This window comes from Nicotiana tomentosiformis, chromosome 5, assembly GCF_000390325.3.
Source record: "Nicotiana tomentosiformis chromosome 5, ASM39032v3, whole genome shotgun sequence".
Classification (NCBI taxonomy): Eukaryota; Viridiplantae; Streptophyta; class Magnoliopsida; order Solanales; family Solanaceae; genus Nicotiana; species Nicotiana tomentosiformis.
Window position 1 is genome coordinate 29,569,711 of NC_090816.1, and position 63,083 is coordinate 29,632,793.

Here is a 63,083-nt window from a genome sequence, read left to right on the forward strand (position 1 = left end):
ATTATTCTTATTATTCCAATTAGCTTGATTGTTGTTACCACCACTCCAATTGCCTTGGTGGTTTTGATTGTTCCAATTTCCTTGATTTCCTTGAGATCGCCATTGTTGTTGATTCGGGCCTTGAGAGTTATTTCTTTGCCATTGGTAGTTGTTCACATATTTCACTTCTTCCTCTCGCTCATTGTATGATTCGTCTTGGTCAAACCCACTATCATCTTGCACAAATTGTTCCACGCAGTTTTGCACTTGTTGACCCTTTTGCCTTCGCTTGTTCACCATCATGTTGACACCTTCCATTGCATTTACTTGCTTAGGACCTTGAACTTGTTGAAGTTGATCTTTGGCTAATTGATTTATTGTTGTGGTCAACTCGTCAATTGCTTGCTCATGATCATGCAATTCTATGTGTAGGTGAATCACATTTGGATCACCTTGAGGAACATTAGCTCTACTTTGCCATGCCGATGAAGTATCCGCCATTTCATCTAAAATCTCACAAGCTTCGGCATATGGTGTTGTCATAAAATTCCCACCGGCAAGTTGGTTGACCACGCATTGATTGGTAGTATTGATCCCCCTGTAGAAGGTTTGTTGAATCATAGCCTCGGTCATGTCATTATTCGGGCACTCTTTCACCATTGTACGGTACCTTTCCCAAATCTCGTGCAAAGGCTCATTGGGTTCTTACTTGAATGCTAGAATCTCGTCTCGAAAAGTAACCATATGCCTGGGAGAAAAGAACTTGGCAATGAATTTTTCCGCCAATTCATCCCATGTATAGATAGAATGGTTTGGCAATATTTCTAACCAATCCAAGGCTTTCCCCCCGTAAAGAGAAGGGAAATAGCCTCAACCTTAGAGCATCCTCGGAGATGTTGGTCTGTTTACTCCCCCAGCAAGTGTCCATAAAACCTTTCAAGTGTTTGTATGCATTTTGACTCAGAGCCCCGGTAAAGAATCTCCGTTGCTCTAGTAATGTGAGCATAATATTGGTGATTTAAAAGTTGCTCGCCCTAATGCGGGGTGGGACTATGGCACTTACGTATCCTTCGTTTGGCAACACACGGTGTGGAGCCGCTCTTGATGGAGGAAAGGGAGGGACGAGAATAGTGTCATGAGGCGGTCGGCCTCGCCTATTTGCTTGATGTTCAAGAGAAACCTCATCACTTTTGTCATCGTCCACTACCTCCCCCAAAGGCAAGTTTTCAAGAGGATCATTGTTGAGAGCCATTTTTGTACCTACAATCGATTTACAAAAAGTTTAGTTACTCGGAAAGAAAAGAATACAAGTCACACACAAAACCAAATATATAGCTAAATTCGTTTTTAGCTCCCCGGCAACGGAGCCAACAATTGGTGTCGCCCAAATTCACACCACTGATTGGGATTGTGAGGCGGTCGATGCAATTATAATTACCCAACTTTGAGTCAGGGTCGATTCCTTAGAGAGCTTATATTGGATTAGGTATATAATTGGACTAGGTGTATGACGTGCCTAACATGCACTTCCACATACTTGGTTGTTTCTTTCTACTTCTAAAATTTATGCTATTGTTTGTAAATGTAAAGCTATAGAATGATATTTTTGGTGTTTTTGTTTTTCAAGTTTATAAAAGATCTAGGGCTGTGACTTCCACCTGGTGTTTACCTAACGGGTTGTGGGCTTTAAGGCATATTTCGTTGGTCGAGGTGTAATATAGTAATCAACACGCGATTACCCACTCGATACCTCTCGGTAGTTAGAGTGGTTTTGCCCAATTTGGCTTTCTCAAGTCCAAATAGGTAATTCACAAAACCGTTGATATATGCTCAAGTCGGGTCTTACTATCTCTAGATTTAACCCTTTAATTAGGGCTATCAATTTCTTGAGTTCACCCTAATTTCTTGTTAGCCAAGTTTTCCTAGATTTAGTCTCTCTTTCTCAAGTAGAGACTAAGTCAATTAGGCATGAATCAATGTTTGCAACCATTAATTCCTAAATTCAAGCAAGAACTAGGCTAAATATCATACACTCAACCTTAAAAAAACCCTAAATCAAATACCTATTAGGTACCCACACTAGAGTTGGGTCACAACTCTAGCTAGAGATTTAGCTACTCATAGGCAAAAATGAAGAAACTAAGGAAGAAAATAAGATTAAACTCATAATAGATGATAAAGGGATGAAAATCCAATGTTAAAATGATAAAATAATTCAAAGTTTTCCAAAGCAGTAAGGGAAAAACGGCTATCTACTTTCTGGAGTTCAAAACTTAACCTAAATTTAACAAAAAGAACTATTTATACACAACTGAAATTATCGGACGAAATTGTCCCTGCGGAGGTTCTGCGGCCGCACAAGATTACGTGCAGTCCGCACTTTGAAGCTGGGCTTGACAGGATGGACTTCTGTGGCCGCACAATTCTGGGTTGCGGCCGCACGTCTTCAAATTCTGCGGACCGCACATTTCTGAGTGCGGCTGCACTCTTGAATTTGAGCTTGATAGGAGGGACTTTTGCGGACCGCACATTTTTGAGTGCAACCGCACTCTTGAATTCTGCGGCCGCACAATAATTGTGCGGTCCGCACTTCTTCATGGACTTAGAACTCCATCTCTCTGAACCTCATCTTCTGCGGCCGCACAATAATTGTGCGGTCCGCGCTTTGCAAAGGAATTATGTCAGAGGTCCTTCATAGTCCGCGGTCGTACTCAATATTGTGCGGTCCGCACTTTGCTCTTTTTGCTTGGTTTTAATCCTTGTCCAAAAATACTCCTTCTTGAGTTGAATTTCATCGTTTTGGCTCTTTTTCCAATGCTCCTGCAAGTAAGCATATTTTATCAGTTTTCGAGAATACCTTTAAGTATTTTTGAGCTAAAACTAAAGTAAGAGTGCAAATAAGTAGTCAAAATCTCTACTTATCACATACACACACAATAATATTATCCACAAAGAAGTGTTCGTTAAGATACCATCACATTAAATACGTTTAAATTATAATACATAATTATCTAACTAACATGACAAAATTGATCATTTGTGTAAGCTTTGATGATGTTCTTTTATTTTAAATTCATGTATTATTTTAAATTCATGTTCTATATATTATTATAAAAGCACGAATGTTTCACGCTAAATGTTGAATGACAAAAATATTCCTAAAATATTAGTTGACTTTTTAAACCTTAATAAATTAAATAAAGCTTCATTGAATCTTAGATAAAATAGTAAGAATCGCAAATCAAATTCCTAAAATTAAGGTCTTTAAAGTCAAGTATAATTTATTTTACATGGAATTCTAATACCAATATAATCAGTTGTCCTATCTATTGTTGAAGTAGCTAAGACACAACCCACGTGATTAAACCACTATACAAAAGGGGTAGTATCAACATTCCTCTTGTATTTTACGACAAGGTGCAAGCTTCAATGATTCGCTCCAAATTTGTACGAAACCTAGAAGTAGTTTATGTGGTATTACAATTAAATTTTTTTGTTTCCTTTGGTGCTCCTAATCATCTTTCTATTTCCTAGCATAACTCTTTTCTAATGTGTGGTTTTAGTTTTGCTTATGTCCCATCTTTTTATTTTTTGATTGCTGATTTTTTTCCTAACATGGATTGCTTTGTGTGTAATTGAGATAAATGTCTTTCCCTTAATATTTTTTCCTTTTTTCCTTCTCTTGTCCTTATTTGGGTTTCTAGGGTCTTGAAGCTAGGTTTTAGACATCAATTATGGTTGGTGGAGTAAATTTACAATGGATCGAATCTTAAAGGCGGCAATCAACAACATAATCAACCAAAATTTTTTAAGAATAACATCATTAACGGTTTAAATTTCAATAGAGTTTACTAATTTTTGGGGAACAAATATTTAATGTTTTACTCTCAGTGGTGATGTGTCCTTTTTTTTTTCTTGTAGAAGAGGAATACCTATGGTCAAGGAGAAAGAAGAATGAACAACATGTCTCATCAAAGAGACGTCAAGACCGTATGTTTGTTGCATTGATATGAGGTCAAGAATTACACCTTTGTGAAGCAAAACCGTATACGTTCAATGATTTAATAATTTTGGGATAGTTGCAAAGATGATGTAGAACATATTATTCATATAATTTTTTCTGATTTCTTATTATCTATAGATTATAAACAATAACTATGTATGTATGTTGTAGACTTTATGTAATTATGTCTACATAGGTAAGTGGATATGATTCGAATGGCAAGGTCTCAACATGTATATGTTTGTGTGTATTTTGTAGGAAAAATCATAAACATCTTTGACTTGTACGAGAAAATATCATATTTTTATTAATTGCTTTGTCAAAGTTATTGAATTATTTTCTAATCTTAGTTGGATAGTGTTAGCAGATATGTATAATTTTATAGTGGAAGAATAATATGATTTAGGTGTAATAGCGAATATCTGAGATTTGTTCATACAACTCCGTTATATATTGAGACAACAGTGAAGTCCCTTGTCACTTTAATTTCTTTTTTATTTCTTTTTTGAAGTGATATTTGTTATAGAGTGTTGTACACATCTTTAGATGGATTTGAAGAGTTTCTTGAATTGTTCAGAGCCAAAATAATTCTTAAAAGAGGAGCAATAAAATACGTCTAATTATAGTCAAAGAAAAGTCAATATCAAAAGAAATAAATGCTCAAGGTTAACAATCATATGTATAATCACATCATCAAATTCTGTCTTCATAAAAGCAGTCATTTTCACTAGTTCACATAATTAAACTACTTTCAAGGAGAGTAATGGAAAAAAAAACTATAGATGGAAGGAAAAAAATCAATAGTACATTATCCTCCGTAGAATATATTCTAAAAGAATGACAAAAAGGTAAACTCATAATTATTTTGGTCGAAATATTCAAGCTCTAGACGACAATGATCTGACGGGACTCTATGGTGCCATTATTTTTCTTCGTACTTACATTTAGGTATAGAATTTCGTCTCTGGTTATTTGTATGTTTTTAGGAATGGAAGGCAATTTGATTTTCTTTTTGAAACAAACCTTCATCACTGATGCACGAACGTAGAGACTAGTACTATATTAAAAGCATGCGAAACGTCGTTCGCCCTTTCTACCCTTTAAAAATATATTTTACATTGGATAAATTGTAAACTCAAAAAACTTTCCTACTATTTAGGAGTTCGAAATCAAATAAGTTTTGTCCAAATATAATTTTTGATATCTTTTCCTAATAAGAAAACAAAATATCAAGACAATAAAAAGAATACAAAAAAGTAGGAGAAAAGTTTCTTTTTCCAACCAGGGAAGTCCACGATTTGTGTGATTTTTTTATATTCTTTGTCCTTTAATCATACAACACCAATTTTGCCCTTTTATTTTCCTTTCTTATGAAATATTTACTGTTTTTAAAATTTAAATGATATATATTTCTTTAGCAGCTTTGTTGTTGAATCGGTTATTTTCTATTCTTAAAATACTAAGGCAAGTGTTGATATGAACTAATATCTACCATTATTGTTAGAAATATTGACAAGAGTGAGTTGCTTTAGTGGTAAACACCCTCCACTTCCAACCAAGAAGTTGTGAGTTTGAGTTATCCCAAGAGCAAAGTGGGAAATTCTTGGAGGGAGGGAGCCGAGGGTCTATCAGAAACAGTCTCTCTACCCCAAGATTGTTAGAAATATTAATTATTGTTGTAATAATATATTTGTGAATTTACAGCTTTAACTAAATTACCGTAATGCATAATAGCATTAAATAGATGGACAAAGTTTTGGCAAAAAACAAACTAATATTATTACTAAGATAGTTTATTACATAAACTGACTAAAAACAAATAAGAATTAGCTATGAAATTCAGCTTATAACTAATAGAATCATGTATAAAATAATTTGTCTGTTGCTAAATTTTTTTAATATATAGTTGACATGTCTGTAATATATGGTACGTAGACGATCATTTTGATACAAAATTATATTAAAAGAAGGGGACACATAAAAATTCACCGAGCCTTTAAAATTATGTTGATTGTTTCATGCTTAGCTAGGCCATCCGCTACTTTATCAACTGAATATGATAAATATTCACCATTTTCAAGAATTTCTATTTTGTTCAAATTTTATTTTCAAGAGCTTATAATTTTTAAAAAATTATACACATTGTTATTGGATACGTATCCTAAAACTAGTATAAATAAATATTTAAACTACAACGTGTCATTATTAATTTGCTAGTTATTATAACAAAAAGTCTATACTGCTACCTTAATATGACAGGAAAGGGAAAATATAGTACTATTTTTCACCAAAACGAAAAGGAAAAAACTATACAAAACAGCCAATTTGCCAAACCCTATAAAACAAGCGCACTGGAGAACTGAAAAGCTTCCAAAGAGGAAGACTGAAGGAAAAAACCCTTTCCATAGACTGAGCAACTCAAGCCTGAATAGCGGCGAATTTCAAGCGTTCATCATCAATGGACGCCATAAGGAAGCAACTGGATGTGTTAATGGGAGCCAACCGAAACGGCGACGTAACGGAGGTCGATCGCAAGTACTATGACCGTGAAGTTTGCCGTCTCTTTCTCTCCGGTCTCTGCCCTCACGAACTCTTCCAACTCACTGTGCGTAACTGTTAACACCGCTCTCTCTATCTCTGCGTCTACCTGTTTCCTCATTTGTTTGTTTGTATTTGAATCCCTAGGTCATTTAATTTTTAATTTTGATAATTAAATAAATTTGAAGCCATAGATTGAAATATTGTTGCTCTATAGAGATCTTACCGTGTGAAAATTAGGTGTTCTTCGACTACTGCCGGGTATGGGAGAGTGAATGTATGTACAGCTTTTCCCTTGCATTTCAGCTGTTTTGTTACCTTGAGTTCGTGTGACTTACAGGTCACGAAAGGATAACCTTAACCGCTCTGTGCGTGCATTCGTAGACTAGGCATTTTTGGTGCATTTTGGCTGGAAAAAGGAAAAAAAGAAGAAGAGGTTGGAGTTGGAACAACTAGTTTGCTACATAATTGCTAAATTGAACTCATAATAAGATGTTTTGGTTGAAAAGCTTTATTCAAAAAATATACATACGAAGCCCTATGCTAAGGTTATATTGGGTTTGTTTAGCTGGAACACCAAGAACATGTGTTAACATGGTTTCAGGCAGTGTCACACCTTAAAGATCAATTTCAGGAAAAGATCATACTAGTTGGAGAGGTGAAGTATGTTGCAATGTTATCACATATTTTGAACTCTAAGGCTGGGGCTTATCACACTACCTACCTTGGCTTGCCAGTAGGTGCTTCAAATAAGGATCAAACAACATGGAACCCGGTACTACAAAGGATTGAGAAGAAGCCTGTAGGATGACAGAAACGATATTTGTCCAAAGGAGATAAAGAAGTACTTATTAAGAGCACATTATCAACCATTTTCACTTATTTTATGTCCTTGTTTCAAGCTCCGGGAAGTGTCACGTGAAAGTTGGAAAGACTTTAGAGAAACTATCTATGGGGTTTGATGATAGGGAGGTTTCCACATGGTTTGATGGGAGATCGTTCTTACCCTTAAGTGTTGGAGTGGTCTTGGAAGATCTAAGGGGTTGTTTGATTACAAGGATAAAGGATAATAATTTTGAGATAAAATGTGGGATTAGTTTATCTGCGATTTGGTTGAACTTTTGATTCAGGTAAAAGCAGCCCCGAGGTTGTTTGTACCACACTATATTTGGGATAACTATCCCAGGATAGAATAACAAAATGACACATTTTCGCTTCTCGAAAGCGCTTCTCCCAAAGACTTTTAAGAAATCCAAGACTAAAATTAGATAAAAGTTTATTCAAACTTATTTAATGTATTTATCCAAGCCTTGGTGGATAGAGTTACCTGGTACCTGTTGTTGGTGGGAGGTGGCAGGTATCCCGTGGAATTAGTCGAGGTGCGCGCAAGCTGGCCCGGACACCACAGTTATAAAAAAAAAAAAAACTTATTTAGTGTAAAACCAAACAGTGTATTATATTATATTCCGTATGTTCATTTTTAGTTCAATGAACCAACCATCCCCAAATAATTATAATTATAAGTACATCAACTAGATAATCCTGTCATTCCCGCCCCTAATTATAATTCTAGCTTAACTTGTTCACAAATCAATTGACTCTAATGGTGTTCAACAAGGTAGTATTAGGTAAATGGTTATGGAGATTTAGGATTGAAGAATATTCTTTTTTGAGGAAGGTAGTAGTGGAAAAATATGGGACCTTGGAAGGGGTTGGAGGACTAAAAATGTCACTATTCTTTATGTGTGCGAACATTGGAGGAATATTTAAGGGATGGAAAGAGTTTACTGCCGATGCGTCATTCAAGGTAAGGGATGGGAGGAGGATGAATTTTTGGGGCAGAAGTGGTGTATGATAACATTTTGAGGATTATTTTCCCAAATATTTACTGAATTTCATGCCCTATCCATCTGGTCCGATGACTACAAGATGGAGTAGTAGTTATAAATTTGAGGTTTAGGAAGAATTTTCAAGTAGGAAGTGGTAGAGTTCCAAAGCCTGGTTGGTATGCTCCACAATGAAAGCACATTACAGTAGTGTATGGAGCGGTGGTGTGGGGAATAATGGAGTATTTTATGTCAAGTCTTATTATGAAAAACTTCTCATTACGGAGGAGGTTGTCTTTCCATGTAGCTCGGTTTGGTTTTCTAAAGTTTTGAGTAAAGAGTGCTTTTTTGTCATGGCTAGCAGTAGAATGGGGTGGTCTTGATGGCTTAAAATGTGAGGAAAAGGAAGGTTGCTTATCTCAGCTAGTGCTTTATGTCCAAGTGGTTTGGTGCTTATGTCCACCATCTCTTGATGTTTTAGAATCTGACGAAAAGAAAGGTTGCTTATCTCAACTAGTGCTTATGTGCAAGGGGGTCGTGAAGATGTCCTCCATCTCATCATACATCGTCCTATAGCTCTAAGGTTATGGTGGGGAACTCTTAGATGGCTTGGCATACTTTGGGTGATGCTAGACACTATGAAAGAGGTAATGTTCAGCTGAAATTATGGTAGAAAAAGGTGAATATGCAGAGAGTGGAGTATTGCGCCACTAGCACTTATGTGGGTCCTTTCGAGAGAAAGAAATATGAAAGCTCTTAAGGGTGTAGAGAAGAATTTTGTACAATTGAGGAGTAACTTCTCATCCCTTATTTCTTTTTGGTGCGCCCATGAAATTTCCTTATGTATAGAAGATCGGGTGTCGTTCGTAAAAAATCATATTTTTTTTTGTAGGTTTTCTACTTTTTTGGTATACTAGTATACATATGTTTTTTGCTCAATCTTTGATAATTTATTACTTTATAAAAAATGCTGAGTTTGTAGAATTATGTACTATTTATTTTGTTTTTAGCACGGGGTTTTTAATTACATGGGTTTTGGGAGCTCTTTGCGGTTGAAAGACCTTAGACTTTTGATATTTCGCCGGTCAAAATAATAAATTTAAAAAGACCTTAGTTTTTAGATATTTCAAAACACATTTGGTAGGGAGCCCATCAGCTAGATGTGATGCTTTTTATTTGCATTTAAAAATATTTAGAGACTTCTCCTGTTTGCGGCTGGTCAATTTTGTTAAATTTCATCGTAAATGAAAATTCTTCTAGAGTTTTTTCTTTTTAATTTTTTGTTGATAAAGTCATACTACTTCCGTTTCATTTTATGTAATTAGTTTGACTCCGCACTTTGTTTTTCTTAGTTTGTTTATGCTTGGAGTTTAAGAATGTAAAAAAGACTTTTGAATCTTGTGGTCTTAAACCTAAGGTGTGTATAACATACCAAAAATACCTTTTAATCTTGTGGTTTTAAACATGGCATGTCATTCCTATAAAAGAGTGTCATTAAGGTTTAGGGATAAAATGGTCTACTTTCTCTACATCTCAATGCCCAGCTAAACATGACATAATCTACAGCAGCTGTCCTTACCCGTTGGGTACCATATAGGTTAAGTGTTGTCCACCATAATTGACTCGTTCAAGTATGAAGATGTGAACTAGTGAAACGACAAGTTTTAATCAGTAATGCTCTATGCTTATAAAGGAAAATGATCCAATATTGTTCATATGATACCAAGCTTTATTTAATCTAAATGCAATAATTTTTGTCAAGCGAAATTAGTCAATAATTTTTGGATAAGGTGAAACTAGTCAGTACTAAAGGGTCAGCTGCAGATGGCATCCTTACTATTTAAAAAAAAAAGAATATACGATAGTAAATCCTTGGTGGGCTGGAGGGTGGAGTTGTTCAGTTTTGTTCTAGGTCTACGCCCTTCCTCTGCATTTCCTTGTTGGTTATAAATTTTGTGCACTGATTTTTTATTTTAATTTCTTTCTTGTTGTGCAGAAAATGGATATGGGGCCATGCCCTAAGGTGCACTCTTTGCAACTGAGAAAAGAGTATCCTTCTTTGACGTGTATACTATGATTTTGCAAGTGTTCCATATTCATGTTTTCATGGCCATGCATGGGCTATTAAGTAAAACTAGATTATTTTTTTTGTCTCGATACATACTAGATAGGCTGGCTGTTGTCGCAGGTTGTTTAACTATACAATTTTGTTTTTTCATACATTCTGTCATTCTCCTTTTTCTTTGATTTATTTACAGTTCAATGAATCACTGTTCTATTTTATTTAGGTCAAATGATTGTAGAAACTATTACAATATTGCTGGCCGACTGCCTGCCTAGTTGCTGAACTGAGTCATTAACTAGACGTCTGTGAAATATATTATGGTCGTTGTTAACACGGATTTTCTGTACATCAGTGCAGTCCTTTCCCCTCACCCCCCCCCCCCCCCAAAAAAAAAAAAATTAAAAAAACCATCTGCCCAAACATAAAAAAAGAAGAGAAATGTCAAGATATGTCCTTATTGGGAGAAAAAAGGTTGCACAAGAGATGCTGCATTCTTTGATCAATATTGCTTCTTGATCATTACCTTAACCTTTTCTAGATATGTCGAAGCAAAAGAAAAGGGTCAGGATAACTATGACAGGGACTTGGAGGATGCAATTGATAGGCTGATTGTTGAGTGTGACAGGAAAATAACTAGAGCCCTTAAACGGCTTGACGAGGAGGATGCCAAAGCTGCTATTGCCATATCAGTATCTGAAGTTACTCTGGTAATAGTCAACTGTTGGGCTCCAAGCTCATTGTTTTCTTTTATTGGTCACTGGCACTTCCTCTTTGCCCTTCCTCTGTTTACTAGTCCTTGTTACAAGTGTTGTCAACTTGCCTAAATTGCAGACACCGGAGATTGATGAGTTGTCAAAGCAAATCAAGGAGAAGTTGAAAGAAGCTGATGTATATGGTAAGTTCTTTTAGGCTCTCTCTCTAAGAAAATGGTAAGTTCTTTTAGGCTTAGCTGACTGCCTGCATCGGGAAAGCATGCTTATGTGGTCTTGATTGGCTATTTACCAATATAAGGTTGCTTATATTTTACTTTTTTCATTATATATGAAAATGACAAGTTGGCTTGCTAATCTATATACTGCTTGAGCATGAAACAGTTTAAAGGAGTAAAATAGGCTTGATGATTGGTGGTGATATGATAACATTCGTTGTCACTTTGTCTGAATTTACATAGTTCAGTTTCTTACTCGGATCTAGCCTAGTAAATTTGAGCGAATTGAATTGTTGAGGAATAAAATGTAAAGTGCTATTATTTTATGCCATTTTCTATCTGGTGAAGATCTTTTTGAGTTGGCAAAGTTCTTGAACAATCTAACTTCTTTGTAGATCTTGAAGGCAAGACAGATATGAAAATTCGAACTCTGGAAGAGGTTGAAGAACTCAGAACTAAGAGAGCAGACAAACAGGTACAGAGGGAACTTGGAGACATTGAATTAATTTGCTAATTAGTCAACATAGGCAAAAACTAATGACATTGCGATACTTAATATTCATATGGCTGTAGTGTATATGGTTAGAACTCATAGGTGTTTTCTTTTATCCAATGGCAGTCAATGCTCCTTTTGGATGCATTTAACAAAGATCGAGCATCTTTACCACAGCCACTTCAGAACGGTCCACAGTTAGCACCTTTGCCCGCAGCTGCTCCAGATCCTCGCATACAAGAAATGATAAATGAGAAGCTGAAGAAAGCAGAAGATCTTGGTAAAACTAAATAGCTCTAAACTGGGTTGCTTTACAACCTCGAAATTTTTCCACTCAAAGAGTTAGAATTCACTCTTTGATATGCTATTGACTCTCTGGATATTGTATCTAAATAGCTCTAAACTGTGTTGCTTTACAACCTCCAATTTTTCCACTCAAAGAGTTAGAATTCACTCTTTGATATGCTGTTGATTCTCGCTGGATATGGTACAGTCTCATTATTTTGGTTTATGTCCATGCACGAGTGTATGAGCAGGTCAAATGGAAAGTAACACCAGGAAAAAATAGTGACCAAGTTTGGGTTTTATCTTACCCAACACCCATTACTTATTAAAAAAAAGTGTCTGTATTTGAAAAGGCAACCTTGAGATTATTATTAATAAATACTTATGGAAATGGCAGGCTGATTATGTGACTAAAGTGAAAAATAATGTGCTTTTAACTAGATATTTGAACTCGAAAATAGTTATCATCCCTTGACATCAGAGGAGCGATATTCTGCTGTGAATCTTGTAAATATACCTATGCTAATTCCAGTTCATTTGGTTCTGCATTGGGGAATCATTTTCAAATCTCAGTGACTCAGTGTATGATTCTCATACCCATGGTCTCAATTTGCGATAAAAACACATTTAATGGGAGGTAACAGGTACGCGGTGAAATAGTCGAGAATTATGTTAATAGAAATTGCCTTAAAAGTGATTTAAGCACGATGGGAGCATGTGTTTTATAACCCTCAAAGTGAGTAGTACACTAGAATTACGTTATGATAGCTGCTCTATCTTTGCAAAAAAAAAAAAAAAAAATGTCTTGTTGTATAGGTGAGTTATATTTTGGAAGCTCAATGCTGAATATTATACCTTTTACAGTATTTTGGTACCTTGGTGCACCTTTTCTTCTTCTTTCAAAGTTACCTTAATTTATAAAAAGGATGTTATGTAGCATGACACGATTTTGCTGAATCTTTTCTTGCTTTATATGTAGCATGACACGATTTTGCTGAATCTTTTCTTGCTTTATCTTACATTTTTCCTCTTACTGGGTTATCTAGGTGAGCAAGGAATGGTTGATGAAGCTCAGAAAGCATTGGAAGAGGCGGAAGCTCTTAAGAAGGTTGTCGAACAGTTCTTTCTGTACTCAATTGTGCTCAAATATAACTTTTTAGAATTTAATTTGCCCTTCTTATCTTTCTTTGTTAATTTTATTTTGGGGCTTAAAAAACTTACCCTTGTAGTTCGACTACATTTAACACTTCTCTCCTTGATATGCCTGTCTTCCTCATTCAGCTGCCTGTGAGGCAAGACCCTGGTCAGGATTCCTCAAAGTACACTGCAGTTGATGTGCGGATTGTAAGTCTACTTTCTACAACTTTGATGAGCATTATTTGTTGTATTTGTTTCTCCTCAATTATGAGTTTGTGTAAGTACTTTCACTGAATTTAATCTGAACGAAAAGCAATTTTATTTTGAAAATCTAGCCAGACGATTCCTTGAAAGAGGGGCCAAAATATTATTCTCTCCGTTATATTTTATGTGTCTTAGTTTTGACTAGGCACAAAGTTTTGAAGACTTTGAATCTTGCGGTCTTAAACTAAAGGTGTGTATACAACATCAACAACAACAATAAAAAACCCACTGTATTCCCACAAGTGAAAACTAAAGGTGTGTATAACATACCAAAATTATCAATTGGATCTTGTGGTTTTAAACATGTCATGTCATTCTTATCAGGATGTGTCATTAAGGATAAAATGAGAATGATGGAATTAAAAAAATAAAAATATAAAAAGAAGTATTTTCTTTGGGAACATACTAAAAAGGAAAGTACGACACATAAATTGAAAAAAAGAGTTATTTTCTGAAAGCATGGTGAGGCAGTGGGTGGGTTTGCTTGCTCTATATGGTGCCTAATGCTTGACACCCTCCTCTTTATAGCGACCAACACCCTTCTCTAAATTTTTATTTCCTGTCATTCTTTTGCCAATTTCAAGCTACATTGATGATGTGCTGGACATATGCTACAATTTTCTTCTTTTCGTTGCTAGTGCAAAAAGTACTTGCGCTGTCTGTTACCAGTGACTTCTGGAGGAAAGAATCTTAACACTTTTTTGGTGATTATGTAATATAGTGAGATTTTGATGGCAACTTTTTATATTTCCAAATTAGAAAATTCAAGTTGGTTTTCTCACTCTTAGTTTGAGGGGTGTATTGAATATTAAGAGAACATGTGTCTAGTTTCACACATGTATAGCTAAGAAATAATTAGTAAATATTTGTTATAAGAAAATATTACAAAATATTTAGCATCCAAAGGTGTGACCTGGTGGTCAAGAAGCTGGAATGGACCATGGGCCAGGTTCAAGGCAAAAAAAGCATGTGTTTTGTTCTCGTCTGTTTAAGCTTTGGTGGATAGAGTTAGTTTATACATGTGTTGTTGGGTGGTAATAGGTTCTCATGATTTAGTAGAGATGCCCAAACACCACAATTACAACCAAAAAAAGATCTTACAGATTATTAAGAGTGCCTATCAGTGTGATTGACCAAATAAGGATAGGAAGTTCCACTCAGTATGTTTTTTTGGTCAAACACAATTGTTACCATTATGAAAAAAGCTTGGTCAAACACGAATTTAATGCTCAAAAGTGCTTTTCAAATTGATTAGCCTCATATACTGCTTGCAGTATTTTTACGCAAAGCACTTTTAGAAAAAACGCTTTTCAAAATAAGCAAATTTTAGATTTCTAATCAATCAAGTCAATAAGAACTAAGAAGTTCTCCTCCTTTTCATACTTTCCGAAGCTAATGGAAGTGTCTCTAACATTTTCTTGAAATGAACTGACGGTTAAGAATTTCTTGAGTACCTAAGTCAAAGAAAGAACTGAAATGTTTTTTTAATTGGGTATTGTGTTACTAGAATCACTGCCTCAAGTGGGCACATATATGCATATACATAGAGGTTCTCTTCTCCTTTTCATAGTTTCCGATGCTAATGGAAGGCTTAACATTTTCTTGAAATGAACTGACTATTAAGAATTCCTTGAGTACCTAAGTCAAAGAAAGAACTGAAATGTTTTTTAAATTGGGTACTGTATTACTAGAATAACTGCCTCAAGTGGGCACATATAACAATGACTGTTCTTTGTTTCTATTCTTGCATATATTCCTGCTGAGAAATCTCAGGATGTGGTCTTGACATGAATTTGCTATCTCTGACATGCTGTTTATAACTTTTGCAGACTGATCAAAAGCTCCGTGTGTGCGACATCTGTGGAGCTTTTTTAAGTGTTTATGACAGGTGAATGTTCCTTTTTCCTTTTCAGCTTTTGGAAGATATGCTAAGTAGCTTTTAGGGAAATAAAGAGCTACTTTGAAGTTTTGAGTGCTTCAGTTTTTGACATGGCGATTGTACCTCCTTGTCACCAGCAGGCTTTTTTGGGCCCAGTTTTTCGAGGATAAACTTTTGCCGCTAAATAATGTGCGTCTTTTCTGTGTTAAATTTTATTAGTCATGTTATGCTTAGCTAGAAAGTTATGGGGCAACCTCATTTTTTGTTATCTCTACAATTTTTGTTTCTTAAAACTAATTGGATAGCGTACTAATAATATCCAGCTATCCTTGCTTTTCTCATCTTTTCTTTTCAGTGACCGTCGCTTAGCTGATCATTTTGGAGGAAAGCTTCATTTGGGTTATATGCAAATCCGTGAGAAATTAGCTGAACTTCAGGTAAAGATAAGAATATCTATTTTTCAAGATTTCTTTGTTGCAGCGCAGGCCCATTTATTGGAAGTATAACAGTTGTGCTTGTTTCCTCATTTATCTGGTTGCATAAAATGATCTCTGATTGAGTGGCTTCTGCGGAACAGTCATCAACTTAGAAATTTAAACAAGTATTTGATTTTAGTGGCTCAATTGGTAATTTAAATATTTTGATTGAGGTCCTGCTGTTTCAGTTTCTTCTGTAGAAATTTTCAATATGTATGTTCTTTTGGAGTTTTGCTATCCTCAGATATTTTCTTTTGTAGAGATTTTCTATTGTCTTTTACTGATCTTGTAGGTCCATAGGGAAAATAAGTTCTCATATCACCTCATAATGACGTGAAATGTGTGCTTAGAACTATAAATATTTTTTTATGGAACTTGTATTAGGGTATAATTTAAGACATGATAGAATAGTTGAATAAGTGACTTCAACTTGATTTTCTTTGAGAGCAGGAAAGAGTTAGTAGTTATGTAAAGGAGATACTCATACAACTACTACACCTCAATCCCAAATTAGTTGGGATCAGCAATATGAATCCTCACTAATCATGTTTTCTCCATTTTAATTCATCTTGGGTTAGCATTATACAAAATAAGTTCTTTTTTTCCCCAACTGGCATGAAAATCCCTAATAGACCTAAAAGACTCCTAGAAAGCATAAGACCTAAAGTAAGCATATTAACTTGACTACAACACATCAACTAGTTGGCATCACTTATATAGATCTTTTTATCCATTGTGTCATATCTTTCGCTAAGTCAGCATGGCTACCAAGAGATTGTAGATCTTTCGAGAAAAATTCATTTCCATATGATTTAGATCTACCTCGTCCTTTTCAAAAAAAAAAAGATCTACCTCGTCCTTTTTAAATATTTACACTCATCATAGTTTCACATTTGTGGACCGGTACATCTGGAGGTCGACACAGGACCTGACCAAACCATCTCAAAAGACTCATTTTAGTCTTTTTATCCTCAATGTGCATTGTGTGCTACTTGCTCCTTCTGGCAGATGCAGTTATTTTTAATCTTGTTTGATCTACTATGACCACACATCCATGTTAACGTCCGCGTCTTTGCTGCACTTAGGTTATGTTGAACTTTAGCCCAACATTCTCTCTTGCATAACATTGTGGGTCTTGCAAGTGTTCCATAGAACTTACCTTTCATTTTGGCAGGCATCCTTTTATCATAACATGATATCTGAATTTGGTAACACTTCTCCATTCAACCAACTGATTTTAGTACAATGTAACGTCTTCATCTACCATTACATTCTCATGGAAAAACAAGACATCTGAATTGTTTTCATTTAGGTTCAACAATCCCGTCTAATTTCACCTCAACTTCACTCTTCTTAAGCTGACTAGAGTTGCAGTGCATATACTCACTCTTACTTCTTATCCTAAAATCCTTACTCTTAAGTGCTTCTCCATGATTCAAGTTTTTTTTACACCCTTGCTGGTTTCGTCAGTTAATATCGTCAGCAAATAGCATACACCAAGGGACGACATCTTAAATTGTGTTGGTTAACTCATCCAGGGTAAACAAGTATTGACTCAATACCGATAGAGGTGTCAGGCCATAGTTACGAGAAACTCCTTTGTATTTCCTACTATTGTTCTTATGCTATAGCGACTGCTTAATACTTATCCTTTATGACGTTTATGTATTTTTGTTGAAGTGTGACCATCTCATCTAAATGCTTAAGCTGTTAGAGAGAACACATTTTTATTTACTTAATTATGTCTTCAACACGCTCCCTCATGTGTGGGTCTTAAATTTTTTCATGGGCCAAGCACGTGAAAATTCGTTTTGATCATGGGTGGCAGTGAGACTCGAACTCAGGACTTCAACGTGCTTCGATACCATGTTAAAGTGTGTGGCCCTTTCATCTAAAAACTTAAGCTGTTAGAGAGATCACACTTTTATTCATTTGGATGTGTCTTCAACACTTTTCTTCCAGCTTTTAATTGCTGAAGCATAAGTACGGATGTGCATGTTCCCAACTGATTTATATAAGTATTTCTTATTATTGAACTGACTCTCCCTTAGGCGGGGCATCAAAATACATATATCTTTACTGATTGACCAATTACCTCGTCAATAAAAGAAGGGAAAAACATTGTTTATCATTCTTTACATTGCTAGTTTATTCCATGAATATGTGTTCATTCTAATTTTGTGGACGTAACTGTGGGAGTTTGTTATATGCTTCAATTGTGCTATCTCAATGATGTCAAATTGCCAGGAAGAAAGAAACAAGAAGCGGAAGGCCATAGAAGAAGATAGGAGGTAGTGTTGGATCTCCTATTATGAAATGCTTATTCAGCATTTTTTACTTTATCTGTTGTTGCTTTTACTATCTTGTGGTCAAGTGTTGAATTTAATATATGCAGATCTAAAGAAAGAAAAAGCAGGGAACGTGATAGAGAATCAAGCAGGGACAGAGTTGATAGCCGCGAAGCAGGGAGAGATCACGATCGCAGGAGTAAAGATCGCAACTATGATCGTGAGCGTGACAGAAATAGAGACCGCTCTCGCAACTATGATTCAAGAAGTCATAGGCGATCACGTTCACGGTCAAGAGAACGGTCAAGGGATTATGATCGCCACAGGTTCTAATTTTTTCCACTAAGCTGATTGCGTTATATATAGTTTTATTTTGTGTGGACTTAAAGGTGTGAGGTTGTCATGTACCGTATAATGAGTAGCTTCCAATTCTTTGCGGAGGGCTTCTGATTTTAGTGAAGGAGATTTGCTAGGGATGTTGGGTTATTTGCCCCATACCATTTTAGTGAAGGAGATTTGCTAGGGATGTTGGGTTATTTGCCCCATACCTCCCACTAATGTGGTAAAAATTTTTGGGGAAGGCACTGTCATAGATTTATCCCCCATTATATATCATGTTCCTTTACATTAGTGTTTTTAATCAGTTGCTAAAGGCTCGCACTAGACATGCTTAAGCCGTAACAGCTCAGGCTTAGTGCTGGTGCACATGGGATTCGTCTTATAAAGGGCAGCACTGAACAACAAATATAATTGATGTAGTGATATTTTGATTGTTAAACAAACATTCTGTATGAATATGTTAGTAATTAGGAGTAGGAAATAAAAAATTTACTGCAAGTAGATTAGTTTTTAATTAGAGGTTTAGAATTAGAAAATCTTTTACTAATTTGTCTTAGATATCAAAAAGTTAAAACTATATTTGTTCATTTGAATAAGAAGTTTAAAATGTTTTTTTTAATTCAAATACTTTATCAAAATGGTATTTCTTCATATTTCATTTAGTTGCATTTTTTTCGTTTACTCCATGCGAATTAGAATTTAAAGCTACTACATATTTCCACCTAAGTGCAAAACTTATAATGATTTTAGCAGATATAGATACTTGATGCAGTCACTAGTACCTTCTCTTTAGTTTATAACAGAAATGCATTTGAGAAGGGTTTTTGATTAGCTTGATGTGAGTGCACCCCCTGCTGGTAATAGGGGTTCGATATATGCTAACTGTTTCTTTTCTGTCTCCAGGCGATATGATCGTTACTAGGTGAAAGCTGCTGTGGCATGGAGAGCTGGAAAAGTTGTGTCGCGACTTGTTGGATGTTTGGTACTTTGTAGTATCCAGGAGACGATGCCATATGTATTGCTGTCTTTATTTGGTCAGTTTTTGATTCTGCAGTGTTAGGTGAAATTTGAGATTGACCTTCAAAATTACATGTGCGTTTTATGCACCAGCTAAATTTTATGACAATGCAAGGTTTTGTATTTTTGATTGCCGCACTTTCAGATTGCACCTTCATGACGGAGGTAAATAGCTCAATGGAAATTTAAATACAAGCATCGACCAAAAACAAACTCTCGGGAGTCCGCCGGTGTGTTTCTGGCTAAAACGTATTGATGGGTAAATTATACTTGATTGGCGAGTTACCTTGTGAGTTCCTGGAAATGCTTGTACTTGTTTACTATATGAACTTAGCACGCGACAAATTGAGATGAGAGTTTATATCGACTATGGTTGAGGTGTGCAGCCACGATATGCATCCTGGTTTGGTGCAAACACTAGATGTGGACGAGTGTTTTTAAAGCTAAAATATACTAACACAAGTAATTGAATTCCGCGCTTATCTGAGGCTTCTACCCGTCTTTAAAGGGGCTTTTTTCCCTGAACGGGTCGTATTGGGTTAGCGGTTCCTTTCATTGGAGGACTGAACTTGGTTAATGTTTGTGTTATAAGTTCAACGTTGGTCTTTCAGTTTGGTAGTTGGGCCAGGTCTGAAGCTCAATGTGGATTTCATTTTCTATTGTAAATCACCAAGGGTAGCCGGCCTCATTATTTCCTTCTTTTGTGCTTTTGTTTTTAAGTTGTAATGTTGTAAGATAAATAAAAATAAAGAATAAGAATAAGGGAAGATAATGGGTGAACAGTATTTATGCTTCATTTGGAATTACCTACTATATAAATTGTATTTCTCAATTTTTATTTTTTACCACCAACTACGTTACAATTCCAAACAAGTTTTGATTGGCTATGTGAATTTTTGGATCATGTAGCTTCACTTAAGTCCATCTCAGGCATATATTACACAATAAAAATAAAAATATTAGAAGTCTTATATATTTTCTACTGTTACATAAATTTTTATTAGGAACAAAAGACCCTTAGAAAGCATATTACCTATTGCATAAGTACTAATATAACTAGAATATATTTCTAGGTAATTATGATTACTTTATATAGAATTCTTCCTTTATCCCCTATTTTTGTGAAGTGTTGCATGGGTTACAAGAGTGTAGATCTTTCGAAAAAAACTTCATTCCGTGTAATTAAGTATACGTTGCTTTTTTAACACCTTCACTCTTTTACATGTATCAACTAATGCATCTGCTTGATATGACCAAACCATCTCAAGCGGCTTCTCTCATTATGTTCAAAAGTTGTTTGCCGTTTGAAAATATATTATGCGAGTAAAAATACAAGTACTTGAATGGGCGTACAGCAGTAGCTAATGAAGCTAAGCGTAAGATAAACGAACTGTAAACAACCGAGGAAATTAACTGATGATTTCTGCAGAATTGTAGGAGATTGGAGCCGCGTCGGACAACTTTTTTGAAATTTTTTCACTAAAGATTCTTTTGAAAAGTTGACAAATTGGTTGTTCTATGAAGGTTTTACGAGCGTTCCAGAGGCAATTTTTTACGGTTATTTTCTAGGCAAATGATAACAGAATGAAGAGAACGAGAGGTGGCTAATCCAACTGCACAAAATCCTTAATTTGCTAAAGGCACAAACTTCACTATGTTAAAAGACTGGAAAAAAGTAAGCCAGTACCCATAGAATGTCAAAGAATACTGCGGGGTTAAATAAAAAATCTCCTAATGAGTTCATCAAGGCTCAACCATTCCTTCATTGTCGTTCATTGTAACATGCCATCGCAACTGAAATACTGCAAGATCTCACGGAACAAAAGTAGCACCTTCCAAGTTTCTCTGCTTATTGTTTACTGGGTTTTACTCTGAACAATTCTAAGGTTTGATGACAAACAGAGGCTGCACAGAGATAAATATGGAATTAGGAAGGAAATGTTGTTAAGATAAACTGAAATACCACTGAATAGTTGGATTAGATTAGTCAAGAAACTGACCATATCAACACTGACAGGCTTGCCATCTTCAGCAAGGATATCAATGATGGTTCCTGATTGATCAGCCTGAAGGAGATAGTGAGAGCATAGCAGTCAAATTAAGCAGAGCAAGACAATTAAAAGAAACTAGAAATAAAATCATTTTAGATCCTACATTTGTTATGGTGGAACTAGAAAAGCACATTAAGAGGACAGTGTAAAAGTAGGAGATAAAATCAGGGTGTTCCCTTTCTGTAGGTTTTCTACTTTTTGGTTTTCTTCTTGTATATGGGCATCTTTTGTCCAAACTATTTTTAAAAATTATTACTTTATCAGAAAAAGGAAATCAGGGAGTTCCACGGACAACCCTAGATGTTGTCCTTGAGCGAAAACTACAAATAAATGCTTTAACAAAATGTTACCGCAAGGTTTTCTATGCCATCATTCTCTCATCAGCTCTCAAGTATCAGATATAAAGGAACGGGTGTTTTATGTCAATATGATGAAGATGGATAACACAGGTAAAATAGTGACAGGAGTCATAACTACCATTAATTTCCATAAAATGGCATCACATTGCCAAGAAAGGATTTTTGACAGTAAGGAAACATGAAATCTCTGCCGCTTGTTTAGAGTTTTTTTTTTTTTGATAGATATGCCAAGAGCATTAGCAGATAGTCATCAAAAGTGACTATTGATCTATACCCCTCTATATTTGCATATCAAAGGAAGGCACAATCCATATAGAAGCATTTTATTGAAACAGGTATAAGATTATCTGTAGAAGAATTTCCGCAGAAATAGAACTTCTGATTTTTTTTTCCCGATATTAAAGGGCAGCCCGGTGCACTAAGCTCCCGCTATGTGCGGGGTCCGCGGAAGGGCCGGACCACAAGGGTCTATTGTACGCAGCCTTACCCTGCAGCAAGAGGCTGTTTCCACAGCTTGAACCCGTGACCTCCTGGTCACATGGCAACAACTTTACCGGTTACTCCAAGGCTTTTTCCGTTATTAAAACTCCCAACATATTAGAGAAGGGAGAATGAGGGGCCTACAGAGTATATCGAATTAGGGATTTCCAGTGTAGTTACACCATAAGAAACACTGAATGGCTCTTCCCAGAACAGAGTCTGTCCAGGTATAATCTTTAAGTTATATTTTCCCCTCAAAATGAGGCAATGGTGAATTATTAAAGACCATGGATATTTCTCTTTATCTCTAAAATCCACCAGCTCCAACCATTCTTAGGAACACTAAGCCCCCTAAATTTCTCTTATATTGGCTTCCTTAATTGGTTGAGTAGCTAACTGCCAGAAACTTAGTTCACTTCCTAAAATAAGATTACCTTGGTGACCAGTAAAGAGATACACTTACACTCAACTTCTTGAAAAGAAGACCGCACTTGATTACCTTGGTGACCTGTCAAGACATACACTTATACTCAACTTCGTGAAAAGAAGACCTCACTTGATCTCTAATCCCTCTAGCAGTACGACCTCTTGCCAATGACCAGAATTTGACAATTGATTCCTGTTTCCTCGATCAAATTCATCCTTCGATGTTACCAAGTCTAAAATGACTGGCAACTGGTATAACCCCAATCAAATGCTACTATCACAACCACAAGATGAATCACAAGCGCAGAAAGAGGTGTTTCCAAACATTCTGTACATTTCACAGCAAAATCCAAACTTGATCCACAAAGTTTAAGCATGCAGCATTTTCCAAGCAACCTACAAGGATAAAAATCTAAGTTTGTTGCACCATGCGATCAAACCCTCAGGATCCTTTCGGCATCTTCCTTACTACTTTTACTAATCCAATTATTCTAAGCAGAATTTCTTAGTTTGTTTGGTAGAGCAGAAACAGATATTTTGTCCAATATATATAGGAAATGGTCTGGGCTAGTAGAGTAGAAACATATAAATTTAGGGATACTTAAGATTGTCTCTCTTTTTTTTCTTGTAAGCTCTAGCAAAACCACTGGACATCATTTTGGAAAGGAAACGCAGATGGTACAATGGCAAATCAAAAGTTCTTAGTCTAAAACCAGCTTATGCAAACCTCCACTAATCCATACGGCAGCCTGATCAGCCTACAAGTTTAAGTTGCCAAGGAAATCCTACCAACCACCGCAGGAGCATGGGGTCACACAAGTGTTGCAGTTAGGATTCAGACCTGGGATCACCAGATATTTACTCTCATGCCTCAACCACTAGGCCATCCCCTTGGAGACCTCATCTCTTATTTGTTTATGCAGAAAGCAGGTTATACATTAGAAACCAATTGCAATCTCGATCTCAGAACTTTTTGAGTGTTATGATGCTAGTTTAATTCCACACAGGACTAAACAGCTGAGAAGTATGAGCTGTAAGATAAATATTCATTGGTGAATGAGTATATAATTTCTAATCATGCTTTCAATTTGACTGAATGCCTTTCTAATAGTTGTGCAGGTAAGAACCAAAAATTCTTCGGCATCATTTTACAAGCAGTAGCAGATATGTTACTCAAAAACAGTTAAAAGTCATGAAACAGAGTTCCTACATTAGTACAAGAGAGCAACAGCAAGCAAGGAAGTTATAGCAATAGGAAAAGAGAAAAGATTACCTCTATTTCATTCATCAATTTCATTGCTTCAATAATACAAAGAACTTGACCCTTCTGCACTTTGTCACCAACCTGTCGTAATGCACATCGTGCAAGCCAAAAGAATTAGAGAGAGAGAGAGAGAGAGAGAGAGATCATCAAACCAGCATCTTATTTGATACAGTGTTAACTGTATTTTTTCCTTTTCTTCTTTTTCTTTTCCTTTTTTTTTTTGATTTTTGAGGTTTCCATATTTGAATTCATTACATAAAAGGCGGACATGCAGTACCTTCACAAATGGTGGTTCACCAGGTCCTGGACTTCGATATAATGTCCCTGCCATTGGGCATTTGAGTGGTGGAACAGATGAGTCAGATGGCTTTGCTGCAGCTGGAGAAGGTGCAGGGATTTGAACTGGAGGAGGAGCAGGTGCGGGAGGTGGGCTAGATTGTACAGATGGCACATGATATGATTGTAGAATTGGGACGTGTGCAGGGGCAGGAGGCGGTGGTTGTGGTAGTGCCTCCTTCTTACGAATTAAAATTTCACAATCAAGCTGTTTTAAATGTAGCTCCACAACATCCCTAGAATCAACTAGCCTGCACAAAGAACAGTCTGTCATGACTATTCATGAAAAGTCTCTGTAGAGAACTAAGAAACAAATGGGAGCACTTACTTGACAAGGCTTGAAACTTGGCTAATAAAGTTAGATATTGATTCTTCCGATACCGAAGTTGCTGATGAAGTTTCACATGGCGATTTCACCTCTTCCGACTGAGTAATTGGAGTGGCTGCATCATTTGAAGATCCACCAACAGCAACCTTGAAGGCAACAGATGGCTCCAAAAGGTTTTTCACAAATGACACAACATTTGAAAGAATTTCCTCCAATGAAAACCACTGAAAGAATCTTACCTCATTCAATTGGGCTCTTGCTACGGCTGAATGATTCCGACTAGTTTGCAACCCCTATAAAAAAAAAAAGATTATTGCCACAACAGTCTTCTTTATCTGGTACTAGTAAACAGTAATAATAAGTGTCATCTTTGGTAATTTGGCTCTTCTATTGGGCAAGTTATCTGTTATACAGAGTATTATTTGGCCACGGGGGCTGGTGGGCCAAATAACTCTTCCATATGACAAATTCTTAGCATATATTAATCTATCACCATTTTCCAGGAAAAAGAAAGAAGATGAAAAGAACTCACCAACAGATGCACCAAGTGCAGCAGAATCAACTGTAATGATCTAACTTCCAAGATAAACTCTTTACTTTTTAACAACTTTTAAAAGCAAATGCACTCAAAAAAGAAATTAAATTCTACCCAATGCTCTTAAGATGTGTTTCCTCCACCAAATTAATGCCCTGGAAGTGCAGCTCTGAATGATTCTTTCAAGTTAAACAAATGAATTCCATCATTATTGAAGATACAAAATTGTCGATGAAATAATTGTGTCCGGATAGTTTAAAAAGATGGTATAATGCAGGTTTTGCTAACGATTTAATGTAATGCTGGACTTTGTGGAATCCTTACAGCTTTAGAGGATCCCTACCTCGTTTTGTTGATGTACTTTGTCTCAGCTTGGTACTGAGTTTATTTCAATAAAAAAAATTGGGTCCTGATGGTAACAGAAAACCTAACGAGAAAAGAAGATTTCAATGGGCTCAACTAAGCCCATTACTTCTGTCCATAAGTACATACGCAAAAAAAAAAAATATGCTTTACACACACTGTGTGTATCACTCATTTTGACCCCATTGACTATAAATCTGAGATTCGGAACTGCTGCAACAAAAGTGTAGAACCAATAGTAGAAGTGTTGTTCATTAATTGTTTTGAAAATTTCTTAGGTTTTCTCAAAACATGAAGGAGTTTCAAAATTGTTTTTGTTGCTGTTTATTCTGCCAACTTCGTAGACCCAGGTCAAATCAGTAATAAAGGTTTCTAATACTCTTCTCTCATTAATATTAACAACGAAGAAGAAAAGAGAGTAACAGAAGAAATAAAAAGAGAAACATTGACACAAATTTACTAAAGACGAAACCTTTAATTTCCAATCAATTAGCTAGACCTCATTCATAGCATTTAACAAAACAAATAAGGTATCTTTTTTATTTACAGTTTCAATTTCAGCTTGTAGATTTCACTTCTTTTGACTTTTAAAGTTCATGGATGAAATTTGACAAGCAAACGAATACCCAAAAGAAATAAAACTATACTGATAATATAAATAAAACCACGGCGAATGCATCCTTCAGCAGTGAGCTCCACTCAAACTATACAACTACAGCTGAAAATCTTTTTATACCAACCCCAACTAGTTTGGAACTGAAGCGTAGTTTTATTGTATTATAAACCTACACTAACAGAGTCCCGACTAGCTTGTGATTGGGACATAATAGATGTTTTTTTTGTATATTTTACAACAGTATGTGTACATGATACTCTGCATACACTGACCTAAAATTGTGAATGTGGCTCCAACTAAAACAAAGTAGAGTTTAACTATATAAGTACATGCGAGGTGGAGCTAGTAGCCCGGCTACGAGTTTGGGAGAACCCAATAGCTTTTGCTCGAACAGTGCATTTGTATTAACAAATTCATTAAATATGTACAATTATTAAATTTAGAACCCAGTTATTAACACTTGAATCGTCATTCTAAAATCCAGAATCCATAAGATTGAAATTCTGGCTCCGCCTCTGATTACAACTGAAATTTTTTTAAAAATTTATACCAACCCAACTATAAACCCTTGTGGTCCGGCCTTTCCCGGACTCGCGCATAGCGGGAGCTTAGTGCACCGGGCTGCCCTTGTACCAACCCAACTAGTTTGGAACTGAAGGGTAGCTTTATTGTATACATTCATAAAAGAGTCCCGAATAGTTTGTGACTGAGGTGTCATACATGTTGTTCTTGCGTAGTAGTCTACATACTGACTTAAAATTGTGAATCCAGATCCAACTAAAACAAAATATAGTTGAACTAATATCAACCGACACTGTAACGAATTTTTAAACTATCATTGTTGCGCGATAACCTGCCTTATTTATTTACAGCGTCGGTTTATACAACTTATACTCAAATAAATAATAGTTCATGCATGACACTCCGCTATTTACCTGCATACATAAAATATACACAAATAAATTTTAAAGCGATAATACCTTACAGGAGAATTGGAGTTTGGGCGCTGTAGCAAACCGTAAGGATAATTTGGAACGTGAAGGATTGTAACGGCGATGATGGCAGAACGGTAATAAAGTTAAAGACTTCGGGGCATTTTTGGCCGGAAATACAGCCGGTGAAGCTGAGGCCGCCGTTTTCGGCGTCGCCGTTGTTCCGAACGACGTCGTCATTTGCTCGCCGATATTCAGAGAGAGAGAGAGGAAAACAGAGTGCGTCGATGAAACCAAAGAGAGTGTGGAGATAATGGCTAATGAATAAAACGACACAGTTTTGGAGTTTTAGAAGAGCCTAATCTAGACAAATCAGCATGTGGAGCCCTTTAGGAGGTAGAAGCAGTAAATCAAGATGACGTGGCAAAATGAAAGGATTTTTTTTCCTTTTTCTTTCAAGAAGTAATATTTAAATATTTGAGATCATATAAAAAATAAAAATATAAGGATACAAGTTGATTTCTTTCCTTCTTCCAATACAATAAATTCTGATACGAAAAATCAGCACGTTAGGGAACCATACTTCAAGAGAGGACTAAGTAGTTCAAAATCGAACCGAAACCGTTAATTGAACGTAACCGATGGCTAATTGGTTTATTGGTATCGGATTATCGGGGTAATGGATGATGAACGGATTGAGATTTTATAATTAACGACTTAATGGTTTGGGGACAGATTACTCAATTTTCTTATCGGGTAAACCGTTAACCCATTAAAAATTTTTATATTTATACTTTTACCCCTATGTATATAAAGTACTATTAAAACCCCTATGTATTTATACTTTGTTTGACCAAAACAAGCTTGATGTCAATTTCTATCAACCATAGGTACTTAAGAATACATTACATATTAGATGGAAAAACTGTCAAGACTTGTATCGGTTGGACTTCTTCCCTCACAGAACAAACAGAATAGGAATTCAAAGGAAAGGTTATCACTGAGGGGGTTGAAGTATGATGATCCTTTCTCAGACAACTCTTTGTCATGCAACTTAGCAAGTGTGTACAGTCGGTGGCCATTATATGTTCTAATACCTTTTGTTAGATGAACAGGAGGATGATTGATAAGTTTTATAGAATTGATCGGTGATCGTAATGTAGTGCATTGAACTAGAAGTACTTGACTGGATTGTCTGGTTTTATGTCCTTTTTTAAAGTCTACTTTTCTGGAAGAACAGATGTCCTTTTTTGTCTTGTGAAGAACGAATGTTTGATTGATTACTGAACTTGGTTAATACGTGTATGAGTAGACTTGAATATTCTTCAATTCAAAAATACCGTTTGGTTAGATCTTAGATGGTATTAAAAATTTGGTATTGATTTGAAACTATTTGGTATTTGATTGAATGATTATTCAAAAATTTACTATTTGATTTAGCCGATAAGCCGCCCGATAATTATTAATCTGATACAAATCCGCCCGTTGTCTTATTGGATGGCTAGCGGATTACTACATTTATAATCCGATAACCGTTAAGCCGAACCGTTAAGCGTAATTATCCGTCCGATCCAGCACCCCTAGGACCAATAGAAAAGTTCAGGGAGATTATTGTTTGGGAGCAAACTAGAGAGAGAGAGTGTGGTTTAGAACAATATCGTGCTTTAAAATAATTTTTCCTCGTGCTGAGGGGGCGTAACTAGTAAAGTTATTGTCATGTGACCAGGAGAACACGAGTTCGAGCCGTGGAAACAACATTTTGTAGAAATGCAGAGTAAGACTACATACAATAGACCCTTGTGGTCCGGTCCTTCCTCGTACCTCGTGCATAACGGGAGCTTAGCGCATCACTAAGATGTTTTTGCCTCTTATATTTCTTTTCCGCATAACTAATATCCACATGTGTTATACCATAATCTATGTATTATTTTATGTATAACAGAATGTGAAATGAAAATGTGGGTATTTAGCTTTCTTGACTACTATTCACCAAGGAAAAATAAAACATTGCCGAGTGAAATTTAAAGACAATATTTATTGCTGCATACAAAATACATCACTTCCGTCTTCTCTAATGAAAAATTCATCATCCACGGCTATACACTGAATTTAGTTAGAACTAATTATGACATTGATATCGTTATAAACAAATAAGCAGAAGAAATAATAGAAAAGAATACTATTAACTTGACCGCACATCCTCAATTGCCGCTATTAAATTATCAAGTTTTGCTCCAGTGACTTCTTTAACGACCTTATTATTCTTCAGAATCTTGAACGTTGGAACCACCTTTATGCCAAGTTCCTTGGCTAGTGGCTGCCAAAAATTGTCACATTAATCAATTTTGTGTGTATGTGTGTATTGTTTCATTAGAAGGGAATGGTGGGTTTAACGAATACATACCCTATTATCCTGGTTGCAATCCAGCTTCAGAAAGACCACGTCATTATAATTCTTCGACAGCTCTTGAAACTTTGGAGCAATCACTTTGCAAGGACCACACCTGCAGGTGGATTGAAATCAGAAATCGAGAGATAGAAAACAAAGAAAAAATGGAGAAGACCCTGTAAAATGCTGTTTCTCAGAGGCATAAAGTTATCAATTAAATTGATGATAAAAATGAGGTGCAAAAAACAACTAGTTCAAATTTCAAATAAACATTCAATCAAGTAGCTGCATATGAGACAAGCAACAGTGCATGGATATGACAGGAGGGCATGATTAACTCCCTTAATAATTGGACCATTCTTCAAATCCTACATCTTAAAGCATACAAAGCCTCTCCAATCACTTGACTATTGGTAACATTCTAGTCTGCAACATTTGCTCTGTTTGTAGTAAATTCAACATACATTGTCACTTTGATCAAAACTTGTGTTACTCACTGTTGAACAGTGTTATCAAAGGCGAAAAACGCAAAAAAGCTCTAAGGCCCGTTGGGGCTTTAAGCGCAAATAAAGCGTGGGCTTTAATGAAAAAAGGCGCAAGTGGAGAAAAAGTAAAAATATGTATATGTAGTTTAAGACCAATAATTATAAGCATGAATAAGAAATATATGGACAAGAAAATTACGATAAAGTAAAATATCAATGGTTTAGTGTTGCCTATTCAGGATTACATTCATTGGCAAGGAAAAGTATGCCTTAGAACCTTGATGCGACACTGAAGCGCCCGTAAGCGAGGCGAAGCGCTCAACATGTTTTGAGCCTCGCTTCAGGGCTTAAGCGCGCCTTTGACAAAATAGACCACATGCCTGAAAGCATGGGTCTTGATACCCATAAGGCGATAATTCGTAGCACAAAGGTGAGTCAGAACGTATGCCCCTGTCTACTTTTTTGGATGAATACACAAGATATCCTTTCATGATGATCAATAGTGAAATATTTTGCAAATTTGGCATTTTCTCTCCCTATATTTGTATTTGGTTGGCACAGGGGGTGGAGGGTGTAGCTTCATTTGCAAGGTGTAGGGCTATGGATGTGAGCAATTTCAGTTGTACCAACTACCCACCTAGGTAGAATCTGTCCCATCTTGGAAACAATTTTGGTGACAGCAGAAACTTACAGAACAGCCGGTTAACATTCGTCCAGTGACCGGCAAATACGATCTTCAAATACATCCCATAAGGTCAAGAGAAGCAGTGTAAAGTGAAATTGCTTTAGCCGAGAAATCAATAGTCTTTGACAGTAAAGAGTGAAAGGGAAGCAAAGTGCCATTTGACCATTTGTACTGCTCTTAGGCACATTTTCCACTTAGGTCATAATTGTTCTGAACTATCCATCAACATAGATATCAACGGTCACTTCACTTAAGGAGAGAACAATTGAAGAACACTACCTAGGCTAAGCCAATAATGGGATTGTGAAGATAACTCTCTCCAAAATTGTCCAATAACAGGGTTCATCTCTTAAACAAGATTTATAAGAATCTCCCTTTTAGAAGAAAGGTTATATATATGTCAATTCTCTAGTGGTGGCGGAGCCAACCAAGATGTATGTCTGACCCGACCCAGACTCTTCCTACCCGACCCATTTGACTCTCTAAGCGTAGTTATTTAGGTGGTATTATGAGATCGAATTCCTCAGGAACACATGAAACAAAGATATGGAACGGGTAAAAAGAAATGGAAAAGAGATGTTTCTATTTCATCCAAATAAGAAGCTTTTTTTTTACATCCATGTGCTACAACTAGTACTAATTTGAAATATGAAACAATATCAGCTTAATTAGTTCTCCTATTCCACGATCTCCCAAATTACAGTAGTAAAGCAAACTTCTCATCAATCCCTTATACTTTCACTGCCTCACAGAGGTGGTTTCTTCCCCCGTAGGCATATGAAAATAAATTGCCTATCATTTTTATCTCTAATGTACTTTCGAACCATGTTCAACATTGGTCTTCTTCTAGCTTCATTGACCGGGTACGCCACACACTTGGGTGCTACGTATCCCAGTCTTAATAATTATAGATTTAAGTTATATGCACTGACAGTGTAATGATTATGTCATCAGTGTAAATGCTAGTATTAAAAAAGTTATATACAATTACCTGAAGAAATTCTTTACACTGCTAGCGCACAAAACTTAAACCCTATTATTACTACCTTAACCGTCTAATTACCCCAATCCTCCTCCTTATCTTTATCTTGAGACAAACTATACTTTATGAATCTCACATAGGCAGAATTATCAGGATTACGCTAATATTGAGCAAAAAAAAGGAAAAACTTAATCATAATTAAGCATGAACTTTATCAATCTACAAGGAAAAGGAAGAATATGTAATATTACCACTGAGTGTACATGTCAACTACGACAGTTTTATCACCGGCAGCTTCAACAATAGGCCAAAAGGTATCTTTACAAACTTCCGTCACCTGCCCTACCGTCACAGTCGTAGTAGCAGTAGCATCAGAGCTACACTTCACCTTCAAACTCAGCCCCCTGTTGGTAAAAACCCTAGGTGAGAGGCCATAATCTCCTGCAACGCAGACCACTGATTGCTTGCTGGACTTCCATGCAGAAGATGAAGGCACCGTTGAAGGCTTCAAGGATACGCCGTTTACTTGTACTTGCAACGCCATTCGCTGTAACTGTTTGTGTGTATAGCTATGTGTATATGTGTACGTATAGGTAGAGAGAGAAAGTTAAAAGAAAGTGAGAGAGTGAGCGCAGTGTGTGTGTGTGAGAAATGGCGGAGGATTTGAAGGTAGAGGAGGAGAACAGGGATCATTTAATTTGATATGTGAAATGACTATATTATCCCTTGACATATTCTTTTCTTTTTTTCTCCAGCTCTAGAGATATTCCGTTCAGGGTTGTTTTGGTAGTTTTGGGTTGATATGATCTTGTGGTTGAAACTGCATTTGATAAGATGAGTCCAAAAGGGGTTAGGCAGCGTGGGATACTTGGTCCAGATAAACGATTTTTTGGTCCCTTTTTTTTTTTTTTTTAGGAAAGAGAAAAATTGATGATTTTTTTTTTTTTCTTCTTCTGATTATCCTCTTGTAGAATGTATTTTTTCCATTTAGGATTTTAGAGGTATAAATCGCATCATTTATTTCTCGAGGCATGGCTGGCAAGGTGAAAGGTACGTTACATCATACAATCGGTGGCGGACACACATGGTGGAAAGAATTAAACCCGCTTTGTCAAAAAATAATATTATATATATGTATAAATTACGATTAAAGCTGCATAAATTTTGTATAAATATTTTATTTGAACCCACTTGACAACTACTATTTTACGACTAAAGTTATGTACTTCTAAGATTGAACCCGCTTGCACAAAATCTTAGGTCCGCTACTGCATACAATATATTATAAGATTGATACATGAATTCAAATGAGCAAAGCCACGACAGTTCAAAATTAGTTAGAGGCAAAGCCACGTCAGCTCAGAGTTAGTTAGAGTCGTTACAAGTTGTTAGAAAGTTAGTTAAGAATCAATTAGTAAGTAACATTGTACAAGCTGTAAAGTCAATTAGCATTTTATTCCATATAAAATCATTATATTACACAGATTATATTTTCATAATAATGAGATTCAACTTGCTACTCTACTCTTCTTCTTCCTTCTTTCTTCTTCACAATTTCTCTTCTCAAACCTAGATGTCCTCTCGAGCTTCACTGCTAAGCTCCTGATCAACTGCTAAATCCTCGAGTTCTTGGGAATTCCTGCAATTCAGTAATATTGGTATCAGAGCGTATCGTTCCTTGGTAAAATCATGGCGGAAGGTACTCGATCTATTGACAATTCCAGCAATGAAATGGGGGAATTGTGTGAGATGATGCAGAAACTTATGGAAGATGTTGGAGCTTTGACTGGAGAAGTTTCGAATTTAAAGCATTTAGATCAGACAGTGCTCGAGCTAAAGGAGCAACTGACTAATCCTGGAGAGAATCGAAGGGACAAAACTCAATTAGAGCCTGAAGATAGACCTTCGATGACGAGACAATCAGAAGAAAGATCACATAGGGACGGGAGTCCTGCCAAGTACAATCGTAACTCAAATTCTTCTAGATGGTCGATAGTGAAATTCTTGAGGTTCACAGAGGATGATCTGAGGTCTTGGCTATTCAAGATCGAGCAATTTTTTTCTATGGAAAAGATCGCAGCAGAGGAGAAGATGGAGGTGGCAGCGATGCAGTTGGAAAGGGAAGCCATCCAATGACATTTATCGTTTATGAGATACAGGCAGTACCTACAACCAGCTACATGGACTGAGTATATCATGGCTTTGGTTGAAAGGTTTAGAGTCGATTTTGATGATCACATGGAAGAAATAAAGAAAGTTAGACAGACTGGGAGTGTGAGGGAGTATCAAGCCACTTTTGAGAGGCATGTGACAAGAGTGAGTTTATCTCGAGAGAATGCAATTAGTTATTTCCTTGGTGGATTGAAGCATGAGCTGAATATTGTAGTAACAATTACAAACCCAACCACCCTATCTCAAGTATATAAGCTGTTAGAATGCAAGAAACCTACATTGCTGCCATTAGACAAACTTTTTATTTTCCTCCCACTCAAAATATAACCACAAAAAAATATACAGACCATAGAAACCAAAATAAACCTCTATTGCCAATACCAAATGTTGGATATTCTGCTGCTCTCAAAGGATTTAATGGGAGAACTATTAGTCTAGAAGAAATGAATGAAAAAAAAGGCTCAAGGATTATGTTACTTCTGCAATGAGAAGTATGCACCTGGTCACAAGTGTAAAAAAAAATTCAAACAACTATATCTGTTGGAATTAGAAGAGCAGGTAAAGGAAATCACTGAGGAAGAGGAAGGTTCTTGTGAGTCAAAAAGAGCAGAATTGGAGTTAAATCAACCTATGGAACAAATGGAGATTTCAATTCATGCCCTGAATGGATCTCTGGGATACAGAACCTTAAAGGTAACTGGCTATCATTCAAAGAAGCCACTACACATATTAGTTGATACAGGTAGTTCCCACAATTTTATAGACCCTGAATTGGTACAGAAATTGGGATGCCCTATCAAGAAGACTATGCCTCAGTTAGTAGCTGCAGCAAATGGCAACATGATAAAGGTTAACAAGATGTGCAGAATATCCTGGCTCCTTCAAGGTTCTGAGTTTTTAGCAGAATTCTTATTGCTGCCTTTGGGGTCTTGTGAGGTTGTATTGGGAGTGCAGTGGTTGCTTACTCTGGAGACATCAAGATGAACTTCAGAACACTCACTATAGAATTTGTGTACAAAGGCAAGAAACATGTCCTTAGAGGTACAGGGAAGCAAGTGCAAACTTCTGGAGCTGGGAAGTTGACAAAGCTCTCAGGTAATCAGTCACAACTCTACATGATACAAGTAGTACCTGTTATGTGTAACAAGTTACAGTGGTATTCACTAGAAACTAAGGGGGGACATGAAAAAGATCCTAGGTTGCTAAAATTGTTAGAAGAGTTCAAGGGGATATTTGAGGAGCGTACATAATTGCCACCTTCTAGGGGGGGTGACCACAAGATTGTGTTACAATCTGGGACTGAACCTATTAATAAAAGACCATATAGATATCCTTCTATTAAAAAGGATATCATTGAAACATTGGTGCAACAGATGTTAGATCAAGGAATAGTCCAGTCAATCAGCAACTCTTTTGCTTCTCCTGTGATTTTAGTGGGGAAGAAAGATAGTACATGGAGGCTGTGTGTTAATTATAGGGACTTAAACAAGTACACTGTAAAGAACAAATTTCTAATACCTATTGTAGAAGATTTGCTAGATGAATTGGGGGGTTCTAAGATCTTCTCAAAAATTGATCTTAGATCCGGATATCACCTATTGAGAATGGCAGAAGAAGATATTCCTAAGACTGCATTTAGAACATATTCAGGTCATTTTGAATACTTGGTGATGCCTTTTGGATTGTCAAATGCACCAGCAACATTTCAAGGCCTAATGAATTCAATTTTCCATGATTTCCTTAGGAAATATGTGGTGGTCTTTTTTTATGACTTCTTAGTGTACAGTAGGAATATGGAAGATCATTTAGTACACCTAAGATATGTGTTCTATGAGATGAAGAAACATCAGCTCTATGCCAAAGAGAGCAAATATTTCTTTGGTGTGTAAAGGATAGAATACCTGGACCGCTTTATTACTGAAGAAGGGGTGTCCACAGACCCTTAAAAATAGCAGTTGTGCAGAAATGGCCTACACATACTACTCTTAAGTAATTAAGAGGATTTCTGGGGTTGGCCGGCTATTACAGGAGATTCATCCAAGGTTTGGCATTATTAGCAAACCTTTGACAGATCTTTTGAAGAAAGATAACTTCAAATGGTCTCCAAGAGCTTCACATGCATTTGAACAACTGAATTAGGCATTGTCTAAAGCACCAGTCTTAGCTCTTCCTGATATGAGCAAGACCTTTATTTTGGAAACTGATGCTAGTGGCTATGGCACAGGGGTTGTGCTCATGCAACAAGGACATCCTATTGCATTCATTAGTAGAGCCTTATCTCCCACGCATGCTGCTCTTTCAGTGTACGACAGAGAATTACTGGCTATAGTGCATGCAGTTACCAAATGATCTCAGTATCTTCTTGGCCAGAAATTCATCATTAGAACTGATCAAAGAGCTTTGAAGTTTTTAATGAAACATAAGCTTCACACTAATTCAGAGTCGATATGGCTAACTAAGCTAATGCCCTTTGACTACGCCATTGAATACAAGAAAGGAGTGAAAAATAAAGTGGTTGATGCACTAACTAGGATTCATGGTGCTGAGCTTATGTCATTGGTTATTTCAACCACTAACTATGACTTACTGCATGCTATAGTTGAAAGTTGGGAAACATATAATGAGTTGAAGACCATATTTGAACAATTGCAAGCTAATCCAACATCTCACTCTCAGTTCACTTGGAGTAACAACCAGCTAAGAAGGAAGGGAAGGTTGGTATTTGGTAAGGTTCTACAACTAAGGAAAACCATCATTAACTTATGATATTCTACACCCCAAGGAGGCTATTCAGGAGTTGAGGCTACAATAAAGAGACTACTGACATTGTTTTAATGGAAAAGGTATTAGAAAATATGTGAAGATATTTGTGAAGAACTGTGATGTATGTCAAAGAAACAAATCAGATCTTGCTGCATATCCTGGTTTGCTACAACCACTTCCAATCCCATATGTGGTTTGGTCTTAAATTAGCATGGACTTTATCGATGACCTTCCTAAGTGCCATGGCTATGAGGTCATATTGGTAGTGGTGGATAGATTAAGCAAGTATGGGCATTTTATACCCTTAAAGCATCCCTATTCTGCCCAAAGTGTAGCCAAGGTATTCATGGATACCATTGTTAGATTACATGGATTACCTGATAACATTACAAGCGACATGGAAGCAATGTTCTTAAGCTCATTTTGGCAAGAGTTGCTATCTTTACAAGGGGTACAACTCAACATTTCTTCAGCTTATCATCCATAGTCTGATGGCCAGACTGAGGTACTAAACAGATGCTTAGAGACCTACTTGAGATGCTTTTGTTCTGATGATGCTACTGGGTGGTATTCTTGTCTACCTATGGTCGAATATTGGTATAACACCTTTCATCACTCTGCCATCCAACCACTCCCTATGAGGCCCTTTATGGCAGACCACCTTCATTGCACCTCTCTTATTTACCAGGAGAATCCTCTTCTGCTGAAGTAGACAACACACTACTTAATAGAGAGGTGAAGTTGCAGTTGATCAAACATTAATTGATGAGAGCCCAACTCAGAATGAAGAAGCAAGCTGACTCCCACAGGAGTGACAAGAACTTTAAGGTGGGAGATTGGGTTTATTTCAATGCTCAACCTTACAAACAAGTCACTGTTTCAGCACAGCCTCACCATAAACTTGCTGCAAAATATTATGGACCATTCCAAATTATTAAGAAGGTGGGACCAGTAGCCTATACTCTCCTATTTTCAGCTTCTGTCAAGATACATCCTACAGTACATGTATCTCTATTAAAGAAATGCTATAAAGTGTCAGACCACATATCCTACCCTACAGTCATTTATATTGTAAACCCACATTGACCTAATCCAGAGTTTATATTGCAGAGGAGGATGGTTAAAAAAGAAAACAAGGTTGTGGCCCAAGTCTTGGTTAGATGGGAAGGCTTACCTGCTGACAATGCTACCTGAGAGTTCTATACTATTCTGCTCACTAGGTTCCCAAATTTTGATCTTTGTGGTCAAGGATCTTTTGCATGAGGGAGTATTGATACATGAATTCAAATGAGCAAAGCCATGACAGTTCAAAGTTAGTTAGCGGCAAAGCCACATCAGCTCAGAGTTAGTTAGAGTCGTTACAAGTTGTTAGAAAGTTAGTTAAGAATCATCTAGTTAGTAACATTGTACAAGCTGTAAAGTCAATTAGCATTTCATTCCATATAAATCATTGTATTACAGATATTACATTTTCATAATAATGAGATTCAACTTTCTACTTTACTCTTCTTCTTCCTTCTTTCCTCTTCATAATTTCTCTTCTCAAACCTAGCTGTCCTCTCGAGCTTACTGCTAAGCTCCTGATCAGCTGCTGAATCCTCAAGTTCTTGGGAATTCCTGCAATTCAGTAACAAAGATCAATAGTACTATATTAACAGAGGAGTATCCTAGATTTAGAGGGTTTGGGTGCTACACTAGCCGATTCGATCAACTTTGGATTTGGGTTTAGGTTTGGGTTTGGGTTCGGGTTCAGGTTCGGATTCGGGTTTGAGTTAATCTTTTTCTGTTTATCAAGACAAATGGATCGAACAAGAAAATATAACAAATGCAAGAGAACAAACTGATAGACCTAGATTACTAGCAACATTTAGGATGGATGAATCAATAAGAACAAGCTTTAGCACAGTGCCGATTAAGGCCACTGTAATCGAGCCAAAGACCATAATGTACTAAGGGGTCGTTTGGTAGGATGCATTAGATAAAATAATGTATGCGTTAGCTTTGTGTATTTATAATATCTTGTTTGGTACACTTTTTGAATATATGCATTAGTTATGCAAACATTAGTTATACACCCTATTTGATATTATTCTATGCATATTTAATGCATAAGAAACCATGGTATTAACAATGCAATGGGTTTTAATGCATGCATTAGCTTAGTTAAAGACAAAATTATCCTTGAAAATTTATGCTTAATTAAAATATGTTATTATATTAATGCAAGTTTGAAATAATCCAAAAAAGTAAGAAATAAAATTATATCCCTAGTAAATAAATAAATATTTGGCATATTTTCTTTTTTATAAATAAATATTCAGTTCTATGCTACAATATAGGTAGATAAATCAAATAATTTTTTTAAAACCTTTTCATATAAAAACATTTCTCAACATATGTTTTTTTTTAAAAGATAAAGTAATGGACTGATTATGCGGGTATTTTTGTAAACAAATAATTCTATTAGAAATTGTGCAATGCTTTAATACATCAAACCAAACAATGGATAAGAAATATGCCGGTATAACTAATACCAGCATTACTAATACATCATATTTAGCATTATTCTTATACACCCTACCAAACGACCCATAAGCATGCACTAATAAGAGGTCGTTTGGTAGGATGCATTAGAGAAAATAATGCATGCATTAGCTTTTGGCCCTATGTATTACTAATTCAAGTATTAGTTATACAACCTATTTGATATTATCTTGTGTATAACTAATACATAACAAATTACGGTATTAGCAATACCCAAGCTGTTAATGCATGCATTAGCATGGTTAAAGACAGAATTATTCTTAAAGTCCCTTAAAGCTAAAGAATATGGAGGACATTTTTGTAAACAACTAATTTTCTTAAAAATTATGCAATGCATTTTAATTGTTAATACACCACACCAAACAATGGATAAGAAATAGTCTTTGCATAACTAATGCTTACATTATGGTCACGCCCAACTCTAGTCCTAAAAAGGATAAACGATCGCTGCAATTATATCCGGACTAAAAGTTCGGAGTCGAATCCCATAGAGAACTAAGATTTCGCTATAACTGTTCAATATCACCAAGAAGGCAAGATTGAACAATTTTTAAGTTATAAATATTAAGATTCATATGTCTAACTAATTAACTAACAAATTAAAGTAGTAAATTAACAACTAAAGATACTAAGGGTAGGAGACAAAATTGAAAAAGCCTAGAGTTATGATTTTCTCAATTGTCTGAATCCTTCCCGCTATGTCTCCTATAATTTTGTCTAAGTATTCTCTACTGATCATGAGTACTCGACTTATCGTATTTCTCTCTTGAGCAACTACAATAATATACTAGTCATATTCTCTCGAACTACGCTAGATCGCACTTTTTCACCGCTCATTATGATCACGTCAAAGCTTTGTTATCTCTAATCCTGCTTTTAAACCCGCCGTATTGATCTCTCATATATCTTGGGGTGACGTTGTTTGACAACAACCTAAATATGCACTCTTTTTCAAGTAATACATAATAAATAGGCACAGTCAATTAAGAGCTCTTCAATTATCTAAAATAAGCACGTAGTTGAACAAGTAGGGATATTCAAAGGCAAATTATATTAAAATATAATGGGAGTTCATCCTCCAAAAGGTTCAATCAAAACCTAAATGATAAATTAGCTATTCATAAAAGTATGTGAAAACACAATACAAAAATTCATAACCAACAATGAAAAATAGAAAGGAGAAAGGAAAAAACTTATGGTTGAATCTTCCTCCTTAATCCTAGCATGTTCTCGCCTCCTTAGGTGTTGTCTAACCCTGAAGTAGTGCATCTCCCTTCAAAAGGACATTTTATTATGTATTTATATCAATTAGGGTTTGTATGGAGCGACTTTGAGCACTTCTGTCTCGAAAAGGAGAAGTTGAGTCGCGTGCTGGGGTTTGGAGCAACGCGCGACCCCTAGGCACGCTCCCAGTTTTTTTCCTCTTTGTTTCTTTTGCGTGCTGGGGTTGGTGCCAAAGTGCCATACTTTACTGGTTTATAGTCACTTTCTAGGCCATTTCGTGCCTGTATTTCATGCGATGCACCATGTGGCACGCTCCCAACTCTTGCCTCTCAAGTTATTTTTGCATTAAATTATTTGATTTTTGTCGACTTCCATCCAAACTCATCTCTACACACAATAAACACGTAATGAGCATATTTTATGTTTATAAGCATGTAATCCCATGCGATTCACATAAGAAATAATATGCAAACATACTAAAAACATGCACTTTTCATCATTTATCACATTACTAACCCATGCATTACTAATACACCTTACCAAGCGACCCTTCCAAACGATCCCTAAATTTTTATATAGAAAACGTCACTACAATGAAAATTATATATATTGGAAAATTGTAGTCTATATACGCAAACAGTTAACCTATAACTTCCTGGAATAAAATAAAGCCTTTTTTGAAAGTTAAAGTAATATAAAGGAAAAAGACATCTTAGAATACTTTATCTAAGTTTAAAACTCCACGATGCAGACGTATATGTCTTCGATAATTTACAAGAGAATACAATTCCCGCAAATGATTTTCACACTTCTAAAATTTAATGGTGTTAGCATAGGCCAATCAATAACATTATCTACACAAAGAGCTATATAAACTAATCAATTCCTATGGCTTCAACTGTGGCTCCATAAGTAACCAATTTTGAGTCCATTTCATGTATTGTTTTGGGTTCTATTAAGCATCCTTATCTTATCACTTATTATTGTTACAGATTATGATTAAATCTCCAACTATTTAGGAGCATTTCTAGCAGTAGTTAGTATTTTTGAATTAGTCTTCATGCTAATTGTTTGGGAGTATAGCTACCAGTCACTTTCCTTTACTTTAGTTCTAGGTTGTTATTCTTTGGTGTATTTAAAGCTTGGCTGTTGAATGAGTAAAATCATCCTTTGACTGCTTTCCTTATCAGATTTTATATGGTATCAGAGCTCTCATAAGCTCTAACGAGTCAGATCCATTTTTTTAAACTATGGTTGCACTAGGAAATACAGTCACTCCGATTTTTATCAACTCTGGTGATGCTACTCCTGCCAACAGTAATGCACCTGTAGCTTCATCTACCACTCATGTCATACAATTTAATCCAGCTTCTCAGCTACCTATCAAACTATAAGGTAACCTCAACTTTTCAACCTGGAAAGCACAACTTGTGATGCTACTCAATGGCCATCAACTCATGGGACATCATGATGGAACAAAACCTACACCACCCATGACTGTTACACAAAATGACCTTACGATTCCAAATCCCAAATACCAATTATGAGTTCTCTCAGGATCAGCTGATCCAACAAGCAATGATGGCACATGTGGACCCTACCATTGCTCCTATTGTTGCCATTGCTTTATCTGCTTAGAATGCTTGGGAACTTCTTCACACGGCTTACGCCAACAAGAGCCACACTCACATTTTTAGCTTGCGAGACCAATTGCAAAATATTAAGAAGGCCTCTAAGTCTGTTGTAGAATACCTACAAGAGGTTCGCACTCTCTATGATTCACTCAAAGTTGCTGGATCCCCAGTAAATGATGACGAACTTATCGTTAAGGTTCTAAGCGTCTTGGGCCCTGAGTACCGTGAAATCTCTACTGCTATAAGAGCACGAGACTCTTCTTTGAGTTTTGAGGAATTATTTCACAAGCTCACATATCATGAGATTTTCCTCATATACCAAGACCTTGAGAAGTCATCTTCCATCATCTCAGTTGGTGTAGCCCAGAACACCAACCTGCCACCCCAAGCTAATAGGAACAATCATCGCTTCAACAATCAGCCATGGAAACAAACCCCGTCTTGACAATCAGGTTCCAACAATCAGCAAAATTGGAGACAATTTGTTAGATGTCAACTATGCCAAAAATTTGGTCACACTGCAGATGTATGTCGCTCCAAATCACACAATCACTTTGAAGCTAAGGCCAACTTTGCTTCAGGTTTGCAGCCAAACGGAAACTCCTGGGTTCTAGATTCTGGTGGGACACATCATGTCATGGCTAAACCTCAAAACCTTGAGGAGTATACATGTAATGAGGAAATATCCATGGGTGACGGTAAAACCATTCCCATTACTCATACTGGTTCAACTCAAATAGAAGCATCTAATTCTGCTTTCAAGCTTTCTAACACTCTATGTGCTCTATCTATTTAAAAGAATCTAATTTCTGTAGCTAACTTCTACCAAGACAATCTAACATTTGTTGAAATTTTTTCCTTTTACTTTTCTTGTGAAGGACCTGCATACTCGAAAGCTGCTGGTACAAGGCCGGAATAAGAATGGGCTCTATGAGTGGCCGCATTTGCAACCCAAACTACCATCAACCTCGCCTCCACAAAAGCGCCCGTTCAGCTGTGACATTGTCGCTTGGGTCATCCTCATTTGGCAATTTTAAACTTTATTTTGAAGAATTGTTACCTGTTGCTACTAAGGACAAATTTGAATTTTGTAATACATGTTCATCTAATAAAGCACATCGTTTCCCATTTCAACGATTCACTTTATCTAGTAATATTCCTCTTCAGGTTATTTTTAGTGATTTATGGGGACCATCACATGTTTTATCACTAGACAAAAAAATATATTACTGTATTTTTGTTGATCAATACACCAAGTATTCTTGGTTGTATAGAATTAAAAATAAAAGTGAAGTCGCATCTCTATTCCAAAAATTTCATCCTTTAGTAAAAAAAAATTCAAAAGAAATATTACTTTAATTTATACATATAGAGGGGGTGAGTACACAAGTCTTCAGTCTTATCTTCAACAAAATGGCATTGAACACTTAATTTCACCTCCATATACGCCACAACGTGTTGCCATAACTGAACGTCGACATCGCCATATTATTGAAACAACTAAAAGTCTTCTCGACGAAGCTTCCCTACCACCAGAACTATGATTTTTTGCCTGCCATCTTGCTGTCTATCTCATTAATTGGCTTCCCACACCCATTCTAAATAACAAGTCACCGTACCAAAAATTATTTGGTAAACCACCCAACTACACCACTCTTAAAATCTTTGGTTGTCTATGTTACCCATGGCTTAAACCCTACACCAAAAATAAGTTAGAACCTAGGTCTACCCCTTGTGTGTATTTAGGTATTTCTCAAAGCCATCGTGCCCATATATGCTTTGACCCAATCCAGTCAAAAATCTTCATAAGACGTGATGTTATTTGTTTTTGAAAATATTTTTCCTTTTAAAACAATGTTTCTTAATATAAGGAAAAAAAATTCAAAACTCATATGGGAAGAAATTGACTCGAGAGAGGACACTCCTAAGCTGGTTCAAATTCAAAATTACTCTCTAGATATACCTCCACCAATGACAGTCTCCTTAGAGTCCAATTTACCTAGTCCACTATTAAGTGATACTCGTTCCTTCAGTTCTGGCCAGGTACCAACAACTGCTATAGAGAATCCAGGTAATTCTCAACTCTCTCTTCCTTCTTTCCCGGGTCACACAACTTCAGAAACCCAGCCTCCACCTTGGCTAACATACCAAAGACGTAAATCCAGCACCAACACTCTAACTTTGACCCCTGCTGCAACATCCCTAGCCACCTCTCCACTGAGAACTTCTTCACTCCTTGGCAACACACATTCATCCAATCTATTGTACAGTAACCCTTTACCAGAACAACCCCGCATGCCAACTCCAAATCCTGCATCAAATCGTATAGCCACTAGGTCCCAGAATAACATTTTCAAGCCCAGAAGAGAGTTCAGTTTGCTAACCCATTTATCTACTATGCCAACAACCTTTAAACAAGCTAATATCCATGAAGAGTGGAGACAAACTATGAAAGCAAAATACAATACTTTGATGAGGAATCAAACTTGGGAATTGGTGTCGAGAGACCCAATGAACTGCATCTAACACACTGTCACACCTCATTTTTTCCGAGGGGAATAGGGAAGTTTTTTCAATTTAAGTGACGTTTTTCAAAATAGGATTATCTATTTATTTCATAGTCGCCACTTGGAATAATTTTATGGTGTCCCAAGTCAACGGTTTATTTTAAATTCCAAATCGAGAAAGTTTGATTCTATTTTTTGGTCCGCGAACACAGAAGACCGGGTAAGGAATTCTGTTAACTCGGGAGAAGGGATGAGGCACTCCCGAATTCCGTAGTTTTAACACGGTCGCTCAACTATTAATAATTGGCTTAATTATCTGATTTAATACATGTTTTAAACCTATTGCATTTCTGCCTTTATATCGCTTTTAATTATTTTAAACAATTATGGAATTTATTTGAACAAGTCGCGATGTCGCGCACTCGCTTATTTTTGTACACATTGCGAATTGCACCACGTGAAACGCACCCGTGATTTATAACATATTTATTTTATTATTATTTGAAGTTATGGCCGGGTCACATTAAATGCACACCCGAATTGGGATTATGTATCATGACTATGCCATAGGAACCGTACCCATAGTCACAATGATTTATTATTAATCGCGCCTAAAGCAACTACGTAGGTTTATGAGTATGATCTATTACTTGGCCCAAATCTCAAACCCCAAACTCACTTTACATATGAGCAAGGTCCATTTTGCTTAAACAAATTGTTGTCTTCCTCCCTCGTCACTATTTTTAACTTTGACAAGAAGTAATCAACGAAACCTGATTAATACCATCTACTAATTCAACTTAACAAGACAAATAAATTATAGCGGTAAAGGATCCGCCGAGACAAGATTAACATGATTAGAGTAATTAAAGAAATAATAGAACTTAGCAGGATTTAGGAAATTGGCCTACCAAATACTAATTCAACATCTCTTAAATTAAACCCAAGGAAAACACAACCGAACAATAGAAAAAATATCATGCCCTATCACCATAAACTTGTTCAAAAATAACAGTGAAAAAGAATGGACCAAAGCTTTCAGTAACAACAACGAGTTATTACCCAATACATCTTCTTATGAACACAATACTAACGCAAATATTCACAAAAAAAAATATATAGAGTTGATAAGATATTAAAACATTCTACAAAGTAGAGCAAGAAAGAACTAGTTCGACATTTATCGAAACAGAGTGAAGAAAAATACTAAAAATAACAATTCAATATCCAAAAGATAAGAAAGAAATTGACCTTTTGTATTTAATAATTTTGCATCGAATGTGATTGCACTTCAAATTCGAACAAAGCACATGATACTACGGACCGGATCTCGACACGATGATCAAACTTCGAACAGAAACGCGAACCGAACCACGAACGACACCTCGAACTCATCAGCTCCAAACAGATCTCACACGACTCAGCCTCAATCGAACTCCATAATTTGAGAACGAAAATTGAAATTGAGAAGAGGAAACAGCAAAATACTTTCGTTTGTAATTTTTTGTTTTGTTTTCTGTAATCTTTCATAAAATCAACAATGGAATGGAGAAACAGAAGTATACATTTCAGTTCTCTCTTGTGTATGGGAGAATATCAGAGGTAAAGGGGGTAGGGCACTGCTGGTGTGTAGAAGTTTAGGAGATTAAAAGGTAGTGATGGAAAATGGGTTTACTAGAGGAGAGAGGATGGCTTTTATGGCTAAACCTAAGTGAAGAAGGAGGAGCTGCTAAGTTCAGAGAGACGATCTCTGCTGCTTTGCTAGGTCTCCTTTTTGTTTTCCCAGATCTGTTCTCCCCAATTTGCTCTCACTCTTCGTCCCTCCGTTTTTTCGTGTGTGCGTGTGTATATGATGATGTGCGGCTGCTTTCTCAAATCAGAGTGTGAAAGATCTGATGATTCGAAGAGATCTCTTAGGGGGGGATCCGCCAGGGAGAGGATGGAGGGGCTACTAGTTTTTTTTTTTTTTTTTTGTTGGTGTAGGAATTTAGGAGATTAAAATATAGGTTAGAGTTTGGTTATAATTGGGTTTAAATATGGGTGTAAGAATTGATATGGGCCATTAGATTGGAGGGGAATCGATAGCTAAAATCAAATCTTGCATTTAAGTGGAGAGTAGGCTAATGGGTTGGGAAGAATGGGCATTTGTCTTGTTGAGCCACTAAACCCAAAAATGAGCTCCCAATATTAAAATGAAAATAAGTAAATATTACTTTTAAAAGTTGCGCGGGTCAAAAATTATGTGCTTACACACACCAAAGACACTAAAAGAAAGAAATCTCTATTATTTAATTCTATTATTTTATACTTCTTTTAACAAAAAAAATCAACAATCAATTAAAAATAAAAGATTGTGAACAAGTATATAAATGTTATCGTATAATCATGTCCGTATATAAGCTTATTTGTGTTTCAATGTCTTGTCTTTTTAGTTTCAAAAAGCTAAAAAAATTAAGCAATGCAGCTAGCCAGATTTGAACTCTTGCCAGCTTTATGCAAAACTCAACCCCTTGTCATTGTCACCTTGGCCACTTTTAATATTGGGGGTGACAGTATAAATATTTATACGACTTCTTACCTATATATATAAAATTTTGCTGAAGTTGTAGGTCACACCTTCCTTAGTAGATCCGCCTCTGATTATATAAGAGTAAAATATTTGAGCCATTAAAATTCAAACATATTCACATGATGATTATCGTAGAAATATAAATGTTAAGATGAATGTATGACTATACAAGATTGTACGAGATTAAAAATGATCATATTGGGCAGAAGATGCAAGTAGCACGCATTGAGGATATAAATATGAGAAATAATATTTCAAATGGTTTGATCATGTCATGTATCAACTTCCAAAACTATAGATTTGTATGTGTGAAATAATTATAAATGAATATGTTAAGGAGTCGTTTGGTTGGGGAATAAGTTATCCCGAAATTATAATGATAGGATTATAATATGAGAATTAAATAGTGACAGGAGTATTTACTGAATATAGTTTTAGTAGTAGATATTTTGTTCATTTGACTAAAAATGAGATATACGAGATTTGATGCACACTAGATAAGTTGGTATTAAGTTTTTATTTTCAATTTTAACCTTGGATTTATTAAAGGACTTTAAGAAACATAGTTGATAAGATGTTAAAACATTCTATAAAGTAGAGCAACAAAGAACTAGTTCGACATTTATTGAAGCAGAGTGAAGACAAATACTAAAAACATCAATTCAATATCCAAAAGATAAGAAAGAAATTGACCTTTTGTATTTAATAATTTTGCATCGAATGTGATTGCACTTCAAATTCGAACAAAGTACAGGATATTATGGACCGGATCTCGACACGACGATCAAACTTCGAAAAGAAACGCGAACCGAACCACGAACGACACCTCGAACTCATTAGCTCCAAACGGATCTCACATGACTCAGCCTCAATCGAACTCCATAATTTGAGAACGAAAATTGAAATTAAGAAGAGGAAACAACAAAATACTTTTGTTTGTAATTTTTTGTTTTGTTTTCTGTAATCTTTCAAAAATCAACAATGGAATGGAGAAACAGAAGTATACATTTCGTTTCTCTCTTGTGTATGAGAGAATATCAGAGGTAAAAGGGGTGGGCCGCTGCTAGTGTGTAGAAGTTTAGGAGATTAAAAGGTAGTGACGGGAAGTGGGTTTACTAGAGGAGAGAGGATGGCTTTTATGGCTAAACCCAGGTGAAGAAGGAGGAGCTGCTAACTTCAGAGAGACGATCTCTACTTCTTTGCTAGGTCTCCTTTTTGTTTTCCCAGATCTGTTCTCCCCAATTTGCTCTCACTCTTCGTCCCCCCATTTTTTCGTGTGTGTGTGTATATGATAATGTACGACTGCTTTCTCAAATCAGAGCGTGAAAGATCTGATGATTCAAAGAGATCTCTTAGGGGGGGATCCGTCAGGTAGATGATGGAGGGGCTGCTAGGTATTTTCTTTTTTGGTGTAGGAATTTAGGAGATTAAAAGGTAGGTTAGGGTTTGGTTATAATTAGGTTTAAATATGGGTGTAAGAATTGACATGGGACATTAGATTAGAGGAAAATCGATGGCTAAGATTAAATCTTGCATTTAAGTGGAGAGCGGGCTAATGAGTTGGGAAGAATGAACCTTTGTCTTGCTGGGCCACTAAACCCGAAAATGAGCTCCCAATTGGCCCAAATTCAATTTTTTCTCATTGAACAAAAAATAAAAATAAAAATACTACCAAATATACTAATTAATAGGAGAAGAAGTATTATAAAATTATTTTTGTATTTTTAAACTTATATTTTTTTTAAAATTAAAATTAAAAGTTGACTGAAATCCTATTAAAATGAAAATAAGTAAATATTACTTTTAAAGTTGCGCGGGTCAAAACTTACGTGCTTACAGCTGCCCCTCTTTGCTTGAAAACACGAAGAGTTTTCGGAGCAAAGAACAATAAGCAACGTAATTGATTTATGACCCGGCGCTTATTCAAAATGAAATAAAGGCGGACAAAAGATAGTGACCGAGTCCTTGTATTTGAGTTGCCTACATAAACTAGGCTATAAAGGAATCAGGCCACGTGTAGTTCAGAGGTGAATGAAGTGATGGAGTGTGTGGAGAGGATGAGAGAGTCGAGTGAGGTACCATTCTGTCGAGGTTTCGGTTCGCGGTCCTGTTATTACATCAAAATCAAAAATGAAAAAGACTAACTCATCCTGTCAACTATGAGTTACAAGATTCCTATCTATAAGTCTTCTGAAGCTTGATCTTGAGTCTTGAATGATTCTTCATGCAGACTTTTGATTTGAACCTTGATGCTTGCTAGTTGCAGGTGCTAGTTCATCTTCTTCAGCTTCTTCGGATCAAGACCGGACATGCAGTGCTCGTGACTTCAGCCATGTCTTGAGCAGTTCACATCTTTCATCGGCTTCTGCATTTTGGATTCATTTCTTTTTTTTTTCTTTTATTCTGGATTAAGACTTCTTCCTTTGGTCATCTCGGACTGTCGACTCGCATTCTTGAGGCGAGCTTATGCTACTTCTAACTTGAATTGAATTATGAAATGACATCCCTCGTTCTTCGGGTGGGCACCTGCAACTAACTTGAAACTTGAAATGAATTCCCTCGTTCTCCAGGTGGGCGCCTGCCAATGACTTGAAAATTGAAATAAACTGAAAGTTGACCCTATTCTTCAGGCGGGCACTCTGCTGCTTGCACTTGAAATAAACTTGAACTTGCGGTAGACTTGAGCTTGCAACCTTGTTCTTCAGGCGGCTCGCGCTACTTCTTATTTGAATTAAAAAACTGGAGATTGCCCCTATTCTTCAGGCGGGATCCTGCTGTCTCTAACTTGAACTTGAAAACTGAAAGTTGACCCTGTTCTTCAGGCGGGCTCCTGATGCCTCTCTAACTTGAACTTGAAAATTGAATGTTGACCCTGTTCTTCAGGCGGGCTCCTAATGCCTCTCTAACTTGAACTTAAAAATTGAAAGTTGACCCTGTTCTTCAGGCGGGCTCCTGATGCTTCTCTGATTTGAACATAAAATCGATTTCTGAAATATTGACCCTCGTTCTCCAGGTGGGTGCCTGCAATGACTTGAAACTTAAAATGAATTCCCTCATTCTCCAGGTGGGCGCCTGCTAATGCCTTGAACTTGAAATAAATTTCCTCATTCTCCAGGTGGACTCCTGCTAATGACTTGAACTTGAAATGAATTCCCTCATCCTCCGGGTGGGCTCCTCATAATGACTTGAACTTGAAATGAATTCCCTCATTCTCCAGGTGGATGCCTGCAATCAAAATAACAAAACAAACAAAATTTTCTGCCCCAGTTTGCACTAGGAGGATTTGTGAGTTGTTAGCAAAGCTGTAAATCACCTATGCTATCGATGAAGGATGCAATGATGAGACTAAAACTAGAGACTCGACTATGATGTGCGTCTCCTATGAGTAAAACCAAGAAAATTTTGACTAGAAAATGCGTCTGCTAAAAATAAAACCTGAATGACCCAAACTAGGAAGTGCATCTCCTAGGGGTGACACTTGAACGACCCAAACTAGGAAGTGCATCTCCTAGGGGTGAAACTTGAATGATCCAAACTAGGAAGTGCGTCTCCTAAGGATAAAACTTGAACGAGGAAGTGCATCTCCTATAAACTGAATAACTCAAACTAGGAAGTGCGTCTCCTAGATGTGAGATTGAGCCTGAGGAAAACTATAAACTGAGCTTGACTAGAATAAAAACTGACCCTATTTTCCAGACGGGACCCCTAAACTTAAGGAGCGCTAAAGATTAACAACTAAGAACTGAAAACTGACCCTATTTTCCAGGCGGGGCCCCTGAACTAAAGGAAAACTAATATTAACAACTTAAGAGAATTAAAGACTGACCCTATTTTCCAGGCGGGATCCTGAACTCAAAAAAAGCTAAAGACTCTTCCGACTAGGGAGACTGCCTAGGAGGTACGGTTCTTTTCAACTATGGAAGATGTCTAAAAGGTACAAACCTTCTCAAACAGCATTTGTGCTGACAAAATCTGGGCACGACACCCGAAAGTTTCAAGCTTCTAAGCTTTGATTTGGACATACTCTTCGTCCCTGTTTCAAACAAAGAAAACTTGTGAGTTTAAAATATGGTGGTTGGTTTGTGGCCTTGATCTTGAGGGCGATTGCTCCTACACTTGGCATGATAACTTTGATTTCAACTTGGAAGACCTTGATTGTTATTGGCTAACCACTTTATCTGCCAACCCTTGCCACAGAAAACACCGCTGATCCGTTCAAAACTAATGCCTTCTGTCTCTTGCATTGTGCTCATGAATTGACATTTACCAAACCTTTGCATTTCACATGAATACCGAAGCACGTCAATTGTCGCCAACTAAGTGCACATACTGCTCTTTCCTGACTTATGCCACTTTGATGTGCTAGCCAAACTCCGCTTTGTGTAATTGGAAAGCTGGTAGTAAATTTTGAAGTCATTCTCACTTGTTCTGACAAAACAGACTCAAGAGGACTTAACAAAGCAAGAAAAATAGAGAAAGGGGACAATGGAAAAAGATGACATCTGACAAGAAAATTACCAAGTAAAAGCTTATCAAATGTGGATACCAACTCTAATGACCATGACATGCATTTTGGATTAAGTGGCCTGATCTATCCAGTAAGTCTAATATTCGACTCTTGTTATACCTCTAAGCCGTGAAACTGGACTTTAATGCTCCAATTATCCTGTCTGATTCACGATCCTTATTCGACTTGTAGTGCCCGAAGGGTTTTCACCATCAAGCCTCTCTCATTTTACTCTTTCTCTCAACTCACAGTCGCCTTATGGTGTCCGTGAGGGTTTTTACCAATAAGACTCTCTTATCTTGTTCTTTTCTTCTTATCTTCTCCAATTCTGCAGATGGCAAGGCATTGACCATAGTACAAACATCATATGCTCCTGGCATATCTATCTCAGCACTCTCAAAGATTCTCTTAGAGGTCTTTTTTGGATTGTAACATGGCTTTTGGGCGAGGTTAGAAAGAAAGGATATTATGAAGGTTCAAAATAATTAAAATAACAGGGTTAATTTACTTACAACTTTTGGAATCCATTTTAAAACTTTGCCCCAATTTCTAAAACAAGAGAATTTGATATTATTTTTTTGAAATGGAATTTCTAAGAAACACTGCCCCACTCTTAACTTCGTGGGATTACGAAATATTTTATTTGGTGTGACCGAACCGTAAGGCTGCCTACGTATCTTGTGGTGACAAGAATCAGGTCGAACGTACTTCAAAAGAATACTTTTTGTTGTTGCTATTTTTTTCTTTCTTTTTCCTCTTTTCTTTTTTTTCTTTATACTTTTTTTTGAATTTTCTTTTGGAATGAACTTTCTAAAACAAACGTATGGGGACATGGACTTTTTCTCTTTCTTTTTTTTTTACTACTCTAACTTGGTTCCAAAAGAGGGGAGGTCAAAGAAATTAGCATAGGCTCAAAAGGGTACCGAAGGGTATAAAGTGTTTGGGTAGCTGAAAGAGGGCCTCCCAATCTCTGAAAATGCCAAGTACAACACATGGAACTTGAGAACGGAATATGAAGATCATGCATAACATTTCCTTTGCAGCATCGGCATTGATATCACTGATATGCCTTCCATTTTCTTTAGTGCCTTGTCAAGTACAGAACTCTCATTGGGTGATTTCTTATTCACAATGGATACCCGAACTCAAAGTTGCTTGCTTCACATTGTCTGGGACGCACTCTCTTGTAACAACTTGTCGTCCTATTAACTTTCCATACCATCTGCCCCAATTTCACACAATTCGGGCTTTAAATGATATCAAAATATCCAAATCTTCATTTATTTCCCTCAAATGTCCTTGTCATCTTCAAACCTTATTTCATTGTTTCATGATTAGACTAATTTTTAAGACCAGGCTGAGAATTCTACGTACATGTCATGTCACTAGAGTCACCATGAAAAGAACTATAAAAAGGAAAAGAGAGCTAAACAAAAATTGACTGGAAATAATAGAAAATAGGAGATTGCATTAGACAGACGGTGAAAGGGTTTGAACAACAAAATAAGCAAAATAAACTGGGGTTACAACCCTGGAGCAATCCTAGATAACACTAGATGAATTACTACAACTAAACGAACAAGGCAAAATAAGAGGAAGAAGGGTTTGAGCCACAAGACAATATCCGAATTACAACCCTGAAATAACCCGGACAACAGAATCGACAACAAAATAAACTACCAAGTCTCCTTCATGGCTAACCAAGAAAGGAGTGTCTTTCCAATTTCCAAGCTCGACATCTTAGCTACTGAGTCGCACATCAACATTACTAGGACCTTCACAAATCTCCATCACATTGACCTTAGCAAATTGCTTTTAGGTCCCTTTTGCCACTTCGTTCTTAAGATCAACTTTTGCAACCGAGACTAATAGCGCTGAAAACTTTGCGGCAAGTGGCCCTCCAAGGAGCTCAAAATCGTTCTCATATTCCTTTTCAACACAAATCATACCCACCATATGTGTCTCATTATGAACAGACAAAGGACTTTGACTAGTATCCTCTACGTCTGGATTTTGCACAGTAATGTCACCTGTATCAATAAACTTCTGGACTGCTCTTTTCAGATGCCAACACTTTTCTATGTTGTGCCCCAGGGCATCAGAGCAATATGGGCACCTTTGAGAATAATCAAAATTCTTTGGAAGGGGGTTCCACATTTTTATCTGAATCGGCTTCAACATGTCCAATTGCCTAAACTTTTGGAACAACTTGGCATATGATTCTCCAATAGGAGTGAAAGACTTTTCTTTTTATTGCTGCCTTTTCAGTTTGTACTCAGGCTTCAGTTGGAACCTCTTGCGGGTAGATGATTGATATGCTTGTAGAGGTGGGTAAGACATTTATGGAGGTGGTGTAGGCGATTACGGGTCTGGTGGATGTGGAGCATATGGTGGTGCATTGGGGATAGAGTACTGGGAGGGTGAGGTATGACTTTGGGGATTTTGTATAGGAAAGTAGCATTGGGGAGGATTATCTGGAGCACGAGGATGTTCATGGGGTCGGTATTGAGGCTGAAAGCATTGAGCAGGAACGCCTACTTGGACTTGTCGTTGGCGGGGCTCAACAATATCTTTTCTATTTCTCTTTCTTCCCTCCAAACTTACTGAGATGTTCTAAATGTCTTCTGTAGTATCTTTCAATGCAAAATAGCTCATGATTTTTCCTGACTTGATCCCTTCTTCTACCATCTCCCCTATTTTTACCAGATCATTGAAAGACTTACCTAAAGCCGGGATCAAATGACTAAAGTAGGTGGGTCTCTAAGCTTGTAGGAAAAGCTTAACCATTTCTTCTTCATCAATCAAGGGACTGACCCGAGCAACTTGTTCCCTCCGTCTGAGCCCAAACTCCCTAAAACTTTCCTCAGGTTTCTTTTCCATCTTAGATAGGGAGGAACGGTCTGGGATAATGTCTATATTGTACTGAAAGTGCCAAACAAAATCTTGAGCCATGCCATCCCAGGCATACCACTTACTCACATCTTGACGAGTATACTATTCCAAGGCTGCCCCACTCAAACTCTCACTGAAATACGCCATCAACAACTTATCTTTCCCGCCAACACTTCTCATTTCACTGCAATAACCCCTTAGGTGGACCACTGGATCTCCACGCCCATCATACAAGTTAAACTTTGGAATTTTAAACCTCGCGGGCAGATGAACATCGGGGAACATACACAAGTTATTGTAAGACATGTTAGTCTGATTTCCTATCTCTTGCATGTTCTTTAAGGACTGTTCTATGCCCTTCATCTTTCTGGATATCTCATCCTGCCCTTCTTTTCCTGCAGACTTTTTATTTTCAACATAAGTCTCATTCTGAGGGTTACGATTATACGAGTCTGGGACCTGGTGGACCGCTTCTGAGGGGTAGTATTGGGCATCATGAGGTTTGAACTAGTGTTCACTGTTGGACTCGAGGAGAGGTTGTTGAGAATTTGTGATGGTGGGAATAGTGGACATGACAGGAGGGCTATTTTTGGGAAATGTAGTTGGAGGACGAACAATGGAGCTACTAGGGAGGTTAAGAAAGCTATGATAAGTGGGAAAATCTGGAGAATATGGTGGATCATCTGACAATATGGTCGGGGCTTGGGTGAGGGTAGCATCTAGGAAGCTAGGTGGTGGCGGGGGTGGTGCCTTCCCGGTCATCCAAGCCTGATACATATCCGCCATGTGTTGTCTTAAAATCCTTACCTCTTCAACCAACCCAGTGTCTTGTTCAACCAATTGCTTTGGGGCACCAGTATCAACCAACTTAATTTCGTTGTCGTCTGCCATTGCCTTTCGACTTTATATAGTAGGGAAGAGTTACTAGTTTAAGAACCACAAACCAACCACCATTCTGCTATAATGAAGCAACAAATAGGAACAAAGTGAAGTCATCACATTAGTGTTAGGGCATTTAACATAAGATAATCTCACATTATGTGCAATGCACCTAGTCACAGTTAACGGTTCTAAAATGACTTCGAGGGTACGAAAGTCATAGGGCATCATCCCAATTTGCTTGTTCTAGCCTCCCTCTTTTCTTTCCTCTTTAACACTCCTTGGGTTGCTCATTTTCTTTCCTCTCATTTTCTTTCTGATTATCACTTTTTTCTTTCCTCTCGTCCCACAATTTCATCTCTTTTTTTCTTTTTCTTTTTTAATTTCAAAAATAATTTGATCGAACCTGATGTAGGTTGCCTACGTATCATGTGGGAACATGAATCAGATCTTGCGTAGTTTGAAAAGATCGGGAATAAAAGAAATAAACTAGCTTTTTTATTATTATTTTGAATTTTCGAAAGAAAGACTTATAAAGAAGAAAGAAAATATTTTTGGATTTTGATTTATTTTTTTTTAAGAATTTTGGAAAAGAAATATTTCTAAAGAAGAAAGAAAATATATACATATTTTTTTAAAATTCAACTACTACTTTTTGGGGGGAATTTCGCAAGAAAAACTTCTAAAGAAGAAAGGAAATATTTTTGGATTTTTGGACTTTTATTTTGAATTTATGAAAGAAATACTTCTAAAGAAAAAAAAAAAAATATTTTTGAATCTTGAATTTTCTTTTCAATTTTCGAAAGAAAAAGTTCTGAAAAGGAATATAAATATTTTTTGGATTTTTTAGAAGAAATTAAAAGAAAATATTTTTGAATTTTATTTTTTTTTTTAAAAAACAAAATTGGGGTCTCAAAGAAAGACTTTTCTAAAGAAGGAAGTAAAGGAAAATATTTTTGGATTTTTAAAAATTATGGTCCGGAACCGATGAGGTTTGCCTACGTATCTCACATCCAGTGAGAATCAGACCCGCGTAGTTCGGTCAGCTTTGACGCAACAGGAAAATGTGACTTTTTAAAAATATTGGCTTATTCCTCACTCTTGTTTTTTTATTGATTTTCTTTCCCTATTCTAGAATCTAGTCAACATGCAAGCCGAAACAAAAAATAATATGCAAGTAGCACGTAAGATGCATTAGGATGGTCTTTTAATTTGGGTACACCTGTCCTAGACGGACCCAACACCTGTATTGAGTCCCCAAATTCAAATGCATGTGATTCAAACAAGCGTACCTACTAGGGATCCGGCATGAGGTTATGTTATTCTAAGTTTAAATCCTGGGTGTATTATTCTAAACCTGACTTACCCGAGCGGATAACTCGAGCCCGGGAGGGGGGAGGAGGAGGGGGCAGCGTACCGGGAATACATAAGCTTCACTGGCTTTGCAACTTGTCCGAACCTTGTTCTAAAATTATGATACAACTCTAACAGAAAAGAAGCCACGTGAAGCGCATGCTTCCCAGAAGATTTAGAAGACTCAGACAGAAGAAGGGTTTCGTAACAGTTTTATATACATTTCAAACAATATCAAAGCGATAAAAAGCGGCATTTAGTACATTAGGCTCAAACACGTAAAAATCAGATAATAAACAAAACCAAGTATCACTATTATCCTAAGCTCGAATTCTGAACCCTGAACCCTAAACCTGAAGTTCTGGGTTCTTTTCCCCAGCAGAGTCGCCAGAGCTGTCACGCCTCTTTTTTCCCGAGGGGAATAGGAAAGTTTTTCCAATTTAAGTGATGCTTTTCGAAATGAGATTATCTATTTATTTCAGAGTCACCACTTGGAATAATTTTATGGTGTCCCAAGTCACCGGTTTATTTTAAATCCCAAATCGAGGAAGTTTGACTCTACTTTTTGGTCCGCGAATACAGAAGACCGGGTAAGAAATTCTGTTAACTCGGGAGAAGAGATTAGGCACTCCCGAATTTCGTGGTTTTAACACGGTCGCTCAACTATTAATAATTAGTTTAATTACCTGATTTAATACATGTTTTAAACCTATTGCATTTCCGCTTTTATACCGCTTTTAATTATTTTAAATAATTATAAAATTTGTTTGAACAAGTCGCGATGTCGCGCACTCACTTATTTTTGTACACATTATGAATCGCGCCACGTGAAACGCACCCGCGATTTACAACATGCTTATTTTATTATTGTTTGAAGTTATGGTCGGATCACATAAAATGCACACCAAAATTGGGATTATGTATCATAACTATGCCACGGGAACTGTACCCATAGTCACGATGATTTATTATTAATCGCGCCTAAAGCAGCTACGTAGGTTTATGAGTATGATTTATTACTTGGCCCAAATCTCAAACTCCAAACTCACTTTACATATGAGCATGGTCCATTTTGCTTAAATAAATTGTTGTCTCCCTCCCTCGTCACTATTTTTAACTTTGACAAGAAGTAATCAACGAAACCTGATTAATAACATCTACTAATTCAACTTAACAAGAAAAATAAATTATAGCGGTAAAGGATCCGCCGAGACAAGATTAACATGATTAGAGTAATTAAAGAAATAATAGAACTTAGCAGGCTTTAGGAAATTGGCCTACCAAATACTAATTCAACATCTCTTAAATTAAACTTAAGGAAAACACAACCGAACAATAGAGAAAATATCATGCCCTCTCACCATAAACTTGTTCAAAAATAACAGTGAAAAAGAATGGACCAAAGCTTTCAGTAACAACAACGAGTTATTACCCAATACATCTTCTTATGAACACAATACTAACGCAAATATTCACAAAAAAATAAAATAAATAGAGAGTTGATAATATATTAAAACATTCTACAAAGTAGAGCAAGAAAGAACTAGTTCGACATTTATCGAAACAGAGTGAAGAAAAATACTAAAAACAGCAATTCAATATCCAAAAGATAAGAAAGAAATTGACCTTTTGTATTTAATAATTTTGCATCGAATGTGATTGCACTTCAAATTCGAACAAAGCATATGATATTACGGACTGGATCTCGACACGATGATCAAACTTCGAACAGAAACGCGAACCGAACCACGAATGACACCTCGAACTCATCAGCTCCAAACAGATCTCACACGACTCAGCCTCAATCGAACTCCATAATTTGAGAACGAAAATTGAAATTGAGAAGAGGAAACAGCAAAATACTTTCGTTTGTAATTTTTTGTTTTGTTTTCTGTAATCTTTCAAAAATCAACAATGGAATGGAGAAACAGAAGTATACATTTCAGTTCTCTCTTGTGTATGGGAGAATATCAGAGGTAAAGGGGGTGGGGCGCTGCTGGTGTGTAGAAGTTTAGGAGATTAAAAGGTAGTGACGGAAAATGGGTTTACTAGAGGAGAGAGGATGGCTTTTATGGCTAAACCTAAGTGAAGAAGGAGGAGCTGCTAAGTTCAGAGAGACGATCGCTGCTGCTTTGCTAGGTCTCCTTTTTGTTTTCCCAGATCTGTTCTCCCCAATTTGCTCTCACTCTTCGTCCCTCCGTTTTTTCGTGTGTGTGTGTGTGTGTGTGTGTATGATGATGTGCGGCTGCTTTCTCAAATCAGAGTGTGAAAGATCTGATGATTCGAAGAGATCTCTTAAGGGGGGATCCGCCAGGGAGAGGATGGAGGGGCTGCTAGTTTTTTTTTTTTTTTTGTTGGTGTAGGAATTTAGGAGATTAAAAGATAGGTTAGAGTTTGGTTATAATTGGGTTTAAATATGGGTGTAAGAATTGACACGGGCCATTAGATTGGAGGGGAATCGATAGCTAAGATCAAATCTTGCATTTAAGTGGAGAGTAGGCTAATGGGTTGGGAAGAATGTGCATTTGTCTTGTTGGGCCACTAAACCCGAAAATGAGCTCCCAATTGGCCCAAATTCAATTTTTTCTCATTGAACAAAAAATAAAAATAAAAATAAAAAAACTACCAAATATACTAATTAATAGGAGAAGAAGTATTATAAAATTATTTTTGTATTTTTAAACTTATATTTTTTTTAAAATTAAAATTAAAAGTTGACTGAAATCCTATTAAAATGAAAATAAGTAAATATTACTTTTAAAAGTTGCGCGAGTCAAAAATTATGTGCTTACACACACCAACGACACTAAAAGAAAGAAATCTCTATTATTTAATTCTATTATTTTATACTTCTTTTAACAAAAAAATTCAACAATCAATTAAAAATAAAAGATTGTGAACAAGTATATAAATGTTATCGTATAAACATGTCTGTATATAAGCTTATTTGTGTTTCAATGTCTTGTCTTTTTAGTTTCAAAAAGCTAAAAAAATTAAGCAATGCAGCTAGCCAGATTTGAACTCTTGCTAGCTTTATGCAAAACCCAACCCCTTGTCATTGTCACCTTGGCCACTTTTAATATTGGGGGTGACAGTATAAATATTTATACGACTTCTTACATATATATATATAAAATTTTGCTGAAGTTGTAGGTCACACCTTCCTTAGTAGATCCGCCCCTGATTATATAAGAGTAAAATATTTGAGCCATTAAAATTCAAACATATTCACATGATGATTATCGTAGAAATATAAATGTTAAGATGAATGTATGACTATACAAGATTGTACGAGATTAAAAATGATCATATTGGGCAGAAGATGCAAGTAGCACGCATTGAGGATATAAATATGAGAAATAATATTTCAAATGGTTTGATCATGTCATGTATCAACTTCCAAAACTATAGATTTGTATGTGTGAAATAATTATAAATGAATATGTTAAGGAGTCGTTTGGTTGGGGAATAAGTTATCCCGAAATTATAATGATAGGATTATAATACGAGAATTAAATAGTGACAGGAGTATTTACTGAATATAGTTTTAGTAGTAGATATTTTGTTCATTTGACTAAAAATGAGATATACGAGATTTGATGCATACTAGATAAGTTGGTATTAAGTTTTTATTTTCAATTTTAACCTTGGATTTATTAAAGGACTTTAAGAAAAGAGCTTTAGAAAATAGCATATTTGTCATTATAGTATTTTATTTCGAAATTAAGTAACCTCGAGATTTAACCAAACGCGGGATAAAATAATTTTGCATCTAATTTCGGGATTATTACCCCTAATCCGGTCAGCCAAACGTTATCTAAAGGAATATATAATAGACCTAAAATCATATTGAATGAAGACTTATAGTCTCTTTGAATATACACAAACCTAAAAATACGACACAATATAAGGGAAAAAAATGTGTAGGTGATAAGAATTATTTAGTTCGTAATTATAAGAAAGTAAAACAAAGAAGATCCGTGAAACTGACCTAGCGAAGAAGTTTATAGTACAAAAAGAAAAAAAGGAGGAATTTAAATTTGTAAACAAAGAAAAATAATTTATGCATGAAACTTGGTTAAAAAATAAAAGAGCAATAGTCATATTTTTTTTCTTTTAATACGTAAGCAATAGATTACCTTGAAAAAAGAATACTTATTATTTCTTATTTAACGTAAAATTAAGCTAGCGTTTGGCCATAGATTCCCAAATTTGTTCTGAAAAATCTGATTTTGGTGAAGTTTGGTTTGAAGATGAAAATGTGTTTGGACATCAATTTTGAAAACATATTTCCCCAAATTTATTTTGAAAAAATATGAAACATGACGTATACCCACAAGTTCTAAAAACTATCACAAATAACCAACAGTACCATTATCAATAACATTCATTATATTATCGCAAATCATAGTCCTGAACATAAATAAATTTGATACAAAATTATCATTTTTATAATGAATTACATGATAACTATCAGGTGACCGAGAAGACAAAGCAACATTATTACAAAATAATAAATGGTAGGCTCTTTTATAAAATACAAAAGTTTGAGACAATTTTTAAAAAATATAATAAGTGATATTTTGGTCCAAAACCAGCGATTGAGCTGGTTTTGGGGTTTGGAATTTTGCCAAAATATAGGCAAAATATATGGCCAAATATGTGTTTGCCAAATGAAATTCAAATTTATTTTAACAAAATTTATGGCCAAACGGGTCCTAAAAAGTCGGAAGATGCTTTGGGAAAATACAAGCAAGAATATAAATGATGAATGTCTAACACCTAATATACTATGATGTTTCCATATTAGTTCGCCATTCATACGCAACCAATGACAAAATAAAATCGAGAATGAATGAATCTAAAAGCAAATATAAAAAATAGTCTGCCCCCAAAAAATGAATGAACAACCAATCATACAAAAAGGAAGATATAAATTACATCACTATACATATAAGTATGAAAAATCATGTGGAAAATAAAGTTAAAGAGATATAAATTAAATCTTGTCAAGCGTTGTTATTATAGATCAAACTAAGTAAATTTGCGCTTGGACAACATTCATATGCAAAGTTAAATGAACTTCTTTATCTTTTTTGTGTATTGCATTAATTAGATTTAACAAATTTTATTTTTTATTTATCGTAAATTTATAATTAATTTGTATCAATAGAAAAAGTCTAAAATAATTATTACAAAAAAATCAAAATAAGAAAGTTAAACGTAATACTTCAAATCACAAGAGAAGCTAGTGCCATGAAAGCAAAGCTGAATGGAGGTGTCTATCCGGAAATAACTTAAATATTTTGTTAGACTCTAAGTACTATAAGGTTCTTAGAGTTCCTCAATGCGAAAAATCATATAATATGACACTTTTTCAATAAAGTCACATAGTAGAAAAATTATAAGACGTTCGCCATACTAATACAAAAGTATATTGTCAACCTTCTAATGCACTAATGATTTTTACTTCACATTTTAACTTATTTTTTATTTTTAATCCAATAAATACCGACCTAATTAAGAAAGAGCTCGACGTTACCCTACCTAAAACTCATTTACATAAATTAAACTCTGATGCTTTTTTATCCTTGTGCGATACTCATATGTTAGTGAGATATGAATGTATGTACCAAGCTACTTTGCCTATTCCTTGTTTTATTGTTGGGTGGAGTATTTAATCACAAAAATTTATACTCTTTCACTGTGATATTTGTTGCACAACTTTATCAGTGGAAGGAGACAACTCAATATATACTCGAGCATGGCCAAAATTTTGTTATGTTTTAAGAAATATTTTCTAAATAAATTTGGTCTCTTTCTAATGAATTTTCATTCATGCTTTTTATTGGAAGAGCTAGGTTCTATTAAAATGTGAAGCAAAAAATTATCAGTCAATTGGAAGGTTTGGTGTTCGCATGTCCGGCTCCGGCTTTGTGACTTTTTGTTAGTATGATGGAAGTCTTGTAATTTTTCTGATATAAAACAAAGTTATGTGACTTTAATAGAAAAAATCATAATAGTATGACCTTTTATGAAATTTATCCTACGATCACTCAAAAAGTTCCTCCTGATGGCGTCTATTCAATTAATGCCGCTAGAAATTAAGCAATTTTATGATACTCACGAAAACTAAATACTTTAATTTATTAACAAAATTATTACCATGTTCTGTGATGAAATAGATAAAAAATAATCATTAAACAAAAGTAAATTGGAGATACAATTCCATATCAAGAACTGAGATGGTAGTTTTTGAAAATCAAGGGATACATATGCATTTCATTACAT

General features: G+C 36.1%; 5 protein-coding genes and 1 long non-coding RNA gene across 6 annotated transcripts; 3 read left to right on the forward strand and 3 right to left on the reverse strand.

The window, feature by feature from the left end:
• Window positions 1-6,239: 6,239 nt before the first annotated feature.
• Window positions 6,240-19,647, forward strand: LOC104085883 (uncharacterized). The gene is made up of 13 exons (XM_009590002.4): window positions 6,240-6,587; window positions 10,343-10,395; window positions 10,950-11,118; window positions 11,243-11,306; window positions 11,735-11,814; window positions 11,959-12,112; window positions 13,164-13,225; window positions 13,399-13,461; window positions 15,348-15,406; window positions 15,753-15,834; window positions 18,121-18,164; window positions 18,269-18,487; window positions 19,404-19,647. The coding sequence occupies exons 1-13, from the start codon at window positions 6,441-6,443 to the stop codon at window positions 19,420-19,422; spliced, it is 1,215 nt and encodes a 404-aa protein (XP_009588297.1). The 5' UTR covers window positions 6,240-6,440; the 3' UTR covers window positions 19,423-19,647.
• A 1,500-nt stretch (window positions 19,648-21,147) lies between these two features.
• LOC104085882 (biotin carboxyl carrier protein of acetyl-CoA carboxylase, chloroplastic-like) lies at window positions 21,148-27,567 on the reverse strand. The gene is made up of 7 exons (XM_009589999.4): window positions 27,256-27,567; window positions 25,001-25,054; window positions 24,762-24,907; window positions 24,375-24,684; window positions 24,107-24,178; window positions 21,518-21,583; window positions 21,148-21,422 (listed from the first exon to the last, which is right to left on the reverse strand). The coding sequence occupies exons 1-7, from the start codon at window positions 27,445-27,447 to the stop codon at window positions 21,399-21,401; spliced, it is 864 nt and encodes a 287-aa protein (XP_009588294.1). The 5' UTR covers window positions 27,448-27,567; the 3' UTR covers window positions 21,148-21,398.
• Window positions 27,568-29,222: 1,655 nt separating this feature from the next.
• LOC104085881 (thioredoxin F-type, chloroplastic-like) lies at window positions 29,223-32,408 on the reverse strand. Its single transcript, XM_009589998.4, has 3 exons — window positions 32,000-32,408; window positions 29,612-29,711; window positions 29,223-29,524 (listed from the first exon to the last, which is right to left on the reverse strand). Exons 1-3 carry the CDS (start codon window positions 32,290-32,292, stop codon window positions 29,390-29,392), a joined length of 528 nt encoding a protein of 175 aa, XP_009588293.1. The 5' UTR covers window positions 32,293-32,408; the 3' UTR covers window positions 29,223-29,389.
• Window positions 32,409-33,944: 1,536 nt separating this feature from the next.
• On the forward strand, window positions 33,945-36,269 carry LOC138892097 (uncharacterized). The gene is made up of 6 exons (XM_070175791.1): window positions 33,945-34,166; window positions 34,413-34,806; window positions 34,875-35,015; window positions 35,355-35,801; window positions 35,949-35,962; window positions 36,060-36,269. Exons 1-6 carry the CDS (start codon window positions 33,945-33,947, stop codon window positions 36,267-36,269), a joined length of 1,428 nt encoding a protein of 475 aa, XP_070031892.1.
• Window positions 36,270-41,633: 5,364 nt separating this feature from the next.
• Window positions 41,634-43,213, forward strand: LOC138891771 (uncharacterized). The gene is made up of 2 exons (XR_011408095.1): window positions 41,634-42,783; window positions 42,964-43,213. It is a non-coding gene; the product is annotated as an uncharacterized lncRNA (long non-coding RNA).
• An 11,449-nt stretch (window positions 43,214-54,662) lies between these two features.
• Window positions 54,663-55,451, reverse strand: LOC138892098 (uncharacterized). Its single transcript, XM_070175792.1, has 2 exons — window positions 55,079-55,451; window positions 54,663-54,955 (listed from the first exon to the last, which is right to left on the reverse strand). Exons 1-2 carry the CDS (start codon window positions 55,449-55,451, stop codon window positions 54,663-54,665), a joined length of 666 nt encoding a protein of 221 aa, XP_070031893.1.
• Between the last annotated feature and the right edge of the window lie 7,632 nt (window positions 55,452-63,083).

Coding starts and splice junctions, on each gene's coding strand:
- LOC104085881 (XM_009589998.4), bottom strand. CDS start 32,292: ATGGCGTTGCAAGTACAAGTAAACGGCGTATCCTTGAAGCCTTCAACG. Junction 29,712..31,999: donor GTTGACATGTACACTCAGTG/GTAATATTACAT, acceptor ATCCACCTGCAG/GTGTGGTCCTTGCAAAGTGA. Junction 29,525..29,611: donor ATTGCAACCAGGATAATAGG/GTATGTATTCGT, acceptor AATTTTTGGCAG/CCACTAGCCAAGGAACTTGG.
- LOC138892098 (XM_070175792.1), bottom strand. CDS start 55,451: ATGGCAGACGACAACGAAATTAAGTTGGTTGATACTGGTGCCCCAAAG. Junction 54,956..55,078: donor ACCTCTCCTCGAGTCCAACA/GTGAACACTAGT, acceptor AAAAGTCTGCAG/GAAAAGAAGGGCAGGATGAG.
- LOC104085882 (XM_009589999.4), bottom strand. CDS start 27,447: ATGACGACGTCGTTCGGAACAACGGCGACGCCGAAAACGGCGGCCTCA. Junction 25,055..27,255: donor AACTCCAATTCTCCTGTAAG/GTATTATCGCTT, acceptor TTTTTTTTATAG/GGGTTGCAAACTAGTCGGAA. Junction 24,685..24,761: donor CAAGTTTCAAGCCTTGTCAA/GTAAGTGCTCCC, acceptor TTCTTTGTGCAG/GCTAGTTGATTCTAGGGATG.
- LOC138892097 (XM_070175791.1), top strand. CDS start 33,945: ATGGCTTTGGTTGAAAGGTTTAGAGTCGATTTTGATGATCACATGGAA. Junction 34,807..34,874: donor AATATCCTGGCTCCTTCAAG/GTTCTGAGTTTT, acceptor TTGGGAGTGCAG/TGGTTGCTTACTCTGGAGAC. Junction 35,016..35,354: donor GAAGTTGACAAAGCTCTCAG/GTAATCAGTCAC, acceptor CTGTGATTTTAG/TGGGGAAGAAAGATAGTACA.
- LOC104085883 (XM_009590002.4), top strand. CDS start 6,441: ATGGACGCCATAAGGAAGCAACTGGATGTGTTAATGGGAGCCAACCGA. Junction 6,588..10,342: donor ACGAACTCTTCCAACTCACT/GTGCGTAACTGT, acceptor CTTGTTGTGCAG/AAAATGGATATGGGGCCATG. Junction 18,165..18,268: donor GCCATAGAAGAAGATAGGAG/GTAGTGTTGGAT, acceptor TAATATATGCAG/ATCTAAAGAAAGAAAAAGCA.